Consider the following 72,089-nt stretch of genomic DNA (forward strand, 5'->3'; position numbering starts at 1 on the left):
AAGCTGTCTTCCCTGCACCGCTGCCTGGTGCGAAGTGCGCTGCTCCGAGCGCCGGCAACTAGTTTTGTTTGGAAGGGGTCGTGCGCTGATTAGCTGTCAGGCTCGGCCAATCAGGGGGCGCCTCGCCCGCAACTACGGCGGGCGGTGCGCCAGGATTGATTTCGGCAGCTTATACTTCTGTGTATTATTTGGATCGTAGTTTCCGAGGGAGGAAATATGCGGATTTAAGTTATTTACGCATTTATCGTAAATATTTTTAGTTGTGCGGATATAAAAGTCTTGCAAAGTTTCAGTGTTAGTTTCACTGTGCAAGTTTTCTACTGGACAGTATATCGGGGCGTCTGCAGCGATTCGAATGCACCTATTCTGAACTCGCTGCAGTTTTATTAGATGGCAGTATGCTGCAGTAGCCCAGACTGGGGCTGCATACGTGATTATCGGGCGTATGAGAGCTTTGTAGAGCAGTAATCCGTTTTTGATTGTGCTGCCACATCGCCTGCTCATTACAGGATATAGTGCGCGCATTCTAACCTGAGCTTGGGTTTGTTTAATGTCAATGTGCTGTCTCCACAGGAGCTTCCTATCCATGTGGACTCCTAGGTATTTAACTACGTCCTTGTGAGGGATTGGCTCATCAAATAGGCGTAGTTGCGGCCTGTTGTCGGCTGGCGGGAGGTTTTTGCGTGTAAACACAATCGCCTCAGACTTGGTCGTGTTTACTTTTATGCGCCAGGCTGTACACCACTGTTCAATTTCAGTGAGGGCAGTCTGGAGCCTGGTAGTGGCTAGCTGTAGGTTATGAGATCTGCTATACAGTACAGTGTCGTCTGCATAGCAGCCTAGCTTGACTAGTCTGTGTGCGGGGCGAGGCATGTCGCGTACATATATATTAAATAGTACAGGGCCTAGGATGCTGCCCTGCGGCACTCCGGCTTTAATTAATTTTAGGTCAGACGTTGCCCCTTCAGATGACACTCTAAAGGTTCTGCCTGCTAGATAGGATGCTATAAGTTTAGTGTAGCAATCCGGGAAGTTTGCTTCATACATTTTATGTATGAGCCCTGCATGAAAAACTCTATCAAAGGCCTTTTCTACATCGAGAAACGTAGCAACTACGTAGCCTTGGACGTTGAATGCGCTGGTTATCTCTTCAGTAAGACGGACCAGTTGGTGGGTAGTCGAATGAGCACTGCAAAAGCTAAATCGCTCATTTGGCATCAAGTTTTGTTCGTGTATGTGTACTTTGAGTCTGTGTAAAATTATGCGCTCCGCAACTTTAGACACAGTACTTAAGAGGCTTATTGGCCTGTAATTCTGGGGCAGTGCTTTGTCCTTGCCCGGCTTGTGGAAGACTATTACTTTAGCTTCCTTCCACTTGGAGGGAAAAATATTCAGTCTGAGCATTGCATTAATGCATTCAGACAGATATTCTAAGGCTTCGTCTGGAAGCTGTTTGAGAACAACTGCTTGTATGCCGTCGTTCCCAGGGGCTTTTCGCGGCTTCATATTCTTGATAGCGCGCTTAATTTCTTGGGCCTGGGTGGGGAGAGGCTCAGAGATAGTGGGCTGGTGCAGTTTAGCGCGGAGTTCGCGGTAAATTTGTGCAGTGAATGGCCTGTCACAAGGCTGCAAATTGGGCTGGAATGCTGTTTCTAAGGTGCTTGCGAAAGCATGCGCCTTGTCCTGGGGAAGAAATGCAAGTCCATTATTTGTTTGGAGGGGTGGAATTTTATCAAATTTATTCAAAATTCGCTTAGTCATTGCCCAGGCACTCCCGTCCTGTACATTGAGCTTTGCGATTTTGGCTTCCCACTGGCTGCTACGCCAAAACGAGAGTTCATCTGATATAGAAGTTTGAAGCTCGTTGATTCTGCGTTTGATAATGTGCGTGCGTCGCTGTGTATTCGCGGCGCAGTCTGTTCTTTTGCGATATCATATCGCAAATGTATGCTGGCAGCTCGTCATGCACTAACTTAACCTCCTTTTCTGGGATGCACTGGCTAATTCCGTCTTGAATTTTCGCGGTAAAATTGGTTATAGCGTTTTCTAGATTATCACTATTATTTATTTCATCAAGTTCTGAAAGATTTAATGACAAAAATTTTTTAAAACTAACCCAATCTGCATTTTTGTAATCCCTGACTTTACGAGGTGGGTTGGATTCGAAATTTGCGTCGTCAAAAATTAAGTGAACAGGGAAGTGGTCAGACGTTAAGTCATGTACAACTTCGAGTTCGAATCCCGAGTTCACACGTTTATTAATAACGATGTCTAGAACATCTGGGAGAACCCCCACACGCCCTGTGTCGTGTGTGGGCTCCATGGGAGCATGAATTTGGTAGTTGTGATTTAGTTGGTGGTTATAAAGAATTGTACCATTCGGAGTGGCTCGCCTGCTGTTCCACTCTCTGTGTTTAGCATTTATGTCTCCTAAAGCGAGGAAGGTCGGGGCCGCCCCATACAGGGCGTCCGAATCAGCCTCGCTCAGGGACCTACCTGGTCGCGCATACATAGAAACAAGTTTTACGTTTTGCCTGTTAATAGTTAGGTTAATTGCTACTGCTTCGAGATTCTGAAATTCGGGGAGCTGCCATTCTGTGTGCTTTATGCTTTTATGGACAATAAGGGCTTCTCCCCCGCCTCTATGATTAACATTGTCGCGCCTATAGATTACATAATTTAATATAGTAATTCTATCAGTCGGAGTTAAGTGGGTTTCATTGATCGCAGCTATTTTTATTTTGTATTTTTCTAAGTGGTGAGTTAATTCCGGTAGTTTATTTTTAATGCCGCGTGCATTCCAGAATAGGAGGGACTTAAGACTATGGGCCGCGGTTGGTATGCAACACTGGGCCTGATTATGAGCTGACATTAAGCTTGGCAGCCAGTGACTGGACGAAGCCCATCATGGCGTGGACTTTTTCTGTTAGGGCAACAGATGGGTCGCACCATATGACCATAAGCTGGCACATGGGGACAATTGTGGCCGCTAGATTTGCATCCGTGTTGAAAGTGCGCGACTGCTCGAGCACTTTCTGGAAGTCAGCCAGGCCCGGTTTCGGGGCTGGCTGCTGTTGGGGCGCAGGCGGTGCAGTTGGCAGCTCTGGAGCTGGTCTACCGCCATGCTCGTCTCAGGTGCGGGGGCTACCTGCGGCCGGGAGAGCACGGTCGTGCGCCTCGCCGGGGCTGGCGCAGCCTTGGCTGCCACGAGCTTATCCTGGGCAGGCTGTCGCAGCCTGTCCGGCCCAGACTGCTGGGGCCTGTCCTGGGTGGGTCGCGGGGCCTTGCCTTGGCCATTTTTGTGGCCCGTCGGGTGTTTCTTGAACCCCTTCCGCTGCCAGGGGTTGTTTGCCAGCACTGGGTAGTCCAGCTCGTTGTAGCTGGGCTCACAGTGCTGTTCAAGGGGCGCAAATCGATTTCTACCTGCCTGCTGCAGGTAGTCGCCGAAGCTCTGGGGAGGAGGGTACCTCGGTGTACCCCAGGGATTTTGCCTCGGGGGGCCGAAGTAGCCCGGAGGGGGCCGTGGCATCGGTTCGGCTAGGGCTGCATTGCAGCTTGCTTGTTTGTGCGCAAGTCGCGGCGAGACTGCTGCTCGCGCTGCTTGCGCACCTGGGGCGGGAGGTGCCTGCGGGTCTCTTTTTTGTAGGCCTGGCAGCCCTTGTAATTTGCGCAGTGTGCCTCTTTGCAGTGAGCGCACTTCTTGAACTCCTGGTTGCCCCCATTGGGGCAGTCGGGGGCGCGGTGTGGCCCGCTGCACCACCGGCACACTGGGGCTGCGTGGCAGGCCTTGCCAACATGATTATAGCGTTGGCAGACGCTGCATTGGGCAGGGCCTGAGGGGCGCCTGTAGTCGACGACACGCACCAGCATGCCGCCGAACTCTGTTAGAGTGTAGATGCGCTCAGAATCGCACGTCTGAGGCACCTCAATGACTAGGGCGTCGCATTTTTCCCTGCGCAGCCTGTTCTCCAGGAACCAGTGGTTCTGGACAGGCAGATTCAGGGCTGCAAATTCCTCCTGGAGGAAATCGGCTGGGGTGTGGCGGTGTACTCCGCGCAATACGAATTTTTTGGGCACTTCGTCACTTTGAAGGAGGACGGAGTGCTGGGCGCCTATTGCCTTAAGGGCCTGGACTGCACTTTGGTAGTCCGGGACGGACGCAGGATTAACCTGGATCTCGTCCTTGCCGCGGTTCTGGCAGGTGAACTTTTCCGCCAGGGCCTGCTTGAGGGCGGTGTATACCCTTGGGTACGTGTGCCCCTGGTCCAAAAAGACGAACAGGGGCTTTACTCTGAGCTTTTTGAGCGGTGCCGCAGCTCCGGCGGCATGGCCTGCAGTTGGTTGCGGGCGAGGGGGGGAGGGGCCCGCCTCGTCGTCGCTGCTGCCTGCACCGGACACCTCCGTGTGCAGACGCTTGTTGCGCTTGCCAGTGGCAACACTCCAGCCACTTGACTGGTCATTGCTAGGCCCTGAGGGGGCCTCGCTGTCTGCCATCTCGGCAGGATCGCTCGTCATGTCGTAGTACCTGGCGCTCGGGTCCACCCACTGACCATCCCCCGGGGCTAAGTTAACCGGGTTCAGGCTAGGCTGTAGGGGATATAACTCCCCGGGTGTTGCCGAGTTGTTGGTTGCCAAACTTACTTACACCGCAGCTTACTCTTACCGCCTGTGCGCATGTAGCACACAGGCTCCTTTCAAAAACCGCTGGGTAGCACTAAGAAGTGCTAACCACAGCTTGAGCGTCGTTGATCTGGAAGGTCACGGCGAGCAGCTCCGGGACACGTCCGTCCTCCACGAAGGCGCAGCTGGAACTCTCTACCCGGCCACCCGATAAAGCCATACCCCGACCATACGGTTGCGGACTGGCGAGAAAATTCTGCCCTATCCTTTAACATAGCGAGGGCAAGTCGCGATTTCAAACTACACAGATATCCTAGTGCACTTCACACAAGTATGCTGGCAGTTCTTACACACACTACAGCTAACACTAAGCGCACACAACTTCGTAGATAATTAAAGCGTAGAAAGTTGGGGCCTCAGGGCTTGCGATGAAGGAATTGGGTAGTTTCCCTAACAGACCGACTGCCCTTTCTTGCGACAGGCAACATGGGCTGTGCCCTCTTCCTGAGTGTTCCTTGTTGCACCAACTCGCGGATACACTATTTAAATTAATTACTCGTAGCTCTGGATGCGTAGATGCTGGGATAGTTGGTTAAGCAATGACGGACGAAAAATTTCTCTAAGTGCCGACAGCCATTGACAGGCGACAGGCGACCTGAAGCTATAGTTTCTCCGGAGTAAGGCCCTTGTCTCAGCTCGCGGGTAATTAATGTTATTTAAACATTTAATGCTCACACATGTGCTACAACACATGTCATTTAGTTTTAGAATACAAAATAGTATTAATTTTCAGCTGGCTGGCAGCTGGGGGGAAACGACTAAGTTGCCCCCAAAAAACCAGTGCCTTTAAACACCACAAGCGGACACAACCGTCCAAGCGCCCAACCCCCGCATGGTAGACTCTTTCTACTCTGACCAACTCTTCTTCCTGAACCATCCTTCTGTTCCTGTAACCAACCTGCTTATAATTAATGCATGAAATTTTGCATCCCGCATGAAAGTGCCCAGGGTTTTCCCTCTGTCTATGGAGGTTTTACCTGGGCCCAACTTATCTAGTTATAGTCTAGTATTAAGAAGGGGAGTTAGTCATGGCGCCAATTGCAGCCATGGCTGGCCAATCCCCGAACAAGCACACGATGCATGCTCCCTTGTCTGCATGGCTTAAACCCAGCATGAATAGGCGTAAAGGCTTCGGCCTGGGACGCACCTAGAGTCTTCCCTAACCCAGACCCTCCCAAACAAAATACACTTTGTTTTAGTAAGGTTAGGAAAAAAAAAACACTTAGGGGGAGGACTTGCTCGATTGCCTTCGCGGAGGAAGGTTGGCAGCGGCGCATCTCCGGCGTGGAGACGTCCGCAGAAGTGCTGAAGGGAATCTACAAGTTGTGTTAGCACTTTTAAGTGCTAACACAGCCAGCAAGCGAAGAGCCTGTGCGTCCTGTGTGCACAGGCGGTAACAGTTGTCTGTGCAGGTTAAGAGTATAAAGGATGCACACAGGCAGCTCGGCTGGCGTAGCAGCCCCTGCAGCATAGCCGGCAGCCCGGTTTTACCGGGCTGATTTGCTTAGCGGGCGAGCCTGTGTGAACATAGGTTGTCCGCCCAAGGCCAGCAAATGGCTACAGGCGAAGTAACGATGGAGAGCGACCAAGGCGGCTGGCAAACCGCCGGCAAGCGCCAGAAGCGCACTCATGGGGACGCTGTAGGCAGCGACAGCGAGGTGGGCCACGCCCACCCTTCCCCCCAGCCCGCAGGCCCCACAGAGCCACCTGCAGCAGCGACCAAACAACACAAGATCAAGCCCCTCTTCGTCTTCTTAGACCAGCGGCACCAATACCCTCGTGTCTACAAGGCACTGAAGGACTCGCTGGCAGAGAAATTCATCTGCCAGAACCGCGGCCGGAAAGAGATAATGGTCCACACAGGGTCCATTACTGACTACCATCGGACAGTAAAAGCCCTGCAAACCATAGGCGCCCAGCACTCCGTCCTGCTTCAGCGGGACGAAGTGCCCAAAAAATTCGTGTTGCGTGGCATCCACCACGACACGCCTCAGGTTTTCCTGCAGCAGGAGTTCGCTGCACTGAGCCTCCCTGTGCAAAACTGCTGGTTCTTGGAGAACCGGCAGCGGCGCCAGAAATGTGACGCACTCGTAATAGAAGTGCCCCAGTCATGCCCGACCGAGACAATTCAAACCCTGCAGGAATTCGCAGGCATGAAAATCCGCGTCGATGACTACCGACGCCCGTCAGGTCCTGCCCAGTGCAGCATTTGCCAGCGTTTTACACACATTGGCAAGGGCTGCGCCGCAAATGTTGTCTGCCTATGGTGCAGCGGCCCACACAAGGCCACTTAGTGCCCAAATGGTGGCAACCCGGAGCACAAAAAATGTACTCTGTGTGAGGGCAAGCACTGCACCAACTACAGGGGGTGCAGTGAGTACAAGAAGGAGACCCGCAGGCACCTTCCCCCGGACGTCCGCAAGGCGCGCGAGCAGCAGTCTCGCCGCGACATCCGGGCCAACAAGCGAGCCGAGGCGCAGGCTCAGGCCCCCCAACCAGGCCCCTCTCACCCCCCAGGCCCCCCGAGGCAGAACCCCTGGGGCCCGAGGCAGCCCCCGCCCCCCACCTTCGGGGACTACATGCTGCAAGCGGGCGTCAACACTTACGCCCCCCTGCTGCAGCACTGGGAGGCCAGTCATGATGACATGGCCTACCCTGCCCTGGCCAACAACCCCCGCCCCCAAGGACAGCGCCAGACCCAGCCCAAAAAGAACTGGACTGGGCACAAAAATGGCAACGGCAAGCCACGCCAGCCCGCCCAAGACAAGCTGCAGGCCACACAGGCTGCAGCTGCAGTCCTGCTCAAGCAGGCCCCCTGGCCCGCCCCGCGGCAGCCTGCGCCTCCCGCGGCCGAGCACATGGCCGTGGACGCAGCTCCAGTGGTGCAAACTGCCCCAGCTGCTCCCGCCCCCAGCGCCCAGCCCCTACAAATGGAGGATATGCAAAATATCCTCCAAACGAGCAAGGCCTTTCAGGCAAACAGCCACATGAGGCAGGCTCTGGCACCACTGTGCCAACTGATAGCCATCTGGTGTGACCCGTCCATGGCCGGCAAGCTTCGTGCGACCATGGACTGCTGCGTTGCGCTCGCTGACGAGCTCACTGGCAGCGAATAACAAGGTCCCGGGATTCATACCAGCCCTGGCCAATAGTCTTAGGTTGCAGTCCCTCCTCTTCTGGAATGCACGCGGTATTAAATCTAAATTACCGGAATTTATAAACCACCTGGATAAATATAAAATTAAAATCACGGCAATAAACGAGACGCACCTAATTCCGACAGATTGATTAACAATTTTAAATTATATTATCTATAGGCGCGACAGAAATACCAGAAGCGGCGGCGTAGCTCTGGCAATACATAATAGCATAAAACATACTATTTGTCAGCTCCCGGACTTCCCTAATTTAGAAGCAATAGGCATAAATCTCACAATAAATCGGCAGCAAATTAAATTAATTTCAATGTATGCGATCCCAGGCAGGTCCCTCACTGTTGCGGACCTGGACGCCCTATATAATGCAGCCCCCCCAGCTTCCTCGCAGTCAGGGACATAAATGCAAAGAATCTAGAGTGGAATTCCAGACGCACAACTGCAAATGGAAGACTACTCTACACCCACCAATTAAATAAAAATATTCATGTCCATGCTACTTCAGAGCCCACTCACGACTCAGGGAGACTGAATACTCTACCCGATGTTTTAGATATCGTCATAAATAAACGAGTTAACACAGGTTTCGAACTTGAAGTTGTGCACGATCTGTCTTCTGATCATTTTCCCGTGCATCTAATTTTTGATGACACAACCACGAGCTCACAACAACCTCGAAAAATCAGAGACTATAAACATGCAGTCTGGCAAGGTTTTAAAAATTTCCTTACAATAAACCTACCGGACGCGGCCGAAACTAATATCGAAAATAGCGAAAATTTAGAACGCGCAGTAACCGAATTAACTAATCAAATCCAGGCCGGTATAAACCAGTGCATCCCAGAAAAAGAGGTTAGGTTAGCACACGACGAGCTGCCAGCATACATCAGCGATCTTATATCGCAAAAAAACAGACTGCGCCGTGAGTACACCCGGCGACGCACACGGGCCACAAAACACAGAATTAACGAGTTAAACTCGGTTATTTCTGACGAAATAAGCCTATGGCGCAGCAGCCAATGGGAAGAAAAAATAGCCCAACTCAACATTCAGGACGGAAGTGCCTGGAATATGACCACACGATTTTTAAATAAATCGGAAAAAATCCCGCCACTCCAAACAAACAATGGACTGGCCTTCCAACCACAAGACAAGGCACAAGCTTTCGCTGACGTCTTAGAAACTGCCTTCCAACCTAACATGCAGCCTTGTGACAGGCAATTCACAGCGCAAATATATCGCGAACTTAGGATAAAATTGCGCCTGCCCACTACATCAGAACCCCTACTGACACAAGCACAGGAGGTTAAGCGTGCCATCAAAAAATGAAGCCACGCAAAGCCCCTGGTAACGATGGTATTCAGGCTGTAGTCCTGAAACAGCTACCTAATGAAGCCCTAGAATATTTAGCCTCTTGCATTAATGCAATGCTCCGACTTAATATTTTTCCCGCCCAGTGGAAGGAAGCTAATGTAATAGTTTTCCACAAACCGGGCAAAAACAAAACACTGCATCAAAACTACAGGCCAATAAGTCTATTAAGCACCGTTTCCAAAGTCGCTGAATGTATTATATTACACCGACTTAAGGTACACATTCACGAAAATAACCTGCTCCCAAACGAACAGTTCGGCTTTCGCGGAGCACATTCGACAGTACACCAACTTGTACGAATCACTGAGGAAATTACCACTGCATTTAATGTACAAGATTACGTGGTAGCAACATTTTTAGATGTAGAGAAAGCCTTTGACAGAGTATTCCATGCGGGGCTAATCTACAAGCTTTATCAAACTAACTTCCCGGATTGCTATATTAAATTAATAGCATCCTACCTAGCAGACAGAACCTTCAGAGTAACAACAGAAGGTGCTACAACCAATATCAAACAAATCAGAGCCGGAGTGCCACAAGGTAGCATTTTAGGCCCTGTATTATTTAACATGTATGTCAGCGACATGCCACGCCCAGCACATCGCTTAGTGAAGTTAGGCTGCTATGCAGACGACACAGTGCTGTATAGCAGATCCCATAACCTCCAACAAGCCACGGACAAGCTTCACGTAGCACTAACTGAGTTCGAGCAATGGTGTACGACCTGGAGAATTATGGTAAACACAGCCAAGTCAGAGGCTATCGTGTTTACACGAAAAAATCTCCCGCCCACAGACACTAGGCCCCAGCTGCGTTTGTTTGCGGAAAATGTCCCGCACAAGGACGTGGTAAAATATTCAGGTGTCCACATGGACAGAAAACTGCTCTGGCGTCATCATATTGACACCAAGCGCCAACAAGCTCAGGTTAGAATTAGCACACTGTACCCAGTCATGAGTAGACGATGTGGCAGCAAGGTAAAAACAGGCCTCCTGCTCTACAAAGTACTCATTCGCCCTATAATACCATATGCAGCCCCTGTATGGGCCACTGCAGCAAACTCGCACTTATTAAAAATGCAGCGAATTCAGAATAAATGCATCCGAATCGCTACAGACGCCCCGAGATACTGCCCAGTAGAAGCCTTGCATCGCGAAACAGACACGGAAACGTTGCAAGACTTTTATATTCGTACAGCCCAAACTTTTTATGATAAATGCATAAATATTTTAAACCCATTTGTTTCTACTCTCGGAAATTATGATCCGGACGTAGAACAAAAATACAAACGCCCAAAATCAATTCTCGCGCACCGCCCGCTGTAGCTGTGGGCCTCTGCACAGTCCGCAACGGCGAGGCGCCCTCTGATTGGCCAGCCAATCAGCGCGCGACCCCTCCAAACAAAACTAGTTGCCCGGCGCTCGGAGAGAGCTGCCGGCATACATAAGGGACTTATTATCACAGAAAAGTAGACTAAGGCGCGAACATACTAGGCGTAGACAGCGTGACATTAAAGCTCGTATTAATGAATTACAAAGAATAATTTCCGATGAGATAACTCTGTGGAGGGACAGCCAATGGGAGGCGAAAGTCTCCCAGCTCCGGGTGCAAGATGGTAGCACTTGGAGTATGACAAAGCGGTTCCTCCACAAGACAGATAAAATTCCCCCATTACAAACCCATACTGGAGTCGCTTATACACCAATAGATAAAGCACAGGCATTCGCGGACACATTAGAAGAAGCATTTAAACCTAATATCGAGCCCTGCGACCCAATATTTAATGCAATGATATATAGGGAATTAAGAATAAAACTAAATCAGCCTTTAACTTCAGAGCCTTATCTAACTCAATCGCAGGAAGTTAAGCAGGCTATTAAACGTATGAAACCGCGTAAAGCTCCGGGAATAGATGGCATACAGGCAGTTGTCCTTAAGAAACTGCCTGATGAAATTCTAGAGTACTTAGCTGAATTAATAAATGCCATGTTTAAATTGCAATATTTCCCTTCACAATGGAAACAGGCCAACGTAATGGTATTTCATAAGCCTGGTAAAAATAAAACAATGCCACAAAACTATCGGCCAATTAGCTTACTAAGTATAATGTCAAAGGTAGCTGAGTACATAATTTTGCAACGACTCAATACTCATATTAAAGAACGCAACATATTGCCGAATGAACAATTCGGATTTCGCAGCGCGCATTCCACTACGCAACAACTAGTACGCATGACGGAAGAAATAGTAACAGCGTTTACATGGAACAGTTATAATGTAGCAACGTTTCTAGATGTAGAGAAAGCTTTTGATAGAGTCTTCCAAGCAGGCTTAATCTATAAACTATACCAAGCCGATTTCCCCGACTGCTATATAAAATTATTAGCCTCGTATTTAGCCAATCGCTCGTTCAGTCACTACAGACGAGAAACGAATCAGAGCAGGCGTTCCGCAAGGTAGCATACTGGGACCCGTTTTATTTAACATTTTCAATGAGCTTAATTAGGGGGTGAGAGGTATAGTGGCCACTTCTAAAACGAAATTGGTTATCTGGAATGACTTCGTGTTCGTCCGAATGGTGTTGAAGTCGTTTGAGTAAAATTTTTTCGAAAATTTTACTCATGCTATTTATGAGGCTAATAGGTCGCCTGTTTTGTGGTAGTGACGCATTTTTTCCCGGTTTCGGAATGGTGATAACTTTAGCTAGTTTCCATGACGAAGGGTAGGATTTAAGAATAAAAATAGCATTTATTATTTTAAGAAAGTATTGTATAGCCTGAAATGATAATTTCTTTAAAGTATCAAAATTTCTTCCGTCAGGTCCGCCTGCTTTATTTTTTGGTCGCGAGTGAATAGCTTCTAAGAGCTCTTTAATTGTTACGAGTTCCGGCTCGGCTTGTGGAACGATTTGTAAATAGTTATTAACAGCTACTGTCGTGGTCCTAGTAAACTGAGGCTCATTATGTCCTCGTTTGGTGAAAATTGTTTTTCAAAAATGTCTGCTATAGCATTTGCTTTATCTATCGCGTCATATTTAATGCCCGCATTTGTAACAATGGCAGGTGTAGAGATAAATTTATTTTTCCCTCGTAAATTGCGTGTGAGCCGCCACATTTGCCGAGGTTGAGTTGCGCACTCTGTTATTAGGTTTCCGTATTTTTCTATTTTTAAATCTTTAAGTTTTCGCGAGACTTGAGCTTTAAGGCGATTGTATTCAGTCCTAGCTTGCGGTGTTCTCGTTCGTTGATAAGTGTTGCGCGCCTGACGTTTTAAAACGATTAGCATGTCTACATCTGGGTAATTTATTCGCGTAAATTCTCTTTTATTCGCGATTTTCGTGTGTTTTTTGCGCACGTCTGTAATTGTGTCGGTGAAAAGTTTTACGTGAGTTTCGAGCTCATCTGCTGTATCTATTGCTGGAGTTTCTGTAAAAGTTAATTCCAGGTCTTCGCGAAATTTGTCCCAGTCGGGAATACCAAAAGTTCGGCTAAATATCGCTGCGCAAATTTGAGCATTAAAAGTTAATTGAATTAGTACCGGAAAATGGTCTGAGTCAAGCTCATCTAATTTTTCTGAAATAACCTGCGCACCTGGTATGTTTGTAAGAGCTATATCTAATATGTCAGGCATGCCACCATTCGTTGGATAGCAAGTTGGCGAGCCTGGAGCAAAAATTTCGTAATTATTTGCTACCGAATGATCTAATAATTTTCTGCCTGCTGGGTTAGAATTTTTTGCATCCCCAGTCTTCGTTTTTGCTGTTTAAATCGCCTGCGATGAAAAAGTGTTGCTGTGGATTAATTAATTTATTTAAATCCCTAGAAAGTAGTGGCTTATCTGGGGGTTTATAGACTGCCGACATACAGACATGCGCATTTTTATTACGAATATTTATGCTGGTGGCCTCTAGGTGCTCTAAGCCAGTTATTTCTATCGGATGGTGATGAATCCCGTGTTTAATTAATATGGCTGTGCCGCCCCCACGAGTGGCGCGGTCAGTGCGGTAAGTGGTGTAACCACAAATATTAAATCGATGGTGCGGTGATAGGTGAGTCTCGGTAATGAATGCCACATCAATCCCATATATTACAAGGCACTGTTCCAACTCGTAAGACCGAAGGCGGAGACCACATGCATTAAAGTTTAGGAGTTGTAGTGTCTTCCCCATATTTACTGTCATTTACTGGAGCACTGTCGCGAGTGCTTCCAATAAAATGGTTTGGCGGTATTTTATGCTCTCGGTGGAGCGGATGCGCGCATAAAACGGCTCGAGTGCCTTCACTAGGTTCCAGTAGTCGCACATGCGCAGGATCTCTGCGAGTTCCGCGAGGCTAGTGATATTATTTGTTGGGTGGGCTTCTGACGAAGTTTCTGTTCTATGCTGCTGGCTCTTCTCGACGCAAGCCTGCACAATCTGTTCCGCCGATCGCCGCGGTGCACTTTCGCCTGACGTCGCTGCCGCGTAGGTTGTGGAAGCTACTGCCTAAGACTTTATTTTGTCCGGTTGGCTGGCCTGGTCGCTGGCACATGCGTTTCCCGGAATCGGCGCGCTTCGCGGGCTGCGCTCTGTTGTTGTACGGTGCACGTGATCCCTGGTGAGCACGAGGGGAGGGGGGAAACTGTCCCGCGTCGGTGCTGTCGGCTGCGCTCGCGGGGCTGTGCGCGCAGCTTTCTGTGCTGCCTGTTCCGCGGCGGCCTGTCTCCGAGATTCTACAATTTTCAAAAACGCGGGGCACTGTCGCCAGGCCACGGTGTGGCCTGTCTCCTTACAGTTGGAGCACACTTTTGGTGCCTCCTCTGGGACGGGGCATTCGCTGCGGGTATGCGAACCCGCGCACCTGATGCATTTAGGTACTTCTGCGCAGTTTCCTGTGGTGTGCCCAAAAGAACTAAACCTCTTACAAAGCGGGACGTCCTCCGCGCGAGTCGTATAACGCTCAATCTTTATACCACTTGTATAGTACAAGTGTTTGACGGCGTAGATGTCGTGTACACTAGTTGCCTCGCACACCACGAATGACGGTGTTGGCTCGAAAACCTCCTGTCCTGAGTTGCGGTCTGTGAGCCGCCGACTAAGTTGCTTAATGAAATTTACTTTAAAGCCGAGCCCGGTGAGCTCCTCGGTGATCGCGTCTACCGGCGTGAATTTACTCAAGTTTTTAATTACTACTTTCTCGCCCCGCTCGCTGGGCTGGGAGAAAGTGTGGAATGGCACATCGTTTGCCTTAAACCAAGCGGTCGCTTTGTCTTGGTCCAATTTGCCATCAAAAGTAATGCGCACTTCTTGGCGCTTCGTCAGCGTCATTCGGTTTTTGATGCCGAGTCGCGCGAAGGCAGGGCCCAAGCTGCCGATTGCCTGACTGTTTCTTATTACGAACGGGACACGTTTGTAGCGCGGAGCCTCGTCAGTTTGTGCCGGTTGTTGCGGAGTCGGTATCGTTTGCGACACATTACTGTTTTGCCTGCGTTGTCTACGCTTAACAGTGGTGAAGCCACTGTTGTCGTCTTCAGTTGTGGTGGGCTGGAACCCTGACGGTTTTTTTGTTTGAATAACGTGTTCGGTGTCTGAGTCGCTGCTCTCGTGCGTGCGCTTTGTCGCCGTGCCTACCTCCATCTCCTCGTCGCTGTTCGCCATCGCAAGCAGGTGCCCCACCTTGAAAAAAGCAGGGCACACAACAGGCGTGTCGATCAAACTATCGAGCGTGATTGTCTGTACGATTCGCCGCATCCTAAATAGCTATCGAACCTAGCACCTTACGCACTGGCCACTGACCTGAGCTTCCTTTGTAGGAACGCCAGGCTAGGCAAAGAGAGAGGCTGACCCTTCTCCGACCAGCACGCGGTAAAGAATGCAGAACTGCGCCGCCGATCCATCATATTGCCATCCGGGGCAGTTAGTGTGTGCGAGACCAGAAACCGAAGTTTCTATAACTCGCTTAGTGCATAGTAAATCAGGTGCACCCCACACTTTTGTAGAATCACTTGGATCAACGGGCGGGGCGCGTGTCTTGTGGGATAAGTTTGGCACACGGGCCTGTGTGTGCGCTGGTATGTTGTGTAAACCTAGAAAAATTACGTGTACCTAATTCGGCGGGGGAGAGAAGCTCCCCACCAGCTAGATCGGATAACTGGCGTGATGTAGTGTCGCGTTGGTGTGCAATAGAGGCTTGTCGGTGTGCTGTAATTTCAAGTGACCTAGTAAAATTCGGGTGTGGCGTGCAGTGTAAAGCTGTGCAAGCCGCTCCTACGCACCCCTGGGAACACAGAAACATGCTAGGGTAGTTAGCCCATTATTGCATGTAACAAGGTAGTTCAGGCCGTCATTTTACACAGGCATATCATCGTGTGGTCGTGTTCGTGAAACGGTAAAAGAAATTACATAGATTAGTAAACACCTGGCCGCCTTAAGGACCGAACTATTGCGTTCCAATATAGTTCGGTCAAAGTTAGGCTAAACCAGTTAGCTAGCCCCCAGGCTGTTAACATCTAAACCTGAAAAATAGAGAGTGAAATTAGTAAATGAATGTCGTCCTATTATATTATTGTTCGAGCAGAGAGATGCCCTAGTCCAGTTTTCTTATATTTTTTTTATTTTTTTTTATAAAATTTTTAATTTTTTTTTTCTAAATTTTTTTTGTTATTTTTTTATTTAATCTAGACTTAAAGCTACTATACAAGCCCCCAGAGCCCTGCCCTGACAGGCATGCATGCCTCTCGGCCCGGATCCCAAGCGAGGGCTGGGGCAGCTCCCTCTACCAGTTCACCTGCATGATTCTGCCTTGACAAGGTGCTACGACGTGTGTGTGGATTATCGCGCGTGTTGTAGTAAAATGTTACGTACCCCGGGGAAGGGAAAATTAATTAGGTGATGATAGATTTACGGAACTAGCTTTGTTAATTCAAAATCCCATGCCTTTCCGAAACGCGGCCGGCACTGGAGGTGAAGCCTGCCAGGCGGGTCTCGCCCTTCAGACATAGGGAGTCAGCCCTAACAACACAGGCAGTGAATCTCCCGGGAGCCAAAACCTACACCTGCGTGCTTCGGACCATTTTGAATTAGCTAGGAGAGAGAAAATGCAGAGAATGTAAGAAATTTAATTTGCTATTATTAAGTGGTGACCTAGAAGTGTATTTTATTATTATGATTCAAAATCCCATGCCTTTCCGAAACGCGGCCGGAATTGAAGGTGAAACCTACCAGGCGGATCGCGCCCTTCAGACATAAGGAGTCAGCCCTAACATCACAGGCAGTGAACCCGAGGGGGCCGCACATTCCTGGGTGCTTTGGACCATTTTGAATCGAAAGAAGTGGAGTTAATGATGCTGAAGTAATTTTGTAGCTTGTATTATTTTTTTTTAATTGTTATTATTATATATAGAAATTTTAATTGTTTCACAATTCAAAATCCCATGCCTTTCCGAAACGCGGCCGGCACTGGAGGTGAAGCCTGCCAGGCGGGTCTCGCCCTTCAGGCATAGGGAGTCAGCCCTAACAACACAGGCAGTGAACCCGAGGGGGTTGTATATACACCTGCGTGCTTCGGACCATTTTGAATTGTATAGGTCGTGTCAACTTTAAAGTTTAAACTGTGGGCTCAGCGCGGTGTGAACACGCCCGGAGCTGGAGTGCGACTGCCTTGGTGTCGGCTCAGTATCAGTGCTTAATGAAGCACCCCCCCAGCAGACTCTCGTCTGACTGATAAGGGGATAACATCATCGCCAGTGAGGGCCGCGGGGCCCGAATGCCGCAACTTGGCATCGAACTCCGCGACCCTTCAGGAGTACCAGGTGGCTTTCTGCCGACCCATAACCTCCTGTTCTGACCTATGGGATTTCAGTTTTGATTTTTGTTATTGACTTTTTGACTAAGCTGCGAAGCTGTGTTATATTGCAAATGGCCTGTAATAATCTACTTTAATTTCGTGTGGTGATTCTACTTTAAACTCGTGTGTTGTCCAGCCCTCCCTTTTAGTTTAAAAATTTTTAAAATCAAAAGGGGGGGGAAGGGGGGTGAATATTAATTTAAGCTGAGCAGTTGGCCTTGGCTGCTCAGCTTGTTTTGATTTTATTTTGTTTAAAAAAAATGTCGACTTATTTATTTGCGTGTGGGCAAAGGCTGGACTGATTTACTGTGTTAGCTAGTGTGTTGTGTGTGTGGCGAGGTTCCTAAACCGTGGGCTGCTGACCCCCTCCCTTTAACGGGAAGAGGGGCTAGGCCGGCGGAGGGGACGAGTCCCCTCTGCCCACGGCTGGCTCGGTGTGTACCTAGCGCGGCTCAGCACCGCAGTTAGCATTTCTGCCAACTGCAGCACTGCGCCGCGCGGAGTAGACTGCAGCTCGGTGGGGCCCCAGGCCCTGGGGAGCTGCTGTCTGGTGTGCGCTGGTTAAGCTGCGCAGTGGGCGCCTCTGATGGTGAGGCCGGCCTCCAGCAGGCGAGTGGCCTCTTGAACTGTGGCGAAGGCCACTCTGTAGAGGCCAGTGAGGCGCCCTGTTGCCCTGCTGCAGACGCGCCAGCACCTGGTCGGCTTGTGGCCGGCCGAGCGCAAGGCTGCGTCGACTTCTTCGGCAGGTGCCCCGGCCCACCTGCCGCCCCTGAGGACGACAAAGTGCCAGGGCGCGCGGTGATCTTGTGGGCGCTGACTGGGCTGCTCCTGTGCTGGCTGCCGCGCCGATTTCCCCGAAGCCGAGGCCGCCTTGGGGGCAGTCTGTGTAGCTGCAGAAGCTACCGGCGGCGGCAGCAGTGGAGAGTAATCTTGTGCCACGTGAAATGCTGCAGTGGTGCTCTTCTGAGCTGTTACAACAGCTGCTTGAGTGCCAGTTTCCTGGCACTTGGCTGGGGCGGGCGTCTGGCACCACTGGTGCCGACTCCGCACAGCTGGGTCCGTCTGGCAGCTGCTGTGGCGCAGCTCTGGGGCAGGCTGCGGGGGCGCAGACTGCGTCCAGACTTCAATCTTCGGTTTCGGTGTTGCCACTAGGGGGCTGTATTGGCCGCGCGGCGCCGTGTCCAGCTTGACCGCCAGCATGCTCTGGTATGTGAGCCACGAGACATACTTGGTGGGACCTGAGCACACGCGCACCGCCTGCTCCTCGATGTCGATTTGCAGCGGAGGTTGCGAGAGCGTCACAAGAATCTGCAGACTGTACATTTGCTGTGAGTTCCACATGTAGATTTTCGCCCTATTGCTGTCCTCCAGGTAGGGCGAGAAGTGGGCCTTGCACAGTGATGGATGCTGCGAGAGCTGCGCGCCTAGGTCTGCCGGGAATCCACTTGGTGCGAGTAATTCCGCGGCGAATATCGGGCCCTTGAAGTCGGAGGAGATTCCGCTCTCGTAGCGATCTTGAAAACTTGTTCGTCGAGGCATGGTAACTGAGGGACAGGTCCGCTCGCTCCAAATGCTAGGGCAGGAATGCCTTGGTGTCGGGCGGAAAAACCGTTTTGTTTGCAGGCCCCCAGCGCCCCGACCAATCAGAGAGCTTCTAGGCCTGTGATTGGCCGGGGCCCCGCAGGCCCCCGCACGATGTGTTCGGATAGCTATTTTATGTAATTTTAAAGTAATTGAAAACTTTTTTTTTTTAAACTGAATCCATGTCGCTTTCGTTTTTAATATTTATAGTTTTAATTTAAACAAGGTTTTTTATGTTTACATTGCTCGGACGGGTCGTAAATCGCTATTGAATTAATCAGTGCGTTTTCGTGCTGTGGTAAATCTAGATACATTTTATTATTATTCTTTGATATTATTTCGCGGATGTACGGAATTTTTAGTGCGTTGTGAATACTTTCGTTACTCGTAAATCTATTGCAATCTAAATTGGCCCTTAGGAAATTATTCTGTTTAACTTGTAGCCGATTTATATGGTGATTTGCAGCATAGCCCCAGACCTCGCATCCATATAGCAACTGCGGGCGTACAATTTGAGTGTAGCAGAACTGCGACTCAACCTACCATAACCAATCCGCTTTAACTCCATGGTGCACAGCCAATGGCGAGACAGCTCGTCTGCCATTGGCTGAGCAAGATGTAGCCCTTTCTCTGTTAAATACCCTCATTTTTCATTCCTGCCCGAGCCTCTGGACGATGCGGACCTGTCCTGCCTACACCAGAGCCATGCCTAGGCGCATCACTTACAATGAACGATACGAGCGCGGAATCGCCCTTGAGGTCAAGACCCCGATTTTCGCAGCGGAGTTGGACTCTGTGAGGGCACTCCCTGCGGACCTAGGCACGCGAGTCGAGGCGGACCAATCGTTGTGCGGGGCGCACTTGCGGCCATGTCTGGAGGACCGGAACAGGGCCACAATTTACGTGTGGTCCGCGCAGCAGATGTGGGATCTGGAAGATTTCGCGCAAGAGCAGCAGCCTCAGCTGCACCTAGAAAAGCAGGCTGTTCGCTTGCGCGCATCGTGCAGCGAATCGCCTGCAAAATACACCTCGTGGGCCATCTACGAAATGTTGCTGCTGGTAGAGGAGGCAAATGAAAGTGGGCGAACAACACCAGAGCCTGCCCCAGCAGCACCAGCACCACCAGAGACACGGGACGTCTGGACGCAGTCTGCGCCCCCGCAGCCTGCCCCAGAGCTGCGCCACAGCAGCTGCCAGACTGTGCCAGCTGTGCGGAGTCGGCACCAGTGGAGCCAGACGCCCGCCCCAGGCAAGTGCCGGGAATCTGGCACCCAAGCAGCTGTTGTCACAGCTTAAGAGCACCACTGCAGCTCTTCATGTGGCACAAGGATTCTCTCCACTGCTGCCACCACCGGTAGCCTCTACAGCCACACAGACCGCCCCCAAGGCGGCCTCGGCTGCGGGGAAATCGGCGCGGCAGCCAGCACAGGAGCAGCCCAGTCAGCGCCCACAAGATCACCGCGCGCCCTGGCACTTTGTCGTCCTCAGGGGCGGCAGGGGGGCCGGGGCACCTGCGCTCGGCCGGCCACACGCCGACCAGGTGCTGGCGCATCTGCAGCAGGGCAACAGGGCGCCTCACCGGCCTCTACAGAGTGGCCTTCGCCACTGTTCAGGAGGCCACTCGCCTGCTAGAGGCCGGCCTCACCATCAGAGGCGCCCACTGCGCAGCTGAACCAGCGCACACTAGACAGCAGCTCCCCAGGGCCTGGGGCCCCACCGAGCTGCAGTCTACTCCACGCGGCGCAGTGCTGCAGTTGGCAGAAATGCTAACTGCGGTGCTGAGCCGCGCTAGGTACACACCGAGCCAGCCGTGGGCAGAGGGGACTCGTCCCCTCCGCCGGCCTAGCCCCTCTTCCCGTTAAAGGGAGGGGGTCAGCAGCCCACGGTTTAGGAACCTCGCCACACACACAACACACTAGCTAACACAGTAAATCAGTCCAGCCTTTGCCCACACGCAAATAAATAAATCAACACGTTTTTCAAACTAAATAAAATCAAAACAAACTGAGCAGCCAAGGCCAACTGCTCAGCTTAAATTAATATTCACCCCCCTCCCCCCCCCCCTCTTTGAATTTAAATTTTATACTTAAAGGGAGGGCTGGACAACACACGAGTTTAAAGTAGAGTCACCACACGAAATTAAAGTAGATTACACCAGGCCATTTGCATCAAAACACAGCTTCGCAGCTTATTTAGAAAGTCAATAACAAAAGTCAAAACTGAAATCACATAGGTCAAAACAGGAGGTTATGGGTCGGCAGAAAGCCACCTGGTACTCCTGAAGGGTCGCGGAGTTCGATGCCAAGTTGCGGCATTCGGGCCCCGCGGCGCTCACTGGCGATGATGTTATCCCCTTATCAGTCAGACGAGAGTCTGCTGGGGGGGTGCTTCATTAAGCACTGATACTGAGCCACTACCCTCATTTTTCATTCCTGCCCTAGCATTTGGAGCGAGCGGACCTGTTCCTCTGTTACCATGCCTCGACGAACAAGTTTTCAAGATCGCTACGAGAGCGGAATCTCCTCCGACTTCAAGGGCCCGATATTCGCCGCGGAATTACACGCACCAAGTGGATTCCCGGCAGACCTAGGCGCGCAGCTCTCGCAGCATCCATCACTGTGCAGGGCCCACTTCTCGCCCTACCTGGAGGACAGCAACAGAGCGAAAATCTACATATGGAACTCACAGCAAATGTACAGTCTGCAGAATCTTGTGACGTACTCGCAACCTCCGCTGCAAATCGACATCGAGGAGCAGGCGGTGCGCGTGTGCTCAGGTCCCACCAAGTATGTCTCGTGGCTTACATACCAGAGCATGCTGGCGGTCGAGCTGGAAACGGCGCCGCGCGGCAAATACAGCCCCCTAGTAGCAACACCGAAACCGAAGATTGAAGTCTGGACGCAGTGCTCGCTAGCCCAGCCTGCCCCAGAGCTGCGCCACAGCAGCTGCCAGACGGACCCAGCTGTGCGGAGTCGGCACCAGTGGTGCCAGACGGACCCAGCTGTGCGGAGTCGGCACCAGTGGTGCCAGACGCCCGCCCCAGGAAAATGCCAGGAAACTGGCACTCAAGTAGCAGTTGCAACAGCTCAGAAGAGCACCACTCCAGCTCTTCATGTGGCACAAGGATTCTCTCCACTGCTGCCACCACCGGTAGCCTCTACAGCCACACAGACCGCCCCCAAGGCGGCCTCGGCTGCGGGGAAATCGGCGCGGCAGCCAGCACAGGAGCAGCCCAGTCAGCGCACACAAGATCACCGCGCGCCCTGGCACTTTGTCGTCCTCAGGGGCGGCAGGGGGGCCGGGGCACCTGCCGAAGAAGTCGACGCAGCCTTGCGCTCGGCCGGCCACACGCCGACCAGGTGCTGGCGCGTCTGCAGCAGGGCAACAGGGTGCCTCACTGGCCTCTACAGAGTGGCCTTCGCCACTGTTCAGGAGGCCACTCGCCTGCTAGAGGCCGGCCTCTAATTAATTTAAGCTGAGCAGCCAAGGCCAACTGCTCAGCTTAAATTAATATTCACCCCCCTCCCTCCCCCTTAGATTTTAAAACTTTTAACTAACAGGGAGGGCTGGACAACACACGTGTTTAAAGTAGAATCACCACACGAAATTAAAGTAGATTATTACAGGCCATTTGCAATATAACACAGCTTCGCAGCTTAGTCAAAAAGTCAATAACAAAAGTCAAAACTGAAATCACATAGGTCAAAACAGGAGGTTAGGGGTCGGCAAAAAGCCACCTGGTACTCCTGAAGGGTCGCGGAGTTCGATGCCAAGTTGCGGCATTCGGGCCCCGCGGCCCTCACTGGCGATGATGTTATCCCCTTATCAGTCAGACGAGAGTCTGCTGGGGGGGTGCTTCATTAAGCACTGATACTGAACCCTCATTTTTCCAGCACCTACTGTACCTAGATTTACCACAGCACGAAAACGCACTGATTAATTCAATAGCGATTTACGACCCGTCCGAGCAACGTAAACATAAAAAACCTCGTTTAAATTAAAACTATAAATATTAAAAACGAAAGCGACATGGATTCAATTTTAAAAAAAGTCTTCAATAACTTTAAAATTACATAAAATAGCTCTCCGAACACCTCGTGCGGGGGCCTGCGGGGACCCCGCCAATCACAGGCCTAGAAGCTCTCTGATTGGTCGGGGCGCAGAGGGCCTCCAAACAAAACTGTTTTTCCGCCCGACCCCAAGGCAGTCGCACTCCAGCTCCGGGCGTGTTCACACCGCGCAGAGCCTACAGTTTAAATTTTAAAGTTTACACGGCCTATTCAATTCAAAATGGTCCGAAGCACGCAGGTGTATGTACTAACCGACCTCTGGGTTCACTGCCTGTCTTGTTAGGGCTGACTCCCTATGCCTGAAGGGCGAGACCCGCCTGGCAGGCTTCACCTCCAGTGCCGGCCGCGTTTCGGAAAGGCATGGGATTTTAAATTGGGAAACAATTAAAATTTCTATATATAATAATAACAATTAAAAAAAAATAATACAAGCTACAAAATTACTTCAGCATCATTAACTCCACTTCTTTCGATTCAAAATGGTCCAAAGCACCCAGGAATGTGCGGCCCCCTCGGGTTCACTGCCTGTGATGTTAGGGCTGACTCCTTATGTCTGAAGGGCGCGATCCGCCTGGTAGGTTTCACCTTCAATGCCGGCCGCGTTTCGGAAAGGCATGGGATTTTGAATCATAATAATAAAATACACTTCTAGCTCACCACTTAATAATAGCCAATTAATTTTCTTACATTCTCTGCATTTTCTCTCTCCTAGCTAATTCAAAATGGTCCGAAGCACGCAGGTGTAGGTTTTGGCTCCCGGGAGATTCACTGCCAGTGTTGTTAGGGCTGACTCCCTATGTCTGAAGGGCGAGACCCGCCTGGCAGGCTTCACCTCCAGTGCCGGCCGCGTTTCGGAAAGGCATGGGATTTTGAATTAACAAAGCTAGTTCCGTAAATCTATCATCACCTAATTAAATTTCCACTCCCCAGGGTACGTAACATTTTACAGTCACACCACTACAACACGCGCGACAATCCACAAACATGTCGTAGCACCTTGTCAAGGCAGAATCATGCAGGTGAACTGGTAGAGCCCTCGCTGGAGATCCGGGCCGAGAAGCATGCATGCCTGTCAGGGCAGGGCTCTGGGGGCTTGTATAGTAGCTTTAAGTCTAGATTTAAAAAAATAAAAAATAAAAAAAATAGAAAAAAAGGGGAAAAAAATTAAAAAAAAAAACTGGATGAGGGCATCTCTCTGCTCGAACAAAAATAGGATAGGACGACATTCATTTACTAATTTCACTTTCTATTTTTCAGGTTTAGAAGACAACAGCCTCGGGGCTAGCTACAGCAATACTGGTTTAGCCTAACTTTGACCGAACTATATTGGAACGCAATAGTTCGGTCCTTAAGGCGGCCAGGTGTTTACTAATCTATGTAATTTCTTTTACCGTATCACCAACAAGACCACACGCTGATATGCCTGTGCGAGTGACGGCCTGAACTACCTGTTGTTACATGCAATAATGGGCTAACTACCCTAGCATGTATCTGTGTTACCAGGGGTTCGTAGGAGCGGCTTGCACAGCTTTACACTACACGCCACACCCGAATTTAACTAGGTCACTTGAAATTACAGCACACCGACAAGCCTCTATTGCACACCAACACGACACTACATCACGCCAGTTAGCCGATCTAGCTGGTAGGGAGCTTCTCTCCCCCGCCGAATTAGGTACACGTAACTTTTCTAGCATTACACAACATACCAGCGCACACACAGGCCCGTGTGCCAAACTTATCCCACAAGACACGCGCCCCGCCCGTTGATCCAAGTGATTCTACAAAAGTGTGGGAAGCACCTGATTTACTATGCACTAAGCGAGTTATAGAAACTTCGGTTTCTGGCCTCGCATACACTAACTGCCCCGGATGGCAATATGATGGATCGGCGGCAGCCCCTACATTTCGCCACTTTTGACTCGAGCAGCAGCAGCGATAGGAGCAGGAGCAGGAGCAGCAGCAGCAATCGAGGAGTTAGCAAAGTGCAGAAGAAAGTTCTTGTGCAAACAAGAGGCAGGTTGCCATGGGACCTGGGAAGGGGGGGGCCTCTTCGGAGGCTCGCTCGCCTCCCTCGCGCACAAGAGTTGAGGAGGGGAGTGAGAAACTCCCGCGCGCTGGAGGGGGGGGATCGCCCTGATTGGCCGAGCCTCTCGGCCAATGGGGTGCGACCACCCACCTATAAAGAGAAGAAGCTCAGCAATCAACCAGCAACCAGACCAGCAAACAGAACAGCAGCCAGAACAGCAACCAGAACTTCCAGAGTTTCAAGACTTCAGCATCAGCAAATCAGCCCCCAGGCAACCTAATGGTGACAATAAAGGGGGCTGAAAATCACCCAGTTGGCATGCTGTCGGGGTCAGACCCCCAAGGCCTAGCCCCATGTGGGTCAGTGGCAGCTTTCAGCCAGGGACACATAGAAGGTCGTGTTCGTCCAGCCAAAAGTCAGGCTGAGGCGGGCCCCACTCCAGGAGATACACCCTTTGAGGGCTTAGCCCCTGTGAACTACAAGGGTCCCTGGAGTGGCTCAGGCACACTGCACAAAGGAGAAAAATCACAAGTTACATACAAATGACACACACACAAAGCATTACACTCAATAAACAAAAGCAAAAATTCAAAAACACAGAGTAAAAAATCCCTAACAAATGGACAGCAGGAAACACTCGAGAATAATGAAACACAAAAACGAAAAGCAAGCCCTCAAACTAAAAACATAAACAAAAAAATTAATAACCAACCCACACCAACAAAATCAGAAAGGGAAGCGATAACTAATGAACAAGCCAGTGTACAGGAAAAACGACCTCCGCCAATACTAATAACATCACTTGAAAAATTTAGGAAGATCGCAAAATCAATCGCAGAAAACACAACTGAGGAAACCAAACTCATATTCACTAAAGAGGGAGGGAAAATAGCATGTCAAAACACAAGCTCGCACAAAAAATCCATGGAAATATTAAAGGAAAACAATATTCCAAGTTTCACTTACAAAAATAAGCCGGATACCATTGTAGGAGTACTGCGAGGTCTGCATTCAACAATTAATGCTGAGGAAGCCAGGGAAATGCTCGAAGACGAAGGCTTTGAAGTTATAAACATAGCACAAATGACTAAATGGCAAAACAGGGCAGGGGAAAACACAAGTGTCCCAATGCCATTATACAAAGTTGAACTACCACAAATTGAAAAGGAACATTTTATCCAACTGACAAGACTCGGTGGTTTCGCTGTAAAAACTGAAAAATACATCAAGCCTCAAAAAATACTGCAATGCTACAGGTGCCAGGAGTATGGACAACACAGTAGTTGCTGTAATCAAGCAGAAAAATGCCTGAAATGCGCCAAAACACACCGAACAAATGAATGTAAAGCAGACACATCAGCATACAAATGTGCAAATTGCAATGTAAAACATATTTCCAACAGCAAGGAATGTCCAGCAAGGCAAGAAGCAGAAAAGAAACTGAAAGCAAAACAGGTACAAATACAGGAAAAATCAGGACGAACAAAGGAAGCACAAGAAGTTCCAAAAACAACACTGCAAAACTTCCCAGAAATTAAATTGGGCAAACAAAACTACAACAATTAACACAGAAACACAAAAGGAGAAACCACAAATAGAAGCAGACAACAGGACACAGGTGCAGGCTCAAGTTGAAGCAATAAAAAACATGCAAGAAGCTTTTGACTTTCTTCGGACAAAGGAGTTTCAAAATGCAATCAGTACAATCCTCAAGATAAAAGAAAAGGTCAGTAAATGCAAATCAAAGGAAGATAAGGAAAATACAATAACAATAGAATTATTGATGATGTTTCAAAACATAGATGAAGTCGACAACAAAACAAGAAATGAGGAAAAAATCGCTAAACAAACCCACAAGAAACACACTAAGCAAGCTGAACAAAACAAACAAGTGAAACCAAAAGAACAAGCCGAACTTGCAAAACACATAAAATTAATGGAACCAACTGAACAAATGGAACAAGAAGAACATGAGGAAGAAGATCAGGAATATGTCGACATAATAACAGTAGGCAATGAGAAGCCAGAACAGAATTAAATCACATACAAAGAACAACCCAAAAAAGGATAAAATAAGGAAAGCAATATGGTCAACATAAATCAACAAAGAAACAAAAACATGACCGAACTTAAAACCATGGTTTGGAATGCAAATGGAATAAAATCAAAAACATACGAATTTTCCACCTTCCTATTCAAGCACAACATCGACATAGCACTAATCACAGAAACTAAATTACTGGAAAAGGATAGATTATATATACCAGACTACAACATTTATAAAACAAGCAGGAAAGAAAAAAACAGGAGGAGGGACAGCCCTTTTAATTAAAAAGGGAATAAGACATATGCCAATAGGAGAAAATGATGAAAACACCACCATAATAATACCAAACAGGACGGGAAACATCAGCATATCAGCCTTCTACAGTCCTCCAAAAGCTACCAACATGAGCGACAATATAGAGCATATCATCAAACAAGCCCCACACTTTATTATGGGTGGTGATTTCAACAGTAGGTCACCCAGCTGGGGTAATCAAACATACAACAAGAAGGGAAAAGAAATGGAACATCTGGCAGAGGCTTACCAATTTAGAATACAGGCACCTGAGCAACCGACCTTTTACCCCACAAATCATAGAAGTGCACCAAACATACTTGACTACTTCATAACAAATACAGAACTCATATCGAAATTAGAAGTACTACAAGAACTAAGCTCTGATCATATGCCTATAGTGGCTTTCATAAATATTCCAACAACAATAGACAAAATAGAAAGAAAAATAGCATATACAGACTGGGAAAAGTTCAAAGAAAATATCCAAGAATATCCACAAGCAACAAATAGAAGACCTGGACACAGAAGTATAAATTATAACCAATACAATTCAAGAACACATCAGAAATGCAACTAAAATGGTAGCACCAAAAAGAAAAGCACATGCAAATAATGAAGAATTGGATCAACTTATACAGCAAAGAAATAAATTCAGAAGACACAATTAAACATAGAATGATCCAATATCAAAAAACAAAATAAAAGAACTAAATAGCGAAATCAAACAAAAGGCAGCTGAACACAAAAACAAAAGTTGGGAAGACATGATAAAGGATCTAATGAAGGACAGAAACAACAACTGGAAAATCAATTGCAAATTGGCAGGCAGAAAAATAAAAACACACACTCCAGTGATACATGGGGAAAATGGTCTATGTTATGCACCACAGGACAAAGTGGAAGCCATAGCCGACACTCTAGAAAAACAATTTGAACCAAATCATGAGCTAGTAGATGAAGAACAATTGGACGAAGCCAAAAGAATAATAAAAAAAGCAGAAAAAAGCCTCAAAAATGAAAAAGTCAAGGAAATAACATTAAAGTAACTCCTCACCATTATTAAAAAACTACCAAACAAGAAGTCACCAGGAATAGACAACATTCCTAATGAAGCAATCAAGAAACTACCACTAGAAGCGATAAAACATCTACTAGCAATCTACAACAAGATCTTAGAAACAGCAGAATTCCCAACAGCATGGAAGCAAGCAAGGATAATAACCATACCAAAACCGAATAAAGATCCCAAATTCCCACAAAATAGGAGACCAATAAGTTTGCTGAATACTATGGCGAAAATAATGGAAAAAATAATAGTACAAAGGCTAGCAAAAATAGCAAGAAAAAGAAAGCTACTACCCAATCAACAATTTGGTTTTAGACAAAACAACTCTACTATACAGGCAATTACTAAGGTAGCAAAATACATTTTGCTAGGACTAAACAGAAAGAAAACAACAATAGCTATGTTTGCAGACATTGAAAAAGCATTTGATAAGGTTCATCATACCTATTTAATACAGAAGCTCATACAAGCAAACATGCCAGAACCTTATTGGAGACTGATGCAAAACTACTTAAGAGACAGGACCTTTCAAGTGATCCTGGATGGACACAAATCTACAAGCAGAAAAATAAGTGCAGGAGTACCACAGGGTGGAGCCATATCACCATTCCTCTATACTTTCTACACAAGAGATCTACCAAAAGGACAAGGGACAAATACAACCATTTATGCAGATGACACAGTCATCTATGCTAAAGACAAAAACAGAAAATTCGCAAAAAGCCTGATACAACAACATATTAACAAACTAGAGAAGTATTGGAAAAAATGGGCTATTAAAGTAAACCCCACAAGAAGTGCAGTAATAGAATGCACAAGAAAAAGATACCCTGACAACACAGTAATCAAACTAAACAAAAAACCAATACCCACAGTTAAAGAAATTAAATACCTAGGAGTGTATCTAGATCCAAAACTACAATGGATGGAGCACCTAAAGAAAGCATCGCAAACTACAAGAGGCAAAATACTCAAGCTTTATCCACTACTTATGTCAAGCAACATAAAACTGCAAACCAAATGGTTGTTATATACAGCCATCGTAAGAACAGCCATGCTATATGGATCAGAAATATGGGGTAGGGCTGCAAAGACCCACATCCAACCTCTTCAAATAACTCAGAACAAGTTCTTAAGAAATATACTGCAAGCTACAAGATATACAACTAATGAAGAAATGCATGAAAAAACCAAACTAAAAACAATACACCAAATGATTAAAGAGGGAAGGAATAAGTTCTACCAGAACACTGAAGACCATAAAAACCCTGCTGTCCGCAAGTTAGGGATTTATAACAGAAAGGACAAAAAGAAACTTAAATAACACAGCACACTAAACAAGGACGATCTGGTGGGAATAACCTAAGTAGGGGACTGCCTGACAGGGCCAGTGCCGGTGGTGAGTATCACCCGCGAGCGCCACGCTAGCCGGAGGGGCCTGCCAGGAACCCTGAAAAAGGGGGACAACCACCAGACACAGGGCACAAACCAGAAATAAACAATAGTAAACCACTGTAAATTGTAAATAACTAGTTAGTAGGGTTTTAATTTTTCAAACAAAAATAAATAAAAATAAATTAACAAAGCAGCACCCCATATGTACATGTGTAATCTCTATATTCTGACGCTGCCAATAGAGCCCAGTAGGGAAGCCCCATCTAGGTCCATTACTACCTAGGTGAGGGTAGGCATAGAATAAGACATCTTTTTAAGTAACTATATAAAAATTTAAGTACCATACCATGTTATACTAGGATACAGGGACACACTTACCAAAGTGGTAAAAAGCAGATGTAGGAATTTATATATGTAAAAACAAAATAAATAAAATACAAATAAAAATACAAATAAATCAAAAATAAAATAAAAAATATAAATAAAAGCATAAAAACAATGTATTGCAATAAATAAATTAGAACTGACTACTCGATGGCCTGCCATTCTAACAGAGTGGTAGGCAGTAGAGTACAAAACCTAAATATCAATAAGCAGGCGATAGCCATTAATAGGATATGTAAATTTTTAGTTAAAACTTTAAAATCAATCCCATAGGCAGGAGGTAAAAGTCCAGTGGACTAGGTACTCCAAAGCAAAAATGCACGAGTTTCTGGGCGGCACTCTATACGAGAGCTGGCACAGGACTCAAGCAAACAAGCAAATAAAAATAAATATATATAAAAAAAAAAGCCCCTACATTTCACACACTGACTCACTGACTCTGGTGACAGCAGCAACAGCAGCAACATCGAGGAGCTCTCACTAGCAGCAAAGGAGAAGAGTGCTGCGAGGGAAGAAGAGAGAAAACTTCAAGTGGAAGAACGACAAGGCTTAGGAATGCTTGGCAAGGGGGGAGCCTCTTCGGGGGATCGCTCCGCCTCCTCGAGCCTCGGAGGGAGGGAGGACTGCTCGCCTCCCTCGCGAGGGGAGAGGGGGGCGCGCGCTCATTCACCGAGCCGCTCGGCCACTCAGGAGAGGGCAGCCTCCTATAAAAGAGGAGGGCAATCGAAATCGGCTTCAGTCGAGTTCCGGTCGTGCTCTTGGACGGTTAGGATGTAGGCATCTGCTCCCCGCCAAGAAGTTACATAATACCAAATATTTTTAGAATTTCCTCCCCTAGTTTTGATCTACCGCGTCGTGCTACGGATAGGCTTAAAACGAGTGTGTGACACCCAGAGATGCAGCGTCTCGCTGCCTAGCCGCGGCCCTGGCTGAGTCCCAGGGCTGTTGGTCAGTGGGTGCTCCACTCCCTTCCTTTTGGTAGGCGATCGTAAATCTGTCCCGTAGTTAAGTCTATTACCTAAAATGACGTCAGAAATTGATGTAGAGTACATGGATACTCCCACTTGCAACAGAAAGCGCGGGAGTGACGGCGCAGACGACCATGTAACAAAAATCCCAGGTCTTGGGCGTCATGCGCAACCGACACGTGACGACCAAACACCAAGCTGTAGTGGCACTACACCGCAGGTGTCAGAAGCCCCCAACATGTCACAACCACAAGCCAGGGAGGACCCAGTGCCCCCTGCTTACAGATCGGCGCCGATCACGGTGCGACATGACGCCAACATGCCATACGAGCACATGTATGACACGCTAACACAACTTGGTCTTGACTTTGAGGCCAAGAACACTCAACGTGGTACCATGTACTACTTCAGTACCGCATCACAGTACCAGACAGGACTCAAGGCAGTTACTGAGAGCGGGGTTGAACACTTCGTCACTCGCGCTACTGAGGACAAACCAATCAAATACGTACTCAAGGACATTCTGGACGGCACCAGCGTTGCTCGCATCAGGAGTGATTTAGTACGCCAAAACGTTCCTGTTCTTGTAGTGCACCAGCTCTATGACAGCAGATGTCAGGCACTAAACATGTTCCAACTGGACGTTCCTCAGGGCTGTGAGGAACCAGTACTTGCACTCACCAAAGTGATCGGACTCAAAATCCGGGTCGTAGATTTCATACATCCTGATGCGCCATTACAATGCGGCAACTGCTGTCAGTTTGGCCATGTCACTAAACAGTGTAGATTCAGAGTAGCCTGCCCACAATGCGCAGGGAAACACAGACATGTACAGGAATGCTCAAACCCTCCGAAGTGTGCAAACTGTAACCAGGCACACAATGCCAAATATAGAGGGTGCCCAGAGTACCAGAACGCAATGGCGCGCCGCAGGCCAAAGGTAAATAGGGCCTACCAACCACGGCAGCAGCCCCCAAAATCGCAACAGGGAACTCGTGCACAAGCACCGTACCTGCAACCCCCCCCCCCTAAAAGGGGGCAGTACACTGAGCAGCATCACAATGACTATGGCTGGATTTAAGCTAGGTTCGATAGCTAGTTAGGACGCGGCGAATCGTACATTCAACCACGCTCGATAGTTTGATCGACACGCCTGTTGTGTGCTCTGCTTTTTTCAAGGAGGGGCACCTGCTTGCGATGGCGAACAGCGACGAGGAGATGGAGTTAGGCACGGCGACAAAGCGCACGCACGAGGGCAGCGACTCAGAGACTGAACACTCTGTTCTTTCTAAAAAACAGTCAGGGCTCCAGCCCACCACAACCGAGGACGACAACAGTGGCTTCACCACTGTTGAACGTAGACAACGCAGGCGAAACAGTAATGCGTCGCAAGCGATACCGACACCGCAACAACCGGCACAAACTGACGACGCTCCGCGCTACAAACGCGTCCCCTTCGTCATACGCAACAGTCAAGCAATCGGCAGCTTGGGCCCTGCATTCGCGCGACTCGGCGTCAAAAACCGGATGACGCTGACGAAACGACAAGAAATATGCATCACGTTCGACGGTAAATCCGATCAAGACAAGGCGACCGCGTGGTTCAAGGCCAACGAGGTGCCCTACCACACCTTCTCCCAGCCCAGCGAGCGAGGCGAGATGGTTGTAATAAAAAACCTGAGTAAATTCACGCCGGTAGACGCGATCACCGAGGAGCTCACCGCGCTCGGCTTTAAAGTAAATTTCATTAAGCAACTTAGTCGGCGGCTCACAGACCGCAACTCAGGACAGGAGGTTTTCGAGCCAACACCGTCATTCGTGGTGTGCGTGGCACCTAGCGCGCACGACATCTACGCCATCAAACACTTGTACTATACAAGTGGTATAAAGATTGAGCGTTATACGACTTGCGCGGAGGACGTCCCGCTTTGCAAGAGGTGTAGTTCCTTTGGGCATACCACAGGAAGCTGCGCGGAAGTACCTAAGTGCATCAGGTGCGCGGGTTAGCATCCCCGCAGCGAATGCCCCGTCCCAGAGGAGGCACCAAAAGTGTGCTCAAACTGTAAGGAGACAGGCCACACCGCGGCCTGGCGACAGTGCCCCGCGTTTTTGAAAATTGTAGAATCTCGGAGACAGGCCGCCGCGGAACAGGCAGCACAGAAAGCTGCGCGCACAGCCCCGCGAGCGCAACCGGCCGCACCGACGCGGGACAGTTTCCCCCCTCCCCCCGGGCCCACCAAGGAACACGTGCACCGTACAACAACAGAGCGCAGCCCGCGAAGCGCGCAGATTCCGGGAAACGCACGGCCCAGCGAGCAGGCCAGCAAACCGGACAAAACTCAATCGCAGGCAGTAGCTTCCACGTCATACGCGGCAGCTACGTCAGGCGTAAGCGCACCGCGGCGTACGGCAACGGAAATCGTGCCCAGCGGGGCTCTATTTTATTGCGTCATCACTATCTTTGGCCCAACGGGGCTCTAATTATAAACCAGCGACAACTCGACCGCAGGCCCAAATTCCTTATAATTACCAAATCTTTCCTTCCCCCACCTCCTCCACTAGTCGCTAGTTGTTTTCCCCAGCCATTATTAATTAATGTAACTTTCCTTCTCTAGCTAATTCAAAATGGTCCAAAGCACGCAAGTGTATGTACTAACTGACTTCTGGGTTAACTGCCTGTGTGTTAGGGCTGACTCCCTATGCCTGAAGGGCGAGACCCGCCTGGCAGGCTTCACCTCCAGTGCCGGCCGCGTTTCGGAAAGGCATGGGATTTTGAATTGCAAAAAAAAAAAAAAAAAAAAAAAAAAAAAAAAAAAAAAAAAGGTCACTAATCAACCTGCACTCTCTCCTACACATCGGTAAACTTACACGATGATATGCCTGCTTGGTCAGCCGGGTATGTGCGGCCTTAGAGCTATACACTACACTCACACAACGACATTAATTAGGCCATTTTTGCGCACACTCCACGACACTCTCATGCATCAGTTAGCCAACTAACTGAGGGGAAAGGGTGACCTCCCCCCGCCTGACACCTACACTATTAAAAATAGAGCCAAGCAACATGCGACAGCTATTTTACTTCTTTCTGGACCGTGAGCCACCTTTAATCTTTTTATCGCACACATCGCGCCCTGCCGTCGTTTCCAATGATTCAAACAAAGTGACGGGGTTGCACTTAAAATATTGGCGACCACATAGCGAGTTATGGGAACGTAAGAGTTCCCGGTATCGCTGTCACACGCTCCCGGCCGAGCATATGAGAAAACGGCGGAGCCCCTACACTTCGCACCAGGCAGTGGTGCAGAAAGGACAGCCTCTCTAAGGCATAGCTTCATTGTTCAGATCAGTGAGGGGAAAAAAGGTCCTGCGGAACAAGCAACCACGTGACCGAAGCCACTCACTTGGCAGGCGACGGGAGACAGTGTTAGGGAAGAATGAGGATGCGCATTCAGCTAGGCGCGACGCAGAACAAACACAAACAGCAGGGACATCTGAAATCCCGCTGCAAAACAGTTTCGGCGTGCTGGCAAATCTGCCTGCAGACACGCAACCACAGTCAAGGACACAACCACTGACCACAACCGCGGCCGGCAATCGGTACAGGGGTGTACCGATCATGGTCAGGGAAGTTGCGAAGCTCAAGGAGATCGCGACTTTCCTGAACGCGCACCGCATCGCGTTCAAAAACACAATAACATGCAGGAGAGAGCTGCGACTGACATTCGAGAACAGAGAGGGCTACTCTCAAGCCCTCTCATACCTGAAATCAAACGGAATACACCATTACATGTTTGCGCATCCCGAAGAGCGCAACACAAAAGTTGTAATTAAGGGATTGTACCCGGAGGTCGTCGGGGCCGTCATCGCCGCGGAACTGACGGAGAAAGGCTTCGTATTTCATGCGTGCGGAATTTCGAAGTCACCCGAACAGACGCCACAGGGCAGTCACAACGTTTCCGGTCAGGGACGTTCTGCGCGACCGTCGCGGCCTCTGACAATAACATCCAAACAGTACGAACACTCCACTACACCTCGGTTACGATACAAATGTACCAGGCCAGCCCACAAGACATCGCCCAGTGGAAGCGCTGTGGTGAATTCGATCACACTCACACTCGCTGCAGTAAGCCACCACGATGTGTCAGGTGTGGGGAAAACCACGCCCGAAAGGACTGCCCAAAGTCTGATGACACAGACAAATTTTGTTTCAATTGCAAAGTGCTGGGACACACTGCTGCCTGGAAGCAGTGTCCAGTGTTCCTGAAAATGGTCGCGAGTAGGACACAGCGACAGGCCGCGCAGACACAGGCGCAGTCTAAACAACAACCGCCTGCCACGAACAGCCAGTTGGAGTTCCCCCCCCCCGCCACACTCATGCACAGCCGCGCGCCCAGGTGGTAAACAAGCCGCAGACACAGCCGCAAACAACAACCACCGAGCTGACACGACCGGAACGAAAATATTCGCAGGCCGTGAAGGAAACTCGCACCACTCACACTCAAGCGCAGAACAGAATAGAGGGAAACACCGTCGGTGATCTGTTCGAACTGGCAGAGATTCTGAAAACTCTGCAATTTCTCACAGCTCTTTGCTACACTCTCTCCACACTACGCCGCCATCCGAGCTGAAACAGACGTATCGAAGCGACAGATGATTTTACTATCCGCAATCCTGAATCTCGCTACACCTTAAAATGGCACAGAACCTGGGGAAGCTCTTACAGGTCCAAAATTTCAATGCACACGGCCTCCAAAATAAAATCTATGAACTGGAACAGTTACTTTTTGTATACGGAATGGATGTCGCTTTCATCTCAGAAACTTTTCTAAAAACCGCACATGCGAGCGTACATATGCGGTTACACAATATACAAAACAGACCGCCCCGCACTCCGCGGCGGCGGTACAGCCATACTAATTAAACACGGAATTCACCACCACCCAATAACTATAAATGGACTACAACACATTGAGACAACCATTATAAATGTCCGTAATAATAATTCACATGTTTGCATCTCTGCGGTATACAAGACGCCACAAGACCCACTCAAACCACAGGACCTCAATAAATTAATGGAAGTCGAGGATCAATTTTTTATAGCAGGGGACTTAAACAGCAAACACACTGACTGGGGCTGCACACAAACAAACGCCAACAGGAACATTCTACACGGCCACGCGGCAGCAGGAAACTACATAATTCTTGCGCCTGACTACCCGATATGCTATCCAGTAAGTGGTAGCACTCCCGAAATTTTAGACATAGCCCTAACTAATATACCAAACGCTCAGCTAAATACAGAAACATTAGATGAACTAAACTCCGATCACTTACCGGTGCTAACACAAATAACTTTTAATGCTACATCCAACATACAACTCTTTAATAATAACCTGAAATCACAGATAAATAAAATTAAAAGGGTCATTAAGCGAATGAAACCCAGAAAAGCCCCCGGAAATGATAGCATCCAAGCTATTGTTTTAAAACAACTCCCAGACGAAACGCTGGAATACTTAGCTGCGTGTATTAATGCAATATTAGTTTACAACACTTCCCCACGCAATGGAAAGAGGCAAATGTAATTGTCTTTCACAAACCAGGGAAAGACAAATCCCTCCCGCAAAACTACAGACCAATAAGTCTCTTAAGCACGGTGTCAAAAGTAGCCGAACGTATTATATTACATAGGTTAAATATACACATACGTGAACATAACATCCTGCCCAACGAGCAGTTTGGTTTTCGCGCATCGCATTCCACAATACAGCCACTAGTTCGCCTCACAGAGGAAATAACTAGCGCATTCAATGTCGAAGATTATGTGATTGCTACATTTCTAGATGTTGAAAAAGCATTTGACAGTCTTTCACGCAGGTTTAATACACAAACTGTACGAAACAGGTTTCCCTGACTGTTACGTAAAATTAATAGCATCATACCTGGCCAATAGAACATTTAGAGTAACTGCGGAAGGCACTAAATCTACACTCAAACACATACATGCCGGCGTACCACAAGGCAGCATTTTAGGGCCAGTACTATTCAATGTGTATGTAAGTGACATACCCAAACCAGAACACTGCCTCGTGAAACTAGGCTGCTATGCAGACGACACGGTCCTGTATAGCAGATCACATAATCTGCGCCTAGCTACGACTAGACTGCAAACCGCGCTAGATGCAATGCAACAGTGGTGCACAAAATGGCGCACTAAAATTAATACCACTAAGTCAGAGGTAGTAATATTTACACGCAAAAATCTACCGCAACCAAACAACAGGCCACAGCTCACCTTATTTGGCGAAAATATACAGCACAAGGATGCAGCTAAATACTTAGGAGTCATTATGGACCGCAAACTACTATGGCGAAACCATATAGACACCAAGCGCGGCCAAGCATATGGGAGAATGAGCTCACTCTACCCAGTAATGAGTAGGCGCCTGGGGGGCACTGTGTACAATGGCCTGGCCCTGTATACTGCCCTCATCAGACCTATAATTACTTATGCAGCCCCCGTGTGGACCACAGATGCCAAAACACATTTACTAAAACTGCAGCGAATACAAAATAGATGCATTCGTATCGCCACAGACGCCCCCAGATACTGCCCAGTAGAGGCACTCCATCGGGAAACGGACATGGAGACACTACACGATTTCTACATTCAATGTTATCTTTAAAAGATTTGTGCAATGGGAGTGCATGACTTGATGTAAGTTTTTGGACATACGGCATTGCTAAGAACTTTTTCTGTTGAAGAAAAACTAATAAATAAAATAAATAAAAATACACAAGAAAGACAAAAAACACACAAAATTAAGCAAACAATTGCTGTTGTCAACAAGAATATAAACACCACAAAATATTCCGAAACAGAATTATGGTCAACAAACAAAGAAAAATCAAAGAAAAAAGTACTTAGTGAACAAAAAAACACACAAATGATGACAACACAAAAATATTGAAACCAAAATAATTCAGCACAACAGTTGAAACGAGACAAAAACATGACAAAACGAAAAGACAAAAAAAAAATACAATAGTTTTACCAATACAGAAACAAGCGACGTTTCGGGAACTGCTATCTGCTCCCGTCCTCAGGCAGAGACGCACATGGTACGGAAACACAGGTGCGACTGAGAAGGGGCTGCCGCCGTTTCCTCATATGCTCGGCCGGGAGCGTGTGACAGCGATACCGGGAACTCTTACGTTCCCATAACTCGCTATGTGGTCGCCAATATAAATAGTGCAACCCCGTCACTTTATTCGAATCATTGGAAACGTCGGCGGGGCGCGATGTGTGTGATTTTAAGATTAAAGGTGGCTCACGGTCCAGAAGAAGTAAAATAGCTGTCGCATGTTGCTTGGCTCTATTTTTAATAGTGTAGATGTCAGGCGGGGGGAGGTCACCCTTTCCCCTCAGTTAGTTGGCTAACTGATGCATGAGAGTGTCGTGATGTCTGTATGTAGAGGCGTGTGGAGTGTGCGCAAAAATGGCCTAATTAATTTCGTTGTGTGAGTGTAGTGTATAGCTCCAAGGCCGCACATACCCGGCTGACCAAGCAGGCATATCATCGTGTAAGTTTACCGATGTGTAGGAGAAATTACATAGATTAGTAAACACCTGGCCGCCTTAAGGACCGAACTATTGCGTTCCAATATAGTTCGGTCAAAGTTAGGCTAAACCAGTATTGCTGTAGCTAGCCCCCAGGCTGTTGTTGTCTAAACCTGAAAAATAGAGAGTGAAATTAGTAAATGAATGTCATCCTATTCTATTATTGTTCGAGCAGGGAGATGCCCTCGTCCAGTGTTTTTTTTTTTTGTGCAATTCAAAAACCCATGCCTTCCGAAACGCGGCCGGCACTGGAGGTGAAGCCTGCCAGGCGGGTCTCGCCCTTCAGGCATAGGGAGTCAGCCCTAACATACAGGCAGTGAACCTCTACGTGGGTCAAAACCTACACCTGCATGCTTCGGACCATTTCGAATTAGCAAGAAAATGAAAAGTTACATTAATGAATTAATTAATAATGGCTGGGGAAAACAACTAGCAACGACTAGTGGAGGAGGTGGGGGAAAGAAAGATTTGGTAATTTAAGGAATTTGGGCCTGCGGTCGAGTTGTCGCTGGTTTATAATTAGAGCCCCGCTGGGTCAAAGGTAGTGTTGACGCAATAAAATAGAGCCCCGCTGGGCCAAAAGTAGTGTTGACGCAATATTTACGAGTCCTGGGCATGTCAATCATTGGCTAGTCCAATGTTGATTATTTGCACCGCAGGACGTAGACAGGCACATCGGGGCCAGAGAGAAACGTCTGCTATGTTTGCTAAGTTGCCCTGCGTACATGGGATGTGTGGATTCTAGTATAACCTGGCTTAGGCAAGTCGCGGTTTTTTAAACTGTCGCTGTGCAGCTGGGTCGTAGTCCGGAAGTGAATTCATATAAGTATTGGCATGTTTAGGGAGCTGGCCATAAAAAGACCTGTTTTGCCGTTTTATATAATCCTCTACATACTCTACTTTGAGTAGCTGGTGTACTACAGTGTTGGCTCGAAAACCTCCTGTCCTGAGTTGCGGTCTGTGAGCCGCCGACTAAGTTGCTTAATAAAATTTACTTTAAAGCCGAGCGCGGTGAGCTCCTCGGTGATCGCGTCTACCGGCGTGAATTTACTCAGGTTTTTTATTACAACCTTCTCGCCTCGCTCGCTGGGCTGGGAGAAGGTGTGGTAGGGCACCTCGTTGGCCTTGAACCACGCGGTCGCCTTGTCTTGATCGGATTTACCGTCGAACGTGATGCGTATTTCTTGTCGTTTCGTCAGCGTCATCCGGTTTTTGACGCCGAGTCGCGCGAATGCAGGGCCCAAGCTGCCGATTGCCTGACTGTTGCGTACGACGAACGGGACGCGTTTGTAGCGCGGAGCCTCGTCAGTTTGTGCCGGTTGTTGCGGAGTCGGTATTGTTTGCGACGCATTACTGTTTTGCCTGCGTTGTCTACGCTCAACAGTGGTGAAGCCACTGTTGTCGTCTTCGGTTGTGGTGGGCTGGAACCCTGACGGTTTTTTAGACTGAACAGAGTGTTCAGTCTCTGAGTCGCTGCCCTCGTGCGTGCGCTTCGTCGCGGTGCCGACCTCCAATCTCCTCGTCGCTGCTTGCCATCGCAAGTAGGTGCCCCGCCTTGAGAAAAGCAGGGCACACAACTGGCGTGTCGGTTAAACTATCGAGCGTGTTTGTCTGTACGAATCGCCGCGTCCTAACTAGCTATCGAACCTAAAACCTTACGCACTGGCCACTGACCTGAGCTTCCTCTGTAGGAACGCCAGGCTAGGCAAAGAGAGAGGCTGACCCTTCTCCGACCAGCACGCGGTAAAGAATGAGAAGGGGCTGGAAAATGAGGGTATTTATCAGAGAAAGGGGCTACATCTTGCTCAGCCAATGACAGACGAGCTGTCTCCCCATTAGCTGTGCACCATGTAGTTAAAGCGGATTGGTTATGGTGGGTTGAGTATTGGCTATTGTTTTGTGCTGCAGGTATGTTTCTCTCTTTATCAAAGGGATCCACATATTTTTTAATTCAATGCTCTGCTGGCTGAAAATATTTTTATTGCTAATAATGAAGGCTGATTCTTTAATTTTCCTTTTTACTTTATCAGATTCCTGTATGAGTGGTGTGGAGTATTCCCAGAGAATTTTGTGGCTATTTTCCCATGTATGTTCAGAAAGTCTGGATTTTAGGGTTTCACCCTTCTTGCAGTTGTTTTTGTGTTCTTTGATTCGGGTGGATAGAGCTCTGCCAGTTTCACCTATGTACATGTGGCCACATTCACAGGGGATCTGATACACACAGTTGTGAGTTTGTAATTTTTCTGTGGCTGGTTTCACCTTGGTAACAATACTTTTAATAGTAGATTTAGAACAGAATGCTGTTTGAAGTCCATATTTGTTTCCCAGGCGTCTTATTTTTTCTGAAAGCCCTTGAACATACGGGATAACTAGGGTTCCTGCAGGTTTCTCAGTTTCTGTGGATTTGATTCAAACAGCATATGAAATCCAACAAAACACTCAAATCCTGCAGGTCTTGGAGAAATCTGAGACCTTCAAGTCAGACCCCAACCTGGCAGCGACCATCATGCCAATGTGCCAACTCATGGCCATATGGTGCAATCCGCAAACAGAGCTGCCAGATAAAATACAGGCCACAATGGGCTTCGTAAAACTCCTCACTGCTCGCCTCAATGGCAGCACATAATTCCGGACCGTACCACACGCAATCGGCCGGAAATAATATTAATAATAGTCTATACAAAATCCTTTTCTGGAATGCACGTGGAATTATAAATAAAATATCAGAATTCATTCATCACCTGAATAACTTTAAAATTGATATCGCGGCAATCAATGAAACATTTTTGCAACAAGCAGACCGACTTACTATATTAAATTATGTCATCTATAGGCACGATCGGGATAACGGCGCCAAACGCGGAGGCGTAGCTCTAGCTGTGCATAGGCGCATTAAACATACAAAATGCCAGCTCCCACAATTTCCTAACTTAGAAGCTGTAGGTATTAACCTGGTCATTAAAAGACAACAAGTTAAAATATCCTTATATGCTAAACCAGGCCGATCACTTACCGTGGCAGACCTGGAGGCTTTATACAATGTAGGTCCGTGTTTCCTGGCTATCGGGGACATAAATGCTAAGCATATAGAGTGGAACTGCAGGCGCACTACAGCGAACGGTAGACTGCTCTATACGCATCAACTTAACAGAAATTCCCATGTGCATGCTCCCTCAGAGCCTACTCATGACACAGGCCAAATAAATTCTTTTCCTGACATACTGGACATAGTTATTAATAAGCGTTTTAATACAGGTTTCGAGCTAGAAGTGGTGCATGAAATGTCCTCAAACCACTTCCCAGTTCACATTCTATTTGACAATGCGAACACAGAAACCAACACGCCCCGCAAAACTAAAGACTATCACCGCGCCGATTGGAGGGGCTTCAAAATCATTTAATACATGCCTTGCCCGACGCTACAGAGCTAAATATTACAAAACGCAATGAATTGGAGGCAGCGATAGCTGACCTCACAACAAAAATACAAGACGGGATAACCGCGTGCATACCAGAAAAGGAGATTAGGTTAGAGCATGACGAGCTGCCAGCATACATCTCGCAACTAATAGCACAAAAAAGCCGCCTACGTAGACGGTACACGAGACACAGACAGGCCGAAACCAAGCGCCGAATAAATGAATTACAGACAGTAATATCGGAAGAAATAGACCTCTGGCACGCCCGCTCATGGGAGCACAAAATTTCTAAACTGAATATCCAGGACAATAGCGCCTGGACTATGACGAAACACATACTTAATAAATCACAGAAAATTCCTCCCCTACAAACTGACACGGGAATAGCTTTCAAACCCACGGACAAGGCAGAAGCCTTTGTAAAAACACTGGAAACTGCATTCCAGCCGCACAACCAGCCTTGCGACACATATAAAGGGAACTACGCACTAAACTACAACAACCAGTGCTAGTGGAACCGACACTCACCTTCGCACAAGAAATTAAAAGGGTCATTAAGCGAATGAAACCCAGAAAAGCCCCCGGAAATGATAGCATCCAAGCTATTGTTTTAAAACAACTCCCAGACGAAACGCTGGAATACTTAGCTGCGTGTATTAATGCAATATTAGTATAACAACACTTCCCCACGCAATGGAAAGAGGCAAATGTAATTGTCTTTCACAAACCAGGGAAAGACAAATCCCTCCCGCAAAACTACAGACCAATAAGTCTCTTAAGCACGGTGTCAAAAGTAGCCGAACGTATTATATTACATAGGTTAAATATACACATACGTGAACATAACATCCTGCCCAACGAGCAGTTTGGTTTTCGCGCATCGCATTCCACAATACAGCCACTAGTTCGCCTCACAGAGGAAATAACTAGCGCATTCAATGTCGAAGATTATGTAATTGCTACATTTCTAGATGTTTAAAAGCATTTGACAGAGTCTTTCACGCAGGTTTAATACACAAACTGTACGTAACAGGTTTCCCCGACTGTTACGTACAATTAATACCATCATACCTGGCCAAAAGAACATTTAGAGTAACTGCGGAAGGCACTAAATCTACACTCTAACACATACATGCCGGCATACCACAAGGCAGCATTTTAGGGCCAGTATTATTTAATGTGTATGTAAGTGACATACCCAAACCAGAACACCGCCTCGTGAAATTAGGCTGCTATGCAGACGACACGGTTCTTTATAGCAGATCACATAATCTGCGCCTAGCTACGACTAGACTGCAAACCGCGCTAGATGCAATGCAACAGTGGTGCACAAAATGGCGCACTAAAATTAATACCACCAAGTCAGAGGTAGTAATATTTACACGCAAAAATCTACCGAAACCAAACAACAGGCCACAGCTCACCTTATTTGGCGAAAATATACAGCACAAGGATGCAGCTAAATACTTAGGAGTCATTATGGACCGCAAACTACTATGGCGAAACCATATAGACACCAAGCGCGGCCAAGCATATCGGAGAATGAGCTCACTCTACCCAGTAATCAGTAGGCGCCTGGGGGGCACTGTGTACAATGGCCTGGCCCTGTATACCGCCCTCATCAGACCTATAATTACTTATGCCGCCCCCGTGTGGGCCACAGCAGCCAAAACACATTTACTAAAACTGCAGCGAATACAAAATAGATGCATTCGTATCGCCACAGACGCCCCCAGATACTGCCCAGTAGAGGCACTCCATCGGGAAACGGACATGGAGACATTACACGATTTCTACATTCGAACTACACAAACATTTTACGATAAATGTGCGACAAATCAAAACCCACTTGTTTCATCCCTCGGACAATATGACCCGAATGAAATAATTAAGTTTAAGCGACCGAAAATGGTACTCGCGCACTGACCACCGTAGTGACCTGTCATTGGCTGGACCCTTCGGCCAATAACAGCGCGCCTACGCGGCCACCCGGCCACGCTCGACGCAGCTTTCCCGAAAAAGCCATACCCCGACCAAACGGTTGCGGACTGGCGAGAAAATTCTGCCCTATCCTTTAACATAGCGAGGGCAAGTCGCGATTTCAAACTACACAGATATCCTAGTGCACTTCACACAAGTATGCTGGCAGTTCTTACACACACTACAGCTAACACTAAGCGCACACAACTTCGTAGATAATTAAAGCGTAGAAAGCTGGGGCCTCAGGGCTTGCGATGAAGGAATTGGGTAGTTTCCCTAACAGACCGACTGCCCTTTCTTGCGACAGGCAACATGGGCTGTGCCCTCTTCCTGAGTGTTCCTTGTTGCACCAACTCGCGGATACACTATTTAAATTAATTACTCGTAGCTCTGGATGCGTAGATGCTGGGATAGTGGGTTAAGCAATGACGGACGAACTAATTTCTCTAAGTGCCGACAGCTATTGACAGGCGACAGGCGACCTGAAGCTATAGTTTCTCTGGAGTAAGGCCCTTGTCTCAGCTCGCGGGTAATTAACGTAATTAAAAAATTTAATGCTTACAAATGCACTACAACACATGTCATCTAGTTTTAGAATACAAAATAGTATTAATTTTCAGCTGGCTGGCAGCTGGGGGGAAACGACTAAGTCGCCCCCAAAAAAAAAAAAACCAGTGCCCCTAAACACCACAAGCGGATACAACCGTCCAAGCGCCCAACCCACGCATGGTAGACTCTTTCTACTCTGACCAACTCTTCTTCCTGAACCATCCTTTGTTCCTGTAACCAACCTGCTTATAATTAATGCATGAAATTTTGCATCCTGCATGAAAGTGCCCAGGGTTTTCCCTCTGTCTATGGAGGTTTTACCTGGGCCCAACTTATCTAGTTATAGTCTAGTATTAAGAAGGGGAGTTAGTCATGGCGCCAATTGCAGCCATAGCTGGCCAATCCCCAAACAAGCACACGATGCATGCTCTCTTGTCTGCATGGCTTAAACCCAGCATGAATAGGCGTCAAGGCTTCGGTCTGGGACGCACCTAGAGTCTTCCCTAACCCAGACCCTCCCAAACAAAATACACTTAGTTGTAGTTAGGTTAGGAAAAAAAATCGGTACTGGACGGAAGTTCGGACGGATTTTAAGGTTCCAGCTGCGCCTTCGTGGAGGACGGACGTGTCCCGGAGCTGCTCGCCGTGACCTTCCAGATCAACGACGCTCAAGCTGTGGTTAGCACTTCTTAGTGCTACCCAGCGGTTTTTGAAAGGAGCCTGTGTGCTACATGCGCACAGGCGGTAAGAGTAAGCTGCGGTGTAAGTAAGTTTGGCAACCAACAACTCGGCAACACCCGGGGAGTTATATCCCCTACAGCCTAGCCCGAACCCGGCTAACTTAGCCCCGGGGGACGGTCAGTGGGTGGACCCGAGCGCCAGGTGACTACGACATGACGAGTGATACTGTCGAGATGGCTGACAGCGAGGCCCTCTCAGGGCCTAGCAATGACCAATCAAGTGGCTGGACTGTTGCCACTGGCAAGCGTGTCAAGCGTCTGCACACGGAGGTGTCCGGTGCAGGCAGCAGCGATGACGAGGCGGGCCCCTCCCCCCCACGCCGGCAGCCAACTACAGGCCATGCTGCCGGAGCTGCGGCACCGCCCAAAAAACTCAAAGTGAAGCCCCTGTTCGTCTTCTTGGACCAGGGGCACACGTACCCAAGGGTGTACACCGCCCTCAAGCAGGCCCTGGCGGAAAAGTTCACCTGCCAGAACCGCGGCAAGGACGAGATCCAGGTTAATCCTGCGTCCGTCCCGGACTACCAAAGGGCAGTCCAGGCCCTTAAGGCAATAGGCGCCCAGCACTCCCTCCTCCTTCAGAGTGACGAAGTGCCAAAAAAATTCGTGTTGCGCGGAGTACACCGCCACATTCCGGCCGATTTCCTCCAGGAGGAATTTGCAGCCCTGAACCTGCCCGTCCAGAACCACTGGTTCTTGGAGAACAGGCAGCGCAGGGAGAAATGTGACGCCCTAGTGATTAAGGTGCCTCAGACGTGCGATTCTGAGCGCATCTACACCCTGACCGAGTTCGGCGGCATGCTGGTGCGTGTCGTCGACTACAGGTGCCCCTCAGGCCCCGCCCAATGCAGCGACTGCCAACGCTACAACCATGTTGGCAAGGCCTGCTACGCAGCCCCAGTGTGCCGGTGGTGCAGCGGGCCACACTGCGCCCCCGACTGCCCTAATGGGGGCAACCCAGAACACAAGAAGTGCGCGCACTGCAAACAGCTCCATAGCGCAAATTACAGAGGCTGCGAGGCCTGTAAGAAGAAGACTCGCCATCACCTGCCCCCCGACGACCGCAAGAGGCGCGAGCAGCAGTCTCGCCGCGACGTGCGGGATAATAGGCGGGCTGCACAGCAGCAGCAAGCCCAGCCTCCACGTCAGGCCCCTCAGGCCACCAGGACCACCCCAGGCAGAATCCCTTCCCCCCCCCCCCCTTTCCGATGCCAGCCACTTTAGGCCAGTACATGGCCCAGGCTGGCGTCAACCCCTGGACACCGCTGCAGCAGTGCAGCCTGGGGTACAACGAGCTGGAGTATTCAGTGCTGCCAACAACCCTTGGCTGCGCAAGCCAAGGGGGCCACAGGGGCCCAAGAAAACTGCCACTGGCCACAAAAATGGCCAGATCAAACCACAGCAGCCCCCCCAGTAGAGGGCACAGCAGCCTGCTCGCGATAAGCAACCTGCCCAGCCCAAGCCGCTGGCCACTAGACTGGCTCCAGCAGCCCCGGCGCAGCGAACGCCCCCGCCCAGGCAGCCTCAGGTAGCACCTGCACCTGAGGCTGACATGCTGATCGACTTGGCCCCAGAGCAGCCATCAGCCCCACCCATGCGCACGGAGCAGCCAGCCCAACCTGGCTTGGCTGACTTCATGCAAGTGCTGACAAAGTCGAGTACCTTTAACAAGGACTCGACTCTGGCCGAAACAATCGTCCCCATGTGCCAGCTGATGGTAATATGGTGCGACCCAGCCATCTCCCTGCCCGACAAAGTCCATGCCATGATGGGCTTCGTCCAAACACTAGCTGCCAAGCTTAATGGCAGCTCATAATCTGGCCCAGTGTTGCATACCAACCACGGCCCATAGTCTTAAGTCCCTCCTATTCTGGAATGCACGCGGCATTAAACTACCGGAATTAATTCACCACTTAGATAAATACAAAATAAAAATAGCTGCGATCAATGAAACCCACCTAACTCCGACTGATAGAATTACTATATTAAATTATGTAATCTATAGGCGCGATAGAGAGAATCATAGAGGCGGGAGAGTAGCTCTTCTTGTTCATAAAAGTATAAAGCACACAGAGTGGCAGCTCCCCATTTTTCAGAATCTAGAAGCGATAGCCATTAACCTAACTATTAACAGGCAAAACGTAAAACGTATTTCTATGTATGCGCGACCAGGCAGGTCCCTAAATTCGGCGGATCTGGATGCCCTGTATGGGGCGGCCCCGACCTTCCTCGCTTTAAGAGACATAAATGCTAAACACAGAGAGTGGAACAGCAGGCAAGCCACACCGAATGGTTCAATCCTTTATAACCACCAACTAAATCACAACTACCAAATTCATGCTCCCATGGAGCCCACATACGACACAGGGCGTGTGGGGGTTCTCCCAGATGTACTAGACATCGTTATTAATAAACGTGTGAACTCGGGATTCGAACTCGAAGTTGTACACGACTTAACGTCTGACCACTTCCCTGTTCACTTAATTTTTGACGAAGCAAATGTCGAATCGAACCCACCTCGTAAAGTTAGGGATTACAAAAATGCAGATTGGGTCAGTTTTAAAAATTTTTTGTCATTAAATCTTTCAGAACTTGATGAAATAAATAATAGTGATAATCTAGAAACCGCTATAACCAATTTTACCGCGAAAATTCAAGACGGAATTAGCCAGTGCATCCCAGAAAAGGAGGTTAAGTTAGTGCATGACGAGCTGCCAGCATACATTTGCGATATGATATCGCAAAAGAACAGACTGCGCCGCGAATACACACGGCGACGCACGCACATTATTAAACGCAGAATCAACGAGCTTCAAACTGCTATATCAGATGAACTCTCGTTGTGGCGAAGCAGCCAGTGGGAAGCCAAAATCGCAAAGCTTAATGTACAGGACTGGAGTGCCTGGACAATGACTAAAAGAATTTTGAATAAAGTAGATAAAATTCCACCCCTCCAAACAAATAATGGACTTGCCTTTCTTCCCCAGGACAAGGCGCATACTTTCGCAAGCACTTTAGAAACAGCATTCCAACCGAATTTGCAGCCTTGTGACAGGCCATTCACTGCGCAAATTTACCGTGAACTCCGCGCTAAATTGCGCCAGCCCACAATCTCTGAGCTTCTCCCCACCCAGGCCCAAGAAATTAAGCGTGCTATCAAGAATACGAAGCCGCCATAAGCCCCTGGGAACGACGGCATACAAGCAGTTGTTCTCAAACAGCTTCCAGACGAAGCCTCAGAATATTTTGCTGAATGCATTAATGCAATGCTCAGACTGAATATTTTCCCCTCCCAGTGGAAGGAAGCTAATGTAATAGTCTTCCATAAGCCAGGCAATGACAAGACACTGCTCCAGAACTACTGGCCAATAAGCCTCTTAAGTACTGTATCTAAAGTTGCAGAGCGCATAATTTTACACAGACTTAATGTAAACATACATGAACATAACCTACTGCCGAACGATCAATTTGGCTTTCGCAGTGCTCATTCGACTAACCACCAACTGGTTCGTCTTACTGAAGAAATAACCAGCGCATTTAACGTCCAAGACTACGTAGTTGCTACGTTTCTAGATGTAGAAAAGGCTTTTGATGGAGTCTTTCATGCAGGGCTCATATATAAAATGTATGAAGCAAACTTCCCAGATTGCTACACTAAACTTATAGCATCCTATCTAGCAGGCAGAACCTTTAGAGTGTCAACTGAAGGGGCAACGTCTGATCTAAAATTAATTAAAGCCAGAGTACCACAGGGCAGCATCCTAGGCCCTGTACTATTTAATACATATGTGCGCGACATGCCTCGCTTTGCACATAGACTAGTCAATCTAGGCTGCTATGCAGACGATACTGTACTGTATAGCAGGTCTCACAATCTACAACTAGCCACTACCAGGTTCCAGGCTGCACTCACTGCAATCGAACAGTGGTGTACAGCCTGGCGCATAAAAGTAAACACTACCAAGTCTGAGGCGATTGTGTTTACACGCAAAAACCTCCCGCCAGCCGACAACAGGCCGCAACTACGCCTATTTGATGAGGTAATCCCTCACAAGGACGTAGTTAAATACCTAGGTGTCCACATGGATAGAAAACTACTGTGGAGACAGCACATTGACATCAAACGAACCCAAGCTCAGGCTACAATGAGCGCACTATATCCTGTAATGAGCAGGCGATGTGGCAGCACAGTTAAAAATGGCTTACTGCTCTACAAAGCTCTCGTACGCCCGATAATCACGTATGCAGCCCCAGTCTGGGCTACTGCAGCATACTGCCATCTAATAAAACTGCAGCGAGTTCAGAATAGATGCATTCGAATCGCCGCAGACGCCCCGATATACTGTCCAGTAGAGAACTTGCACAGTGAAACTAACACTGAAACCTTGCAATATTTTTATATCCGCACAACCCAAAAATTTTACGATAAATGCGTAAATAACTTAAATCCGCATATTTCCTCCCTTGGAAACTTTAATCCAAATGATACACAGAAGTATAAGCTTCCGAAATCAATCCTGGCGCACCGCCCGCCGTAGCTGCGGGCGAGGCGCCCCCTGATTGGCCGAGCCTGACAGCCAATCAGCGCACGACCCCCTCCAAACAAAACTAGTTGCCGGCGCTCGGAGCAGCGCAGGGACTCGAGCAGCAGCAGCGATAGGAGCAGGAGCAGCAGCAGCAGCAGCAATCGAGGAATCGGCAAAGTGCAGAGGAAAGTTCTTGTGCAAACAAGAGGCAAGTTCATTCCTGCCCTAGCATTTGGAGCGAGCTCCCTCTGTTACCATGCCTCGACGAACAAGTTTCCAGGATCGCTACGAGAGCAGAATCAGCACCGACTTTAAGGGCCCAGTTTTCGCCGCGGAATTGTACGCACCAAGCGGACTCCCGGCAGACGTAGGCACGCAGCTCGCGCAGCAACCACAACTGTGCAAGGCCCACTTCTCGCCCTACCTGGAGGACAGCAATAGGGCGAGAATCTACATGTGGTGCTCGAATCACATGTATTTGCTGCAGAGTTTTGTGCTGGAAGTGAACCCACCACTGCAAATCGAGGAGCAAGCTGTGCGCATTCGCTCAACACCCACTAAGTATGTCTCGTGGGACACCTACCAGGCGATGCTGGTGGTTGAGCTGGACACGGCACCACACAACCAGTTCTCCCCCCTACGTATCATACCTCGAATGAAGAAAGACTGCGGGACGCAGTGCTCGCTAGCCCCGCCTGCCACAGAACAGCGAAACATCAGCTGCCAGACGGACCCAGCTGCGCGGAGTCGGCACCAGTGGTGCCAGACGCCCGCCCCAGAAAAATGCCAGAAACTGGCACTCAAGTAGCAATTGCAACAGCTCAGAAGAGCACCACTGCAGCTCTTCATGTGGCACCAGAGTTCTCTCCGCTGTTGCCGCCGCCGGTAGCTTCTGCGGCTACACAGACCGCCTTTAAGGCAGCCTCAGCTGCGGGGAAATCGGCGCGGCAGCCTGCAAAGGAGCAGCCCAGACAGCCGCCACAAGAACACCGCGCGCCCTGGCACTTTGTCGTCCTCAGGGGCGGCAGAGGGGCTGGGGTGCCTGCAGCAGAAATAGAAGCAGCCTTGCGCTCGGCCGACCACATGCCGACCAGGTGCTGGAGAATCTGCAGCAGAGCAACAGGGCGCCTCACCGGCCTCTACAGAGTGGCCTTCGCCACTGTTCAGGAGGCCACTCGCCTGCTAGAGGCAGGCCTCACCATCAGAGGCGCCCACTACGCAGCAGAGGCTGCACATACCAAACCGCAGCTCCCCAGGGCCTGGGGCCAAGACGAGCAGCAACCAATCCCTCGCGGCGCAGTGCTGCAGTTGGCAGAAATGCTAACTGCGGTACTGAGCCGTCACAGGTACACCACGAGCCAGCCGTGGGCAGAGGGGACTCGTCCCCTCCGCCGGCCAAGCCCTTTCTCCTGTTAAAGGGAGGGGGTCAGCAGCCTACGGTCTAGGAATCTCGCCACACAGACAACACACTTAGCTAACACAGTAAATTAGTCCAGCCTTTGCCCACACGCAATAAATAATTCAACACGTTTTAAATAACAAAATAATAATCAAAACAAACTGAGCAGCCAAGGCCAACTGCTCAGCTTAAATTAATATTCACCCCCCTCCCCCCCGCCCCTTGAATTTAAATTTTAAACTTAAAGGGAGGGCTGGACAACACACGAGTTTAAAGTAGTCACACCACACGAAATTAAAGTAGATTACACCAGGCCATTTGCAACAAAACACAGCTTCGCAGCTTAGTCAAAAAGTCATTTACAAAAGTCAAAACTGAACTCACATAGGTCAAAACAGGAGGTTAGGGGTGGCAGGACGCCACCTGGTACTCCTAAAGGGTCGCGGAGTTCGATGCCAAGTTGCAGCATTCGGGCCCCGCGGCCCTCACTAGCGATGAGATTATCCCTTTATCAGTCAGACGAGAGTCTGCTGGGGGGGTGCTTCATTAAGCACTGATACTGAGCCGAAGAGGCAGGTTGCCATGGGACCTGGGAAGGGGGGGGGGGGCCTCCTCGGAGGCTCGCTCGCCTCCCTCGCGCACAAGAGTTGGGGAGGGGAGTGAGAAACTCCCGCGCGCTGGAGGGGGGGGGGAGCGCCCTGATTGGCCGAGCCTCTCGGCCAATGGGGTGCGACCACCCACCTATAAAGAGAAGCAGCACAGCAATCAAGCAGCCTCGACAGGTCATCTTGAGCCTAGCCCGTTTGGGTCAGCGGCGCGCCCCCTCACAGCGATTAGGGACTCGTTTTTGTCAAACCACACGCTCTTAAGGCATCAGACAGGCATTCCAGCAACCTCCCCCACCTCCTACACCCGCGCCCTGGGGCCGGCTGGGGAAGGGGCCAGTGGCATGCAGGAGCAGGACATCCCGTCCCTGTCAATCCCGGACAACCTACCGCCTGGCGCAGCCCTAATTTCTTACGAGGGAGGTACTTTTCAGGTACAGGTACCTGACCACACCATCACAGACAGCCAATCAGGGCGCAGCCGCCCCCTCCACCCGCATCCCGCGTGCCACAGGACCGCGCAAACACGCGCTCAGGCATGTCATTCCCGACCAGTCTCTCTACAGTCAGCTAGTGTCTCGCATGCGATCTCTCGCCCCAGGGGCCGCGCAGATTTCTCTCGTGCGCGAGTGCCTGCAGATTGCGTGAGCACATACAGGCGTATCAATCTCTAAAACAATACCTTGATTCAGTGCCCATTCCGTACTACACTTTCTGCACATCCTCTGAGTTGCCTCAGAAAGTTGTTTTCCGCATGCCGCGCGCCACACCAATAGAATCAATCAGAGAAGACTTGGAGGCACGTGGGTACACCATCTTGGACGTGTATCAATTTCAGAAAAAATGCGTGGACCCTGCCGATCCCACCAACACCTGGGAGGAGCCACTACCACTCTTTAGCGTCACGGCCGCTAAAAATGATACCCTCCCTCGCCTCACGTCACTCACAACAATCAACATGACCCCTGTTGAAGTGACGCAATACCGTAAACGTGTCGGGGACGTTGCGCAGTGTCAGAACTGTTGGAAGTACTTGCACACTCGCAACTTCTGCCGACTCGCCACCAAATGCAAACACTGCGCCGGGCCCCACACATACGCCGCCTGTCCCAACCTCAACAAGAATCCCAACTGTGCAAACTGCAAGGGCAATGGCGTGCACGAGGGGAATTCTAAACTTTGCCCCGAATATCTGAAATATGTGCAATTCCGTCAGGATCAGGCGTCTTTGCGCGCAGAACTAGCGCAGCCTCTTGCGCCACAGCCAACACCAACTCACTACCCACTGCTAACACCCCCCGCACCCACGAGGCCAGTGGTGCCAACTTTCTCGTTCGCACAGGCGGCGAACAACACACAACGTATCACCGTACCGCATCACACGCCAGCTTCCACCCCCCACCCCCTCCCATCATCCACCCCCCCACTCCCAAACTCCTACCGCAACTCCAAGCTCCCTCGGCGACTGTGCTGGCATCCAATCCGCCATGTCCGACCTCCGGGACCTCATGAACTTCCTGCGTGATGCCAACTTCGCCGCCTTCATGGCACACATGAAGCCTTACATGATCCTTGCCAACACAGCCGCCGATCCTTCAATGAAAACCCTCCTGCTGGTGCAGGCCCTGACAACTTTCACCGGGGCCGTTTAATGGGTACACATCCTCCTGCCCCAAACCCAGGTACCCTTTCCATCCTGTACTGGAATGCCAATGGCATAACTACACAACTCTACGAACTTGAGAGAGTTCTGGAGGAGTACGGAGTGGAAGTGGCCTTAATTAACGAAACATTTTTAAAACCTACAAAACGTTGCAATATTAAAAATTACATAACTTACCGCACAGACAGAGTGACTGTCGGAGGGGGAACTCTAATTCTAGTCCATAACCGACTTCAACACCACATAAATAAACCTTCAGAAACCAGCCACATAGAAAATACGTCAATAAATGTTCGCACAAATACCGGCCACATAACTTTAGTCGCAGCCTACTGCTCGCCAAATAAACCTCTGCTAAATAAAGACCTCAACGAAATAATAAACCAACCGCACCCATTCATTATAGCTGGTCACCTAAATGAAAAGCATAAACAGTGGAACAGTAGATATAATAACCGCAAAGGTGCAGTGTTAAGCGAACACTCACTACAAAATAAATATTTAATTCGGGCGCCGATCACTCCCACACATTACCATGCAAACATCAGCCATCAACCAGACGTTTTAGATATAATTCTCACTAATATTCCTAATATAAATATTACACTAAAAGTTCTGCCAGAACTTGATTCTGACCATTTGCCGGTACACTGTGTTATTGAAACACATGTTTTAACACATCCAAGCCCAGTACTTTGTAGAACCCCGGTCGTCAACTGGGAGACATTTAAAATAGAATTAGAGGAAATATTAGAAAATAATAATATAGTAATAACTTCTATAGAACAAATAGACCCCGCGGCCGAAATAATTCAAAATACGTTTTTAAACATAGTTAAAAAGCACACCACGTTTGTAAATAGGCGCGAATTTTAAAACATGCATTTCCGGATGCCGACCTCCTCCTAATAAATAAACGACAAGCACGCCATAAATACCAAAAATTACGCACAATTGAAAATAAAAATAAATATTACGCACTTAAAAATCAACTTAGGCACGAACTTCTCAAATTAAAAATACTAAACTGGGAAAACTTTGTAGCTGAACTCTCTGATAGAATGAATAAATTTTGGAAAATAGCTATAGTATTAAGAAACACGACTAAAAATACAAACTCTAACCCGGTTCAATCCCCGACAGGTACACTTCTTTACGAACCATCTTATAAAGCTAACGCAATTGCCGATTGCTACGAACAGCAATTTACACCTAATAAAGACATCGGAGACCCGATTTTTACGCAGGAGCTCTTAGAAAATATAAATAACTTCAATCACACCCCTCCCACTTCCATTCCCGATCCAATCACTCTCCCGGAAGTAATCAGCATTATCAAACACGTAAAACAAAACAAAGCCCCAGGTGAGGTTAAAATTACTTACCAACTTCTCAAAAATCTGCCATTTAATGCTCTATCCGCCATAACAGATCTTTTCAATGCTATACTCACGTTTCAACACTTCCCCAGCTCCTTGAAGACTGCTAAAATTATTACTATACCAAAACCAGGTAAAAATCCTAAACTGCCTGAAAACAGACGCCCTATTTCACTGCTCAGCTCTCTCAGTAAAATCTTCGAAAAACTATTTTTAACCAGGCTCCAAACTCATGCGGCAGTGCACAAAATCATCCCGGACACGCAATTTGGTTTCCGTTCAGCTCACTCCACAGTTCATGCACTTACTAAATTTACTACAGAAACCATGGCTGCCATGCAGAAAAAATAATTCACCATCGCAGTATTTTTAGATGTTGCCAAAGCATTTGACAAGGTCTGAATCCCGGGGCTCCTACAAGAATTAATATCATTCACTTTCCCGGACTGCTACATCCATTTACTAAGCAGCTATTTTCGAGACAGAAAATTTTACGTATCAATAGACAAAGGTCAGTCCTGTATCCGGCCAATCACCGCAGGTGTACCGCAGGGCTCGGCAATTTCGCCATTCCTGTACAACATATATACTGCAGACATCCCAGTCACTCACTCCACCATTCAAATGTACGCCGATGACACAGTGATTTTCACGCACGACCCTAACCTTCCCTACGCTGTTCTCCGCACTCAACTCCAATTAAATGATTTAGAACACTGGTTCACTAAATGGAAAATTAAAACTAACCCAGCCAAGTCGCAAGCTCTAAATCTCACCTCTCGCAGACTCAAAGCCTCTAAAAACGTAACTCTAAATAATATAATAATTCCTTATACCGAAACTGCCACGTATTTAGGTTTAATTATAGACAGTAAACTTCGTTGGACCACACACAATCACAAAGTGCGGGGGGCAGCGATGGCCAAACTATCCCTACTGTACCCTCTCCTCAAGAGTAATAAACTACCACGCCAATTAAAATTACTCCTGTACGTGTCTATTGTCCGATCCGCGTTTATGTACGGTAACGAAGTCTGGGGCAATGTTACAAACTACCAAAAACAAATACTGCAAGTAATTCAAAATAAATTTCTCAGGATAATCGGCGATGCGCCCCCACTCACACGGACAATAGACTTACACAGCCGACTTAAAATTCCTCTTGTAAAAGATTACTTACACTTCCGTAGTAATAAATTCTTCAAGGAACTCGCACTTCATGCTAACCCAGAAATTAAACGCCTTGGCGATTACAACCCCGATATAAATCGCCGCTTAAAACGCCCCAAAATGTCACCTAATTAAATAGAATAGACACAAAACCTCCGTGCTCCTCCTACATTGCAGCACGGCTCTTATAATTAAATCTAAAAATTAATAATTGATTATTTAATTAATTAACTAATATTACCAACCGTTAAATTCACCTTAATTACGTAACGCAGCTTCACTGTCAGCCTTGGCGCCACCTACATCATAAAATTAGAAGTAAATTCGTGAATCTCACCAAACTTTCGGCAAAAATTAAGACATGCCAATAGGCCAGACCTACAGTATTCAAAATTTTAAATAGCCACCATCGGGGCAGGGGATGTTTTACCCTGCCTCCCCCTCCTTCCCTGGTAGGCAGGACAGGAGTGGGAAACCAAAGGGAAAGGAAGGGGGGCTGAAACTGTGGCTCTCAGTCCTCCTCTCCACACATTCAGCTGGGAATCAGCACGCACAATAACTAAAGGCGAGGGGGGAGGGGAGGGGCTATCCCTCTCAATCCCTCCATCCGATAATGACGACCACTTGGGAGGACAAGAGCCCTGACAGGCTTGTACCTCCCCCGCGCTGAGGGGCTGCGCCCCAGTGATGAACAAGCAGCAGCAGTCACCTCCCCCTCGGGGGAGGGTGCAGATGCTCTTGTCATGAAAGGTAAAAAGTTAAGCAAAAACTACAGCAGCCAAATCTTCAAGACTACAAGCAAGAAGGAAGAAAAGAAGAATGTAAGCAGTGGAAACAAGATCTCCAGCAGCCAGAACAGCGACCAGACCAGCAGCCAGAACAGCAGCCAGACCAGCAACCAGAACTTCCAGATCTTCCAGACTTCAGCATCAGCAAATCAGCCCCCAGGCAACCTAATGGTGACAACAAAGGGGGCTGAGAATCACCCAGTTGGCATGCTGTCGGGGTCAGACCCCCAAGGACTAGCCCCATGTGGGTCAGTGGCAGCTGCCAACCAGGTACACAAAGAAGGTCGTGTTCGTCCAGCCAAAAGTCAGGCTGAGGCGGGTCCCACTCCAGGAGATACACCCTTTGAGGGCTTAGCCCCTGTGAACTACAAGGGTCCCTGGAGTGGCTCAGGCACACTGCACAAAGGAGAAAGATCGCAAGTTACATTCAAATGCCACACACACAAAGCATCACACTCAATAAACAAAATCAGAAATTCAAAAGCACACAGTAAAATATCCCTAACAAACGGACAGCAGGAAACACTCGAGAATAATGAAAAACAAAAACGAAAAGCAAGCCCTCAAACTGAGAACAACCAAAAAAATTAATAACCAACCCACACCAACAAAAACAGACAGGGAAGCGATAACTAATGAACAAGCCAGTGTACAGGAAAAACGACCTCCACCAATTCTAATCACATCACTTGAAAAATTTAGGAAGATTGCAAAATCAATCGCAGAAAACACAACTGAGGAAACCAAACTCATATTCACTAAAGAGGGAGGGAAAATAGCATGTCAAAACACAAGCTCGCACAAAAAATGCATGGAAATATTAAAGGAAAACAATATTCCAAGTTTCACTTACAGAAATAAGCCGAATACCATTGTAGGAGTACTGCGAGGTCTGCATTCAACAATTAATGCTGAGGAAGCCAGGGAAATGCTCGAAGACGAAGGCTTTGAAGTTATAAACATAGCACAAATGACTAAATGGCAAAACAGGGCAGGGGAAAACACAAGTGTCCCAATGCCATTATACAAAGTTGAACTACCACAAATTGAAAAGGAACATTTTATCCAACTGACAAGACTCGGTGGTTTCGCTGTAAAAACTGAAAAATACATCAAGCCTCAAAAAATACTGCAATGCTACAGGTGCCAGGAGTATGGACATCACAGTAGTTGCTGTAATCAAGAAGAAAAATGCCTGAAATGCGCCAAAACACACCGAACAAAGGAATGTAAAGCAGACACATCAGCATACAAATGTGCAAATTGTCATGGGAAGCATATTTCCAACAGCAAGGAATGTCCAGTAAGGCAAGAAGCAGAAAAGAAACTTAAAGCAAAACAGGAACAAATACAGGAAAAATCAAGACGAATAAAGGAAACACAAGAAGTTCCAAAAACAACACTGCAAAACTTCCCAGAAATTAAATTAAATTGGGCAAATAAAACTACAAAAAAGAACACAGAAACACAAAAGGAGAAGACACAAATAGAAGCAGACAACAGGACACAAGTGCAGGATCAAGTTGAAGCAATAAAAAACATGCAAGAAGCTTTTGACTTTCTTCGGACAGAGGAGTTTCAAAATGCAATCAGTACAATCCTCAAGATAAAAGAAAAGGTCAGTAAATGCAAATCAAAGGAAGATAAGGAAAATACAATAACAATAGAATTATTGATGATGTTTCAAAACATAGATGAAGTCGACAACAAAACAAGAAATGAGGAAAAAATCGCTAAACAAACCCACAAGAAACACACTAAGCAAGCTGAACAAAACAAACAAGTGAAACCAAAAGAACAAGCCGAACTTGCAAACCAAGCAAAACACATTGAACAAATGGAACCAACTGAACAAATGGAACAAGCAGAACATGAGGAAGAAGAACAGGAATATGTCGACATAATAACAGTAGGCAATGAGAAGCCAGAAGACACAATTAAATCACATACAAAGAACAATCCAAAAAAGGATAAAATAAGGTAAGCAATATGGTCAACATAAATCAACAAAGAAACAAAAACATGACCGAACTTAAAACCATGGTTTGGAATGCTAATGGAATAAAATCAAAAACATACGAATTTGCCACCTTCCTATTCAAGCACAACATCGACATCGCACTAATCACAGAAACTAAATTACTGGAAAAGGATAGATTATATATACCAGACTACAACATTTATAAAACAAGCAGGAAAGAAAAAATAAGAGGAGGGACAGCCCTTTTAATAAAAAAGGGAATAAGACATATGCCAATAGGAGGAAATGATGAAAAAACCACCATAATAATACCAAACGGGACAGGAAACCTTAGCATATCAGCCTTCTACAGTCCTCCAAAAGCTACAAACATGAGCGACAATATAGAGCATATTATTAAACAAGCCCCACACTTTATTATGGGTGGTGATTTCAACAGTAGGTCACCCAGCTGGGGTAATCAAACCTATAACAAAAAGGGAAAAGAAATGGAACATCTGGCAGAGGCTTACCAATTTAGAATACAGGCACCTGAGCAACCGACCTTTTACCCCACAAATCATAGAAGTGCACCAAACATACTCGACTACTTCATAACAAATACAGAACTCATATCGAAATTAGCAGTACTACAAGAACTAAGCTCTGATCATATGCCTATAGTTGCTGTCATAAATATTCCAACAACAATAGACAAAATAGAAAGAAAAATAGCATATACAGAATGGGAAAAGTTCAAAGAAAATATTCAAGAATATCCACAAGCAACAAATCAACAAATAGAAGACCTGGACACAGAAGTTAAAATTATAACCAATACGATTTAAGAACATATCAGAAATGCAACTAAAATGGTAGCACCAAAAGACTATGCAAATAACGAAGAATTGGATCAACTTATAAAGGAAAGAAATAAATTCAGAAGACAAAATCAAACATGCAATGACCAAATATCAAAAAACAAAATATAAGAACTAAATAGCGCAATTAAACAAAAGGCAGCTGAACACAAAAATAAAAGTTGGGAAGACATGATAAAGGATCTAATGAAGGACAGAAACAACATCTGGAAAATCAATTGCAAATTGGCAGGCAGAAAAATAAAAACACACACTCCAGTGATACATGGGGAAAATGGTCTATGTTATGCACCACAGGACAAAGTGGAAGCCATAGCCGACACTCTAGAAAAACAATTTGAACCAAATCATGAGCTAGTAGATGAAGAACAATTGGACGAAGCCAAAAAAATAATAAAAAAAGCAGAAAAAAGCCTCAAAAATGAAAAAGTCAAGGAAATAACACTAAAGGAACTTCTCACCATAATTAAAAAAACTACCAAACAAGAAGTCACCAGGAATAGACAACATTCCTAATGAAGCAATCAAGAAACTACCACTAGAAGCGATAGAACATCTACTGGCAATCTACAACAAGATCTTAGAAACAGCAGAATTCCCAACAGCATGGAAGCAAGCAAGGATAATAACCATACCAAAACCAAATAAAGATCCCAAATTCCCACAAAATAGGAGACCAATAAGTCTTCTGAATACTATGGCGAAAATAATGGAAAAATAATAGTACAAAGGCTAGCAAAAATAGCAAGAAAAAGAAAGCTACTACCTAATCAACAATTTGGTTTTATACAAAAACACTCTACTATACAGGCAATTACTAAGGTAGCAAAATACATTTTGCTAGGACTAAACAGAAAGAAAACAACAATAGCTATGTTTGCAGACATTGAAAAAGCATTTGATAAGGTTCATCATACCTATTTAATACAGAAGCTCATTCAAGCGAACATGCCAGAACCTTATTGGAGACTGATGCAAAACTACTTAAGAGACAGGACCTTTCAAGTGATCCTGGATGGACACAAATCTACAAGCAGAAAAATAAGTGCAGGAGTACCACAGGGTGGAGCCTTATCACCATTCCTCTATACTTTCTACACAAGAGACCTACCAAAAGGACAAGGGACAAATACAACCATATATGCAGATGACACAGTCATTTATGCTAAAGACAAAAATAGAAAATTCGCAAAGAGCCTGATTCAACAACATATTAACAAACTTGAGAAGTATTGGAAAAAATGGGCTATTAAAGTAAACCCCACAAGAAGTGCAGTAATAGAATGCACAAGAAAAAGATACCCTGACAACACAGTAATCAAACTAAACAAAAAACCAATACCCACAGTTAAAGAAATTAAATACCTAGGAGTGTATCTAGATCCAAAACTACAATGGATGGAGCACCTAAAGAAAGCATCGCAAACTACAAGAGGCAAAATACTCAAGCTTTATCCACTACTTATGTCAAGCAACATAAAACTGCAAACCAAATGGTTGTTATATACAGCCATCGTAAGAACAGCCATGCTATATGGATCAGAAATATGGGGTAGGGCTGCAAAGACCCACATCCAACCTCTTCAAATAACTCAGAACAAGTTCTTAAGAAATATACTGCAAGCTACAAGATATACAACTAATGAAGAAATGCATGAAAAAACCAAACTAAAAACAATACACCAAATTATTAAAGAGGGAAGGAATAAGTTCTACCAGAACACTGAAGACCATAAAAACCCTGCTGTCCGCAAGTTAGGGATTTATAACAGAAAGGACAAAAAGAAACTTAAATAACACAGCACACTAAACAAGGACGATCTGGTGGGAATAACCTAAGTAGGGGACTGCCTGACAGGGCCAGTGCCGGTGGTGAGTATCACCCGCGAGCGCCACGCTAGCCGGAGGGGCCTGCCAGGAACCCTGAAAAAGGGGGACACCACCAGACACAGGGCACAAACCAGAAATAAACAATAGTAAACCACTGTAAATTGTAAATAACTAGTTAGTAGGGTTTTAATTTTTCAAACAAAAGAAATAAAAATTAATTAACAAAGCAGCACCCCATATGAACATGTGTAATCTCTATATTCTGACGCTGCCAATAGAGCCCAGTAGGGAAGCCCCATCTAGGTCGATTACTACCTATGTGGGGGTAGGCATAGAGTAAGATATCTTTCTAAGTAAATATATAAAAAATTAAGTACCATATTATACTAGGATACAGGGACACACTTACCAAAGTGGTAAAAAGCAGATGTAGGTATGTATATATGTAAAAACAAAATAATAAAATACAAATAAATCAAAAAATAAAAATAAATTAAAAAATATAAATAAATAAAAGCATAAAAACAATGTATTGCAATAAATTAATATGTTAGAACTGACTACTCGATGGCCTGCCATTATAACAGAGTGGTAGGCAGCAGAGTACAAAACCTAATTATCACTAAGCAGGCAAATAGCCATTAATAGGATATGGAAATTTTTAGTTAAAACTTTAAAATCAATCCCATAGGCAGGAGGTAAAAGTCCAGTGGACTAGGTACTCCAAAGCAAAACTGCACGAGTTTCTGGGCGGCACTCTATACGAGAGCTGGCACAGGACTCAAGCAAACAAGCAAAAAAAAAAAAAAAAAAAAGGAGCAGCGCAGGGCAGATTCAGCGAGTGACAGTCGAGCAGTCAACATGTAGGCTCCGCTGCCGATAAATCAAGTTCCCACCAAGTCGCCCTAGATCACAGTTTTGAACTACCGCGTACTTGAAGCTTCGTAGGACCAAATCAGAGTGTGTGACACCCGAGTGCTATTAGAGCCTCAGGCCTAGCCGCGAAGCCCTGGCTAACTAGTCCCAGGGCGGGTCGGACTGTGGGTGCTCCACTCCCTTCTTTTGTTAGCAATTCGTAATTGCCCTTCAGGCCCCACCCCCCTCCCCAACAAGCACTCGGGCACAGTTTCGGCCCAGGCGGGGTTGTACGCCCCTGAATGTGCGGAAACAGAGACAATGGACACTATCAGTGAAAACCACCCACCAAAGAGGAAAAATCCCGACCAGGAACGCGGCCAGGACTGCAAACGCCTAGGCCTACAGCACGACGAGAGCGACAACGAGCCGGTCACTGCTTCACAGGCCGCACCTATTAGCCACGATGCTAACGAAAACGACACCATGGGGGAGGACCAACATCTACCTCCCCCCTTCAAATCAGCGCCTATCACGGTGAACCACGATAGCGACCACCCATACGAGGAGCTGTACGACGCCCTCATCGCAGCTGACCTAACATTCACAGCTCGCGATACAGTCCGCGGTACTCACTACACGTTCGGCAGCATTATCGACTACCACACGGCCCTTAAGATAATACAAAATGCCCCGTACGAATACTTTCTAACGAGGCTCACCACAGATAAGCCCTTAAAATATGTGATAAAGGACATTCCGGCGGGCACAGACACCCGGCGCATTGAGCCTGCAGCAGCAGCAGGTCCCGGTAATTGTTGTACATCAGATGTACAACAGACACAGGCAACCACTGAAAATGTACCAGCTCGATGTACCAAGGAGCTACGAAACAGCTAAGTCTATAATACATGTCCTCGGCCTTAAGGTGTGGGTTGAGGAATACAGATTCCCCAAAGGCCCATTACTTTGTGGGAACTGCAACAAACTGGGCCATGTGACTCAGCAATGTGGGTTCAATGCTGCATGTCGCTATTGCGCGGGCAACCACAAGACAATAAACTGCGAGGCCACCGAACCCAAATGAAGGAACTGCGGACAAATACACTGCGCAAATTACAGAGGCTGCCCGGCATACGTTGCTGCACTGCGACAGCGCTTCCCACAGCAGGGGCGCCCGCAGCAACAGCCTCGTAATGCGCAGCAAGGCTCACAACAACGCGGAGCGCAGCAGCGCGGAGCGCAGCAGCAACGGCGCCGCCAAGACCCATACGAGTGGCAGACCGTCACACATAACAACAAACATGACTACTGGCAGCAGCATAACCCGCAGCCACAGCACCAACCAGCACCCTACCACGAAAACCAGGCTGCGCACAACAACAGGTTTCAGCTACTGTCCACTGATGACTACGGCTACGAATACCCAAGCGCAGATGATCCACGACAGCGCCTGAGGAAGCCCCGCAGCAGGACAACAGGGCAGCGCCCCCCTATGAGACAACAACAGCAGCAACGCCCCCCTGCGTCTGCACCCAAGCCGCAACGCACACAGCTGCAGCAGCGTATTACAGAGATCCAAAATGACACCAGGCCTCTACCAACTAAAAATGGCTTAATGCTGCGCGCCACCAATGCAGCAATGGACACAGCAAACAACACTACATTGCCATCTGGCACCAACCAGCCACAGGCCCGAGGCGAAAAGGCACAACAGGTGCAACCAACCGCCCCACAGCCATCTACATCTGCTACTCAGGACCCACTCACAGCTCCCAGCAGCATAAGACTTCAGCTACCAACCCCACCCTCCTGCACCTCGGAGGCAGCAGCGAGCGCAGTCGCAAATAGTAATATACTCTACCAAACGCTTCGTGCGCAACAAAATGTCAAGGTCACAGAGGCAGGATACCAATTCGCCCTGGACCTCTGCAACCTCTTAGCAGCATGGGCCGACCCAACAGTGGACAAAGTTCATAAAATCAGAACGGCAGCAGAATTAGCCATGTCCATGTTCGGTGTCCTCCACAATGATAGCACAACCGCCTAAACAGGACCCCACACTACAACTACAAAAAATGGCCACCTGGAATGCACGAAGCGTCAGACCCAAACTTGCCGAACTTCAAGACTTCTTACACAAACATGACATACAAATTTTAGCGGTACAGGAAACGCAGCTGTCATCCACACACAATCTCCACATCCCAGGGTACAAAGTCTATAGGAAAGACCGACCCACCCCAGCAGCACAGCCTGCCCGCCCCCCCCCCCCCCCCCCCAGCCTACTGGCACACCAGTGGAGGGGTAGCTCTCATTGTCCGACAAGATATCAAACACCACGAGATGCTCCTCCCAGACCTGGGAAAAATAGAAGCGGTAGCAATCTCCACAACAATTAACAAGAATTCCTGCTCCATCCTCTCCCTATACGCCCCTCCTGGCAATACCATCGCTGTTACCGACCTAAATACCCTAACCCGCAGCTCCCATACTTTCCTAGCCCTAGGTGACCTAAACGCAAAACACCCCTCCTGGAACTGCGTAGGCACCACACAAAATGGTCGACTCCTCTACAAACATCAACAAACCCACCCATACATGGTCTGTGCCCCATACCATCCCACCCATATCCCTGATAGGGCACACCAAACTCATGATATACTGGACTTCACCATCTACCAGAACACCACCTTCATCTATGAACTAGAGGTCCTAAACGAACTTCATTCCGACCACCTCCCCGTCCTTGTCCTTCTGGAGAATGCCAGCACCGCAACATCAACAACAACCCCGCTGCCAAACTACAGCAAAGCCAACTGGCACCGCCTCAATAAATACCTCGATAACCACCTGCAACTAAGAGAGCTACCCACGACATCGCAAGAAGTGAATGACAGCGTACAACACCTAACAACAACACTTCAACAAGCAATAGAGCTGGCCATACCCAAGAAAAAAATCGCAGCCAACAACACTCAACAACTGCCTGCCCACATCACGGCCTTAATTACAGCCCACAACCATGCCCGCCGTCTCTGGCAGCGCCACCAACTTCAAGAATATAAAACCGAAGTCAACAAACTACAAAAACTGATCAAACAACAGACAGTGAAACACAGAAACACCGCCTGGGACACTAAGGTCCAAGACCTGTGCGCCACAACACACTCTGTGGCACACAATAAAAAGCCTCGGTCCCAACCCACGATACCGTCCCTCAAGAGCGAAGACCCTAACACTCCGATAGCCTTCACACCGCAAGCTAAAGCAGACATACTAGCATCCACACTAGAACAAGCCTTCCGCCCCAACAACAATCGGTCTTCACCGGCACACACCGCAAGAGTTCACCAGCAACTTCAACAACTACTGGCCCACCCCATCCAGGACAAGCCAGCACTAACAACAGACAGAGAAGTTACAGCAGTCATCAAGAAACTCCAACCGAACAAGGCCCCGGGAGCAGACGGGATACAAGCAATAGTACTACAACACGCCAGCCCCCCCCCCCCCATAACTGCCATCACTCTATGCATAAATGGTATACTGCATACAAGTACATGGCCAACCTCCTGGAAGCCAGCGAAGGTCATCTTGTTTCCTAAACCAGGCAAAAACGCTTCGGACCCTCAGAACTACAGACCTATTAGCCTACTGAGCACTGTCTCTAAAGTCGCGGAAAAAATATTTATTTCAAGAATTAACACACACCTCGCAGCACATAAAATACTGCCAGATGCACAATTCGGATTTCAACCGCGCCACTCTACGACACACCAACTGGTAAGAATTACCGAACACATCACGACAGGGTTCAACAAAAAGCAATATACAGCAGCGGTCTTCCTTGACATAGCCAAGGCATTCGATACAGTATGGCACGAAGGCCTCCTGCGCAAACTATACACGATCGAACTTCCAGATTGCTACACACACTTGCTAGTCTCATATCTTCAAGACAGAACATTCTACACGAGTCTACCTGGAGCAGATTCCACCAGCAGACCAATAAAGGCGGGGGTCCCACAAGGCAGCATTCTGGGCCCCACACTATTCAACATCTACGTCCACGACCTCCCCAAACCCACTCGTGCGCATACTGCCTGTTATGCCGACGACACGTTACTCTTCGCCAGCTCCACGAGGCCCTACCTTGCGGTAAGAAAAGTTCAAGAAGCCCTAAATAAGTTAGAGAAATGGCTCCCGACTGGCGTACAGCAGTGAACATAAACAAAACGGAAGCCATAATTTTTACCCGCCGATTAATCCCGGACAATCTACAAAAACTTCGACTCTATGGCGAAAACATCGCATACGCAAAATGCGTTAAATAACTTGGAATATGCATGGACTCCAAACTCACATGTAACTCTCACACCAACACGAAGACAGCGGCAGCTTACTCGCGGATGGCAACACTCTATCCATTGCTCAACAGGAAAAGTTCACTATCACACAAAAACGGCAAGCTACTATACACAACATGTGTTAAACCTATCCTAACGTATGCAGCACCAGCATGGGGCTACACAGCAAAAACACACCTTAAAAAGCTGCAAATTGCACAAAATAAGGCAATTAGGCGAATTGCACATGTACCTCGCTATGTGCCAACAACTCCCCTCCACAAAGAACTCAACATAGCGACAATTAGCGCCACAATGCATAAGCTTGCTGTAAAATTCTACAAATACACGCAGGGACATGAGAACCCACTCATTTCAGCCCTGGGACGCTACGACGAAACTACTATAAAAAAGTATAAGCGTCCAAAATACATGCTCGTACCGAAACCGCCACAGAGCCACTAAGAAACAACATATCACGCCGCGCCCCGGAAAACAACACAGGGAAGCACCAGCGAAAAAACTAACAACATATCTATCTAAGTATAGCATTACTTACATATATATTTACCAAGTAACATCGAATTTAATAGAAGGACAAGAAAATATTCTCTGAACCATCCGCAACCGAGAATAGACTATACTTCGACTAGCGCCGAGGGAGCAGTGCAGCGAGCAGCGAGGACACCGACCACAGTGCGCGCCAGGCCTCACAGCTACCCCTCCCACCCACCCACAACCTAGCCCGCGAGTGCTACAAGTGTTTTCAAGTGTTAAACTCACCCGAATTAATCCCTATTAGTTTATAATTTAAATCGTTCGCTACATAACTACTCACACCCTTAGAAATTCCTTACGACCCAGCATTTCAATAATTCTGATAATACAGCCCAGAGACGTCGACCACAGTGCCTGGCCGCTGCAGTCAGCATAATAATAATTTCTTACTACAATAAATTAATAAAGGACCAGTGTTCTTTTTTGTTTCTTCTGTTGCAGGAAGCGGTGAATTACTCCGCACATTAATACAACTGGCGAGCCTGCCGCCCCTACAAGCCTACTGGCAATTACATATGCCACTGCGATATATAAGTCCATATCACAGTGGCACCTAACCTTCCCCATCTAACTCCCCGCTCCTTTCAATTCCCGGACTGATCGGGCGCGGTAATTCTCTGCAATCGGGCTACAGGTTTCCTCCAGTGCGTCGCTGGTTTACTGTAGCCATCCCACTTTGCTACTTCCCCTAGGCTGCCGGGGCACTAATTGCGAGGGCCACTGCAGTCTTATAGGTATTTTGCGCGTAGATGCACGCGGGTCGCCGCGGCCTCCTCCCACGCAAGTGGGCGGGGTCGCTGACCAATTTCACGATATTACGAAAAATTTTAGTTAATTTTTATTAAAGCTGCAATTCAAAATCTCATGCCTTTCAGAACACAACCGGCACTGGAGGTGAGGCCTGCCAGGCGGGCGATGCCATCAGACATGAGAGTCAGCACTAACACGACAGGCAGAGAACCCGAGGGGGTTGTACTTACACCTGTGTGCTTCGCACTATTTTGAATTAGCATAGTGGTGTTATTTATGCGTAACTATTTTAGTAATTAATTTAATTTAATTTTTTAGCTTGCAATTCAAAATCTCATGCCTTTCAGAACACAACCGGCACTGGAGGTGAAAACTTTCACTTAGTTCTATTCCCGTGCGCCCGCGCACAGAAGTCACTACAGTTTTTATTATAACTTTTTCTGCACTACACCTAATGCTTCGGTCTTTTACCATTAAATTTCGCAACTCCCATGCAACAATCACAACACGTCCCAACGATCTACTGCCTCGCGCTTCGCTACAGTGTATGCAGAGACACCGCCCATAGTGCCTGCAGCCATGTGAGCGGCGCGTCGACTGCAGAGTTCGTCAGCTTCTCCCCAAGTTTGCCCACCACAGCACCCACTGTAAATAATTAGTGTTAATAACTATTTCGCAACGTAACAATAAATATTCCCTAGTGTTATTTCCTCCCAGTGTTAGATCTTAGTGCTTCGATTAATATTCTTTCTCGTCCTAAATTTAGCAACTCCCTACCCCTGCCACAACGACTCGCCGATTGCAGAGTACATCAGTTTCTCCCCAAGATTGCCAACCCCAGCACCCATTGTAATTATTTAGTGTTCCAATTTTTTCGCAACATAAATTTAATTTCTCTCTAGTGTTATTTATTCCTTCACAGTGTTAGACATTAGTGCTACGATTAAAAATTCTTTCTGGTCCTAAAATCTAGCAACTCCCTCCTATATGTTACAGAGACACCAATCACAGTGCCTGTGTCAGGTCCCAACTGCCAACTTTCTTGTAATTTCGCAGCCTGAATCATTTGCTGTGTACTCTAAAGTTTACGTTATTTTAATTGCAGGTCGCGCCGACGGACTGGCGCACTCGGCGTTGCTGAGACCAATCATCAAATTCCATGTTCCTGCCATGTACAAGTAACCAGGTTACACCAACATAACGCATCTGGCCATCCCAGGCAGATGCGTTATACCTTATCCAAAATTCCCCCTCCTCCCCTCTGGGATATCCGGGCGGACATTTTCACTACCGGGTAGCAGGTTTCCTCCAGTGCGATCGCTGGTTTACTGCTGCCAACCCATTTGCTACACCCCTTTGCCTGCCGGAGCACTAATTCCCGTGCTCCTGCAGTCTTGCTTCGCGCCAGACGCACGTCGCCGCGCTACTCCCCCTCACTCGCGGGAGTGGGGAGTGGTACCGGCATTTTTTAATTGTCTTAAGTAAGCAAATAGATCCCACCTGGCACGCATAAATTTCATCTCGTCACATCACTCCCATTTTAATAGGAGGGCCCACAATCACTTCGGTTGTGTGGGACTGGCTTTAGCGTGGAGGGGCTATCACAAAAAAAAATTACCCAGGGCAGTCGCACTCCAGCTCCAGGCGTGTTCACACCGCGCGGAGCCTACAGTTTACAGTTTAAAGTTTACACCGCCTATACAATTCAAAATGGTCCGAAGCACGCAGGTGTATGTACAACCCCCTCGGGTTCACTGCCTGTGTTGCCAGGGTTGACTCCCTATGTCTGAAGGGCGAGACCCGCCTGGCAGGCTTCACCTCCAGTGCCGGCCGCGTTTCGGAAGACATGGGATTTTGAATTAACAAAGCTAGTTCTGTAAATCTATCATCACCTAACAAATATTTATTTTCCCTTCCCCGGGGTACGTAACATTTTACAGTCACACCACTTCCAACACGCGCGACAAGCCACACACATGTCGCAGCACCTTGTCAAGGCAGAATCATGCAGGTGAACTGGTAGAGGGCGCTGCCCCAGCCCTCGCTCGGGATCCGGGCCGAGAGGCATGCATGCCTGTCAGGGCAGGGCTCTGGGGGCTTGTATAGTAGTTTTTAATTTATATTTAATTACAAAAAGAAATAAAATAATATTAAAAAATATATAAAATAATAAAATAATATATATATAAATAAATTTAAAAAAAAATATTCAAAAATTTATAATAATAAAAAATACCTGGACGAGAGCATCTCTCTGCTCGAACAATAATAGAATACGACAACCTTAATTTATTAATTTCACTCTCTATTTTTCAGGTGTAGAAGACAACAGCCTGGGGGCTAGCTACAGCAATACTGGCTCAGCCTAACTTTGACCGAACTATATTGGAACGCAATAGTTCGGTCCCTACGGCGGCCAGTAGGGTACTAACCTATGAATTTTCTTTTTTCGTTCACCAACACGACCACACGATGATATGCCTGTGCGAGTGTCGGCCAGGACTACCTATTACATGCACATATGGGCTAACTACCCATGCATGTTCTGTGTTCCTATGGGTTCGGAGGAGCGGCTCGCACAGCTTTACAGTACACACCACACCCAAGTTTAATTAGTTCACTAGCAAATACAGCACACCATCAAGCCTCTAATGCACACCAACATGACACTACATCACGCCAGCTAGCCGATCTAGCTGGTGGGGAGTTTATCTCCCCCGCCGAATTAGGTACACGTAATTTATATAGCATTACACAACCTACCAGCGCACACACAGGCCCGTGTGCCAAACTTATCCAACAAGACACGCGCCCCGCCCGTTGATCCAGGTGATTTTAAAAAAGTGTGGGGTGCACCTGATTTACAACGTACTAAGCAAGTTATAGAAACTTCGGTTTCATGGTCTCGCACACACTAACTGCCCCGGATGGCAATATGATGGATCGGCTGGGCACCAACCATCCTAGTACACTTCACACAAGTATGCTGGCAGCTCCTACACACATTACAGCTAATACTAAGCGCACACAACCTCGTAGATAATAAAGCATAGAGAGTTGGTGCTAAGGGCTTGCGATGAGGGAATTGGATAGTTTCGCTGACCGTCCGACTGCCCTTACTTGGCGACAGGCAACAAGTGCTGTGTCCTCTTCCTGAGTGTTTCCTGACGCACCAACTTGCGGGTAACACGATTTAAATTAATTATTCGTAGCTTCATAGCGTAGATGTTGCTCGCGATTAATTAATGCAATTAACAAATTTCGTGCGTACACTACACACTACATATTGTCACGTGTCACTTTCAGAGGGGGGTTCAATTCTTCAAAAATGTAGCTCAGATAAATTATAAACTCAAAACAGTAACTAGACATAGAGCATCTCACTGAGGATTGAATCTTAGTAGGTGTATTCTTATACAAGAATAGAAAATCAGGATACTGAGAAAAAAAAATAAGAGAAACCTAAAAACAATAGAACAATCACATTTATTTATAACAATTAAATAGAACTGACAAATGAGGTGGCACCTTCCATGTCCGCTATAAACCTTAACTATTCCGACATAAAAACAATAAACCATGTAAGATTTTCTTAGTAGTACTAACACATTAACATTATCCTAATACTTTCCTCCAGGCCACCCAATGATACCAAACTTCATTAGTTCTGCCACAACTTCATTTTTAAAACTTATTAAGAACATCTACTACCTCGAAACTGATTTTAAAAATTATTTAGATTAAGTCTATAACGTCATCAAAAACATGAAAAGAGAAGGATCGGGATACAAACGAATTACCGAGTTATACTTGAAAATAAAAAGGAAACGGTAGAGCTCAACTCATTACACGTTAAAACACTAAGTTTCTAAAAACAAATTATTTATAAGATCAAATAATACACCAGACGAGAAATTTAAAGTTAACTACGAAGAAACATGAAGGTGTGGAAGACTAAGAGTTAGGCATCACTCAGACGCCATTCGCTAACCAAGTCGCCGCACGGCCGGGCAGCATGACAGCCTTTCACAGGATTACAGCCCCGCGAAAACATTTTACATCTCTTTTAAGCTATTTGCTTGGCCGCAAAACCCCTACGGGGAAAACATCCTGACGGGAAGTTTTCCTGTGTTTTACAAACATGTAAAGTTATTACAACAAGCCTGCCGCGCGTTCGTCCGCTCCGGGTTGT

The sequence above is a fragment of the Bacillus rossius genome, chromosome 10, assembly GCF_032445375.1.
Source record: "Bacillus rossius redtenbacheri isolate Brsri chromosome 10, Brsri_v3, whole genome shotgun sequence".
In the NCBI taxonomy this organism is placed as follows: domain Eukaryota; kingdom Metazoa; phylum Arthropoda; class Insecta; order Phasmatodea; family Bacillidae; genus Bacillus; species Bacillus rossius.